This window comes from Sylvia atricapilla, unplaced genomic scaffold (genome assembly GCF_009819655.1).
Source record: "Sylvia atricapilla isolate bSylAtr1 unplaced genomic scaffold, bSylAtr1.pri scaffold_69_arrow_ctg1, whole genome shotgun sequence".
In the NCBI taxonomy this organism is placed as follows: domain Eukaryota; kingdom Metazoa; phylum Chordata; class Aves; order Passeriformes; family Sylviidae; genus Sylvia; species Sylvia atricapilla.
The window spans coordinates 1-62,261 of record NW_027077156.1 but is presented as its reverse complement, the minus strand read 5'-3'; the positions used below and the strand labels follow the sequence as shown (position 1 = coordinate 62,261).

The following is a 62,261-nucleotide window of genomic DNA, read 5'->3' as shown; positions in this document are numbered from 1 at the left end:
AGGGACACCCCCAAAACAGGATCCCCCAGTCTGGGACCCCCTCCTGAGCCCCCAAATCAGGACCCCCAGTCTGGGACCCCCTCCTGAGCCCCCAAAACAGGACCCCCGCTGTGGGACCCCGTCCTGACACCCCGAAAACAGGACCCTCCCTCTGGGACCCCCACCCTGAGCCCCCAAATCAGGACCCTCAGTCTGGGACCCCGTCCTGACACCCCAAAACAGGACCCTCAGTCTGGGACCCCCTCCTGAGCCCCCCAAATCAGAACCCCCAGTTTGGGACCCCCTCCTGACACCCCGAAAACAGGATCCCCGCTCTGGGACCCCCGTCCTGACACCCCAAAACAGGACCCTCAGTCTGGGACCCCCTCCTGAGCCCCCCAAAACAGGACCCCCCAGTCTGGGACCCCGTCCTGACACCCCAAAACAGGACCATCCCTCTGGGACCCCGTCCTGACACCCCGAAAACAGGATCCCCGCTCTGGGACCCCCTCCTGAGCCCCCAAAATCAGGACCCTCAGTCTGGGACCCCGTCCTGACACCCCAAAAACAGGACCCTCCCTCTGGGACCCCCACCCTGAGCCCCCAAATCAGGACCATCCCTCTGGGACCCCCACCTTGAGCCCCAAAATCAGGAGCCTCAGTCTGGGACCCCCTCTTGAGCCCCCAAATCAGGACCCTCCCCCTGAAACCCCGCCCTGACCCCCCAAGTCAGGACCCTTAGTCTGAGACCCCGTCCTGAGCCCCCAAATCAGGACCCCCGCTGTAGGACTCCGTCCCGACACCCCAAAAACAGGACCCCCAGTCCTGACCCCCAAAATCAGGACCTCCCCGTCCTGACACCCCCAAAAACAGGACCCCCAATCTGAAACCCTGTCCTGACACCCCAAAACCAGGACCATCCCTCTGGGACCCCAAATCAGGACCCCCCCACTCTGGGACCCCCACCCTGAGCCCAGGAGCCCGCACCAGCACCCAGGGGTCCCCTCCTTTGGGACCCCCCCAACAAGAACCTGGTGACCCCCCCCTGGACCCCCCCAAACCAGGGACCCCCCTGTGCTCACCCGCACCCCAAAACCGCGAGTGACCCCCCAAACTCGGGGCTGGGGGGCTTCGGGTGGAGCTCCTGTGTCCCCCCCAAAAAAACCCTCTCTGTGTCCCCTGGGTGTCCCCTGGCCTGGATGTCACCTCCTCAGCGGGTGACAAGGGCAGTCCCCAGCCCGAACCCGCGCTCGGTGGGGCAGGGGGTGACACCCTGCGGACCCCCAAACCGGGGGACACTCAGAGCCCCCCAAAACCCAGCGCAGTCCCCCGCTGTCCCCATCCCGGGGGGCTCCGTGTCCCCTCTGTCCCCGGTCCCCCCCGTGTCCCCGAGAACAAAGAGGAGGAGGAGGAGGGCGAAGGTCCCGGCGGTGACAGCTGGTGGCCCCCGGGTGACACGGGGACAAAGGCTGGCACCGCCGCCGGGGACAAAGGGACAGCGCCGGGGGACAGCGGCCCCGCGACACCGCACGGCGGAGCGGGGGTTTGGGGTCACAGGGCACCGGGGGGCCGGGGGTCCCTTTGGGGTGTCCCTTTGGGGTGTCCTATTTGGGGTGTCTCTTTGGGGTGTCCCTTTCGGGATGGCTGTTTTGGGGTTTCCCTTTGGGGTGTCCCTTTGGGGTGTCCCTTTGGGGTGTCCATTTTGGGGTGTCCCACTTGGGTGTCCCTTTGGGATGTCCCTTTCGGGGTGTCCCTTTTGGGGTGTCCCTTTTGGGGTGTCCCTTTGGGGTGTCCCTTTGGGGTGTCCATTTTGGGGTGTCCCATTTGGGGTGTCCCATTTGGGGTGTCCTTTTGGGATGCCCATTTTGGGTGCCCGTTTTGGGGTGCCCATTTTGGGGTGCCCCTTTTGGGATGTCCCTTTTGGGATGTCCCTTTGGGGTGTCCCTTTGGGGTGTCCTTTTTGGGGTGTCCATTTTGGGGTGGCTGTTTTGGGGTGCTCATTTAAGGTGCCCCTTTTGGGCTGCCCATTTTGGGGTGTCCCATTTGTGTGTCCATTTTGGGATGTCCCTTTTGGGGTGTCCCTTTTGGGGTGTCCCTTTGGGGTGTCACTTTGGGGTGTCCCTCTGGGGTGTCCATTTTGGGGTGTCCCTTTGGGGTGTCCCTTCGGGTGTCCCTTTGGGGTGTCCCCTTTGGCCTGCCCATTTTGGGGTGTCCCATTTGTGTGTCCCTTTTGGGGTGCCCATTTTGGGGTGCCCCTTTTGGGGTGTCCCTTTGGGATGCCGGTTTTGGGGTGTCCCTTTTGGGGTGTCCATTCTGGGATGGCTGTTTTGGGGTGTCCCCGTTATCCCCTCACAAACCTCAGTTACCCCCTCACACCCCCATTTTCGCCCTCACAGCCCCTTTTATCCCCTCAGAACTCAATTTATTACTCTCTCACCTCTTTTATCCCCTCAGAACTGCATTTCTTACTCTCACCCCTTTCACCCCCTCAGAACTCATTTATTACCCTCTCTCACCTCCTCTACCCCGTCAGATGCCCCTTTCTCCCCTTCAAAACCCCTTTTAACCCCTCAAAAATCCTTTTATCACTCCCTCTCACCTCCTTTACCCCCTCAAAACTGCATTTTTTACACTCTTTTACCTCCTTTACCCATCAAAACCGCATTTTTCACTCTCCCTCACCGCCTTTAGCCCCGCCCCTCACTGAGGGGAAGGGGCGTGGCTCCCGAGGGGCGTGCGAGGCCCCGCCCCTTCCCCGGGCGGCGCCGATCGATGACGTCAGCTCGGGCCCCTCGATGACGTCAAACCGGGCGCGCCGGCGGCGGCGGCTGTGGGGCCGGGATGCACCGGCGGGGAGTGGGAGCGGGGGCGATCGCCAGGAAAAAACTGACCGAGGTGAGGGGAAAACGGGACGGGACAGCGACGGGGAACGGCCCCGGGGAGCGGGGAGGGCACGGGACAGCGAGCGGGAAACACTGGGGTGGACGGCCGTGAGGGGATGTGAGGGGATGTGAGGGGCCGTGAGGGGCCGTGAGGGGCCGTGAGGGGATGTGAGGGATCATGAGGGGATATGAGGGGCCGTGAGGGGATGTGAGGGATCGTGAGGGGATGTGAGGGACCGTGAGGGGATGTGAGGGATCGTGAGGGAATGTGAGGGGATGTGAGGGATCGTGAGGGGATGTGAGGGATCGTGAGGGGATTTGAGGGGTCTTGAGGGGCCGTGAGGGGATTTGAGGGGCCGTGAGGGGATTTGAGGAATCGTGAGGGGATTTGAGGGGATTTGAGGGGCCGTGAGGGGCCGGACACGGTGCAGCGGGACCGGGGGACAGCGGGGCCCGGGATGGGGGTCAGGGGCTCGGGTTGAGGTGAGGAGGAGGAGATTTGAGGCTGCCCAGGGTTGGGTGGGGTCTGTCAGGGTCTGTAGGTGCCGTGGGACAGGGGTTCAGGACCCCCAGGTTTGGGTTCATCCCCCCTTAGGGAGCTCCTCTCTTGCGGGGATGTTGGTTTTGGGACTGTCCCGGTTTGGGGTTGTCCCGGTTTGGGTTCTCCCGCCTTTCCCCGTGCCCTGACCCCGTTCTCTCTCCCCCCAGGCCAAGTACAAGGAGCGAGGGACGGTCCTGGCTGAGGATCAGCTGGCCCAGGTGAGGATTCCCCTGGGATGGGGCTGGAGTCCCCTTCCTGTCCTGTCCCTGTCCCCTTCCCTGTCCCTTTGCTGTCCCCATCGCTGTCCCCCCATCCACTTCCAGCCCATTCCCCATTCCCTATTCCCATTCCCATCACCATATTCCCAGCCCCTGACCCCATTATCCCAGCCCTGATCCCGTTATTTCTGGCCCTGATCCCATTATTCCTGGTCCTGATCTCGTTATCCTGGTGCTGATCCCGTTATTCCCAGCCCTGATCCTGTTATCCCAGCCCTCAATCCCGTTATTCCCGGTGCTGACCCCGTTCTCTCGGCCCTGATCCCGTTATTCCCGTTCTCCCAGATGTCCAAGCAGCTGGAGACGTTCCGGACTCACCTGGAGACCTTTGCCAGCAAACACAAGCAGGAGATCAGGAAGAGTCCGGAATTCCGGCTGCAGTTCCAGGACATGTGTGCCACCATCGGCGTGGACCCGCTGGCCTGTGAGGGGCTTCTCCTGCTTCTCCTGCCTGGAATTCTGTCCTCATGGGATCTGGGAATGCCTGGGAGGGGCTTCTCCTGCCTGGAATTCTGTCCTGATGGGAATTGGGAATTCTGTCCTGCAGAGATTTGGGAATGCCTGGGAGGGCTGATCCTGCTTCTCCTGCCTGGAATTCTGTCCTGATGGGAATTGGGAATTCTGTCCTGCAGGGATTTGGGAATGTCTGAGAGGGCTCATCCCAATTTTCCAGGCTGGAATTCTGTCCTGCAGGGATTTGGGAATGCCTGGGCTGCACCTGGGCGTGCTGGAGGGGAGAATTCCCAACCTGGGTGTTCTCCAGCGGGGTTTGGGGCTGGGGGTTGCTCCAGGAGGGAATTCCCGGAATTCCAAGCGCCTCTCCCTCTCCTTTCCCAGCTGGCAAAGGGTTCTGGGCCGAGATGTTGGGAGTGGGAGATTTCTACTACGAGCTGGGGGTGCAGATCATCGAGGTGTGCCTGGCCCTGAAACACCGCAACGGAGGTGGGGATCCCCTGATCCCTGATCCCTGCCCTGATCCCTGATCCCTGCCCTGATCCCGGAGATCCCCCTGATCCCTGATCCCTGCCCTGATCCCGGGATCCCCCTGATCCCTGGGATCCCCCTGATCCCTGATCCCTGCCCTGATCCCGGGGATCCCCCTGGTCCCTGATCCCGGGGATCTCCCTGGTCCCTGATCTCTGCTCTGATCCTGGGATTCTCCTGATCCCGGGGATCTCCCTGCCCTGATCCCTGATCCCTGCCCTGATCCCGGGATCCCTGACGCCCTCAATCCCATCAATCAATCCATCAATCCCACCAATCAATCAAATCAATCAGTCCATCCCACCAGTCCCATCAATCCCATCAATCAATCCCATCAATCAATCAATCAATCAATCAATCCCATCAATCAATCAATCAATCCCATCAATCAATCAATCAATCAATCCCTCGGGGCCGTTCCCGTCCCAGGTCTGATCACGCTCCAGGAGCTGCAGCAGCAGGTGCTCAAAGGACGGGGGAAATTCGCCCAGGACGTCAGCCAGTGAGTCTGGGATTCGCCGGGATTCACTGGGAATTCATTGGGATTCACTGGGAATTCACCGGAATTCATCAGGAATTCATTGGGGATTGGAGACTGGGGATTCCTCAGGGATTTCCTGGGAATTCTTTGGGAATTGAAAACTGGGAATTGGGAATTCCTCAGGAATTCATCAGGAATTGGGATTGGGGATTGGGAATTCCTTGGGCACTCATTGAGAATTGGGAACTGGGAATTCCTCGGAAATGGATTTGGAATTTGGGATTGGGAACTGGAAATTTACTGGGAATTCCTTGGAAATCGGGAATCAGGAATTGGGAATTGAGGATTGGGAATTTCTCAGGATTTGGGGCAGGAAAAGGGGATTGAGGCCACATCTGCTGGATCTGCAATTCCCACTGCTGCTCCCGGGTTTCCCTGGGATCCTCAGGGAATCTGGAGACGATATTTTTTCCCCTAAAATTCCATCCCTGGAACACCAAAATCCCAACCCAAAACCCTTTTATCAAAACAATTCCCTTTTTTTTTTTCCCCCAACGAGCCCCAGAAGGGTTTTTGGCATTCCCAGCTTTGGGAATTTCAGGGCAGTTGGGAATTCCTCGGCTCCTTTCCCCCCTCAGGGATGATTTGCTGCGGGCCATCAAGAAGCTGAAGGTTTTGGGGAACGGGTTTGGGATCATCCCAGTGGGAGGAACGTTCCTGGTGCAGTCGGTGCCCGCGGAGCTCAACATGGATCACACCGTGGTGCTGCAGCTGGCCGAGGTGGGGGAGCCCAAAAAGGGTGGGAATGACCCCAAAAAGGGATTGGGAAAGGGATGGAAAAGAGCTGGGAGTGACCCCAAAAAAGGCCAGGAATGACCCCAAAAAAGGGCCGGGAATGAGCTGGAAAAGGGTCGGGAATGACCCCAAAATGGGCCAGGAATGACCCCCAAAAGGGCCAGGAATAAACCCAAGAAAGGGCTGGAAAAGGATTTGGAATTACACCTGGAAAAGGGACGGGATTGACCCCAAAAAGAGTTGGGAATGACTCCAAAAGGGGTAGGGAATAACCCCAAAAAAGCGCCAGGAATGACCCCAAAAAGAGTTGGAAAAGGGTTGGGAATGGGGAATTGATAGGAGTGACCCCAAAAAAATGTGTTGGAAATGACCCGAAAAAGGGTTGGGAATGACCCCAGAAGGGGTTGGGAAAGGGATGGAAAAGGGCCAGGAATTACCCCAAAAAAGGGCTGGGAATGAGCTGGAAAAGGGTCAGGAATGAGCTGGAAAAGGATTTGGAATTTCACCTGGAAAAGGGCTGGGAATGACCCCAAAAAGGGTTCGGAATGACCCCACAAAAGAGCAGGAATTACCCCAAAAAAGGGCTGGGAATAACCCCAGAAAGGGCTGGGAATGAGCTGGAAAAGGGTCGGGAATGACCCCAAAATGGGCCAGGAATGACCCCAAAAAGGGCCGGGAATGAGCTGGAAAAGGATTTGGAATTATACCTGGAAAAGGACTTGGAATGACCCCAAAAAGGGTCAGGAATGACCCCAAAAGGGGTTGGGAAAGGGCTGGAAATAGGGAATTGGTGGGAATGACCTAGAAAAAAAAAGAATGGGAATTAGGATTTGTTGGGAATGACACCTGGAAAAAGCTGGGAATGAGGAATTGCTGCTCCCAGACCTGGGAATTGGGATCACATCAGACTCGTGGGCAAAGCTGAGGCCTGGATTTAAATCCAGATAAAAAACATCCAGGAAAAAGAACAAAAAAATCTATTTTATTTCCATAAAAGCCCCACAAACCCCTGGGATTGGGATGAGCCTGAGCTGGGCCAGGGCTGGAATTCCAGTGGGATTTCTTGGGATTGGTTTTCCCAGAAAAAGGGATTTGTGACCGTCAGCGAGATCCGAGAGAGCCTCAAGTGGGAGACGGAGAGAGCGAAACAAGTGCTGGTATGTGGGGAGGGGAATGGTGGGGAAAGGTGGGGAAAAGGATGGGGAAATAATGGAGAAATGATGGGGAAAAGATGGGGAAATAGTGAGGAAATAATGGGAAAAGGATGGGAAAAAGATGAGAAAATGATGGGGAAGTACTGGAGAAATTACGGGGAAGTTAATGGGAAAATGATGCAGAAATAATGGAGAAATTAATGGTAAAAGGATGGGAAAATAATGGGGAAATAGTGGGGAAATAATGGGAAAGTGATGGGGAAATAGTGAGAAAAGGATGGGGAAATAGTGGGGAAAGGATGGGAAAAAGATGAGAAAATGATGGGGAAGTAGTGGAGAAATGGGGAAATTAATGGGAAAAACATGGGAAAATAATGGGGAAATGATGAGAAAATGAAGGGAAAAAAATAATAATAAAAAATAATAATAAAATAATAATAAAAAAATAATGGGAAGTAGCGGGAAAATGGGGATGGGAGAACGGGGATGGGAAAGTAGTGGGAAAATAAGGGGGAAATAAATGGGGAAATGGGGATGGGAGAATGGGAAAAAAAATGAGGAAAATGGGAAAATAGGAATGGGAGTGGGAATGGGAACAGTGTGGCGATGGGAACGGCTCCTCAGCCAATCCCAGTCCATTCCCAGTCCCTCCCAGTCCATTCCCAGTACTCCCAGTCCCTCCCAGTCCATTCCCAGTCCCAATCCCAGTCCCATTCCCAGTACTCCCAGCCCAATCCCAGTCCCTCCCAGTCCATTCCCAGTACTCCCAGTCCCTCCCAGTCCATTCCCAGTACTCCCAGTCCCTCCCAGTCCCTCCCAGTCCATTCCCAGTCCCTCCCAGCCCATTCCCAGTACTCCCAGTCCCTCCCAGCCCGTTCCCATTGCAGGACCACCTGCTGAGGGAGGGCATGGCGTGGCTGGACGCTCAGGCCCCGGCCGAGGCGCAGTTCTGGCTGCCGGCGCTCTTCTCCGAGCTGCGCGGCCACCAGGGGCCCTGAGCCCGGGAACGCCGGGAAAACTCCGGGAATCACCTGGGAATGCTCCTGGGAATGCTCCTGGGAATCACACCGGGGAAACTCCTGGGATTGCTCCGGGAATGCTCCTGGGATGCTCCTGGGAATGCTCCTGGGAATGCTTCTGGGATCCTCCAGGAATGCTCCTGGGAATGCTCCTGGGAAAACTCCGGGAATGCTCCTGGGAATCATGCTGGGAATGCTCCTGGGAATCACCCCTGGGATACTCCGGGAATGCTCCTGGGAATGCTCCTGGGAATGCTCCTGGAAAATGCCGGGAATGCTCCTGGGATCCTCCAGGAATGCTCCTGGGAATCACCCCAGGGATCCTCTGGGAAAACTCCAGGAATGCTCCTGGGAATCACCCCAGGGATCCTCTGGGAAAACTCCGGGAATGCTCCTGGGAATGCTCCAGGGATCACTCCGAGGATCTTCGGGGATCACCCCCGGGAATCCTCCTGGGATCACCCCGGGGGTCTTCAGGAATCCTCCTGGAATTACCCCAGGAATCCTCCCAGGGATCTTTGGGAATCCTCCCGGGAATCCTCCCGGGAATCCTCTGGGAATCCTGGAATCACCTCAGGGATCTTTGGGAATCCTCCTGGGATCACTCCAGGGATCTTCAGGAATCACTCCTAGGAATCTTTGGGGATCCTCCCTGGGAATCCTCCTGGGATCCTGGCTGGAATCACTCCCAAGATCTTCAGGAATCCTCCCTGGAATCCTGGCTGCGAGCCTTGCGAATTGTGGCTGGACTCCTCGGGAATCCCTGCTGGAATCCTCAGGAATCTGGGTTGGAATCCTCAGGAGTCGCAGCTGGAATCGTGGCTGGGATCACTCCTGGAATGTTCAGGAATCCTGGCTGGAATTCCAGCTGGAATCCTGGGGAATCCTGGGGAATCCTGGGATGCCCCGAGCTCCCTCCCGGGCTCCTCCTGTCCCCGAGACACCGCGGGATTGGGAATAAAAACTGTATTGAACAATTCCCGAGGTCGGGAAGTTTCCTGGGGAAGCTCAGCCCTGCTGGATCCTGGGGCTGGGAATTCCAGAGCTGGTGGAAAACCAGGAAAACAGGAGCTCAGGGGGAGGGGGGAGGATGGAAATGGGATTTACAGGGGAAAAATGGGATTTTTCCCGCTGGAATTTCAGCTCCAAAAACTGGGAAATGGGATTTTCCCTCGGGAATTCTGGCTGATAGCAATGAGAAATGGGATTTTTCCTCTGGAATTTTGGCTCCCAGCAGTGGGAAAAGTGGGATCTTTCCCTCTGGAATTTCAGCTCCAAAAACTAGGAAATGGAATTTTCCCTCTGGAATTTTGGCTCCCAGCAATGGGAAAAATAGAATTTTTCCTCTGGAATTTTGATTCCCAGCAGTGGGAAATCAGATTCTGTTTCCTATCCAGAGGAAATGAGATTTTTCCTCTGGAATTTTGGCTCCCAGCACTGAGAAAAGTTCATTCCCTGAGGATTATTCCCCCCAAGGAAAACTCGTGGGCTCCTTCTGCCAAAACAAAACTTTATTGCACAAAGGGGAAAAAAAAAAACAAAAAAAAAGAAAAAGAAACCTTAAAAAATAACCCCTAAAAGAACAAAAATCCCATTGGAATTGTTCTGTACAACAGAAAGCAGCCGAGGTCTACCAGGGACAGAATTCCCAAAGAATTCCTGGGATAGAATTCCCCAAAATAATTCCTGGGATAGAATTTGGGGGAGAAAAAACCCAATTCCCGAGGTTTGTTTGGGGGAGAAAACCCAAATCCTGAGCGGTTTTTTGGGAAAAAAAAAAAAAAATCCCGAGGTTTTTCAGGAAAAAAACCTCAATTCCCAAATTTTTGGGGAAAAACCACCAATTCCTGAGGGGTTTTTTTTGGGGGGAAAAAAATAACAATTCCCGAGTTGTTTTGGGGGGAAAATGCAAATCCTGAGGGGTTTTTTGGGGGGAAAACACCAAAATTCCCAAAAACCTCCCAAAATTCCCCCCAAAACTTCCAAAATTAAAAAAAAACAAAAATCCCTCAAAAAAACTCCTGAAATCCCCCCAAAAAACCCCAAATTCCAAAAAACCCCCCCCAAAAATTCCCAAAAAAACCCCAAAATGTTCCCAAAAAACCCCTGAAAATTCAAAAAAAACCCTGAAATCCCCCCCAAAAAAACCCCAAAATTCCCAAAAACCCCCAAAATTCCCAAAAATCCCCCAAAATTCCCAAAAAAACCCCCAAAATTCCCAAAAAAACCAAATTCTCCCAAAGCAGAACCAAACCCAAGCTGCTCCTCAGGAGCTGCCCCTCCCCCTCCCTTTTCCCAAAGAAATCCTGGAATTCCCGGAATTCCCAAGTTTTCCCCCAGGGCTCCAATAAAAGGGCTTTTTGTTGTTTGTTTTTTGGAGCCCCCCAAATTCCAGTTTTTGGGGTTTTTTTTAAATCTTTGGTTTGGTTTTAGAAGAGAGAAACGACACCAGGGGCAGGGTTCAGCTCTACCCCAAAATAAAATAAAATAAAATGAAATAAAATAAAATAAAATAAAATATAAAATAAAAATTATAAAATGAAGTAAAATAAAATAAAGAAAAATAAAATTAAATGAAATAAAGTAAAATTAAAAATAAAATAAAATGAAATAAAACAATATAAAAATAAAATAAAAATAGAATAGAATAATATAAAAAATAAAATAAAAAATAAAAGAAATAAAAATTAAAATAAAATAAAAATAAAAATGAAATTAAATTAAGTAAAATTAAAAAGAAAATGAAATAAAATAAAAATGGAATAAAATAAAATAAAGTAAAATTAAAATAAAATTAAAAAAATAAAAATAAAAAATAAAATAACAATAAAATAAAATAAAAAATAAAAATTAAAATAAAAAAAATAAAATAAAACAAAATCGATCCAGTCCCCCCTTGGATGATCAGAGCATTTTCCCCCCAAACTCCAGGGAAAAGTTTTTCCCCTTTTTTTGTTGTTTTGTTCAGTTTTTCTCCCTGGTTTTCCCAGGAGCACAAAAAGCTCTCCAAGGATTTTGCAGTCCAGAGCTCGTTCTTTAATGGGAGGGAAAAAAAAACCAAACCTGGAAGAAAAAACTCCAAAAATCCCCCAGAAAACTAAAAAAAAACCAAAAAAAAATCAAAAACCAAACAAAAAAATCCCCAAAAGAAAAAAAAAAAAACCCAAAACCCAAAGAAACAAACCAAAAAAACCCCAAAAAATAAAAATAAAACCCCCAAACAACCAAAAACCCCCAAAAGAACAAAAAAAACCCCAAACCCTAAAGAAACAAACAAAAAAACCCCCAAAACCCTCAAAAAAATATTAAAAATTAAAAAACCCCAAACGACACAAAAACCCCCCAAAAACCCTAAAAAAAAATTTAAATTAAAAACAAAAAAAAACCACAAAAAAATCCCCAAAACCCTCAAAAAAATTTAAATTTAAAATCCCCAAACAAAAAAACCAAGAACCCTGAAAAAATAAAAAAAAAATTAAAATTAAAATAAAAAACCCCAAACAAACGACACAAAACCCTCCCAAAAAATTAAAATTAAAATTAAAAAACCCCCAAATGACGCAAAAAAAACCCTAAAAAAAATTAAAATTAAAAACAAAAACACAAAAAAAACCCCTCAAAACCCTCAAAAAAAATTAATTAAAATTAAAATAAAAAACCCCAAACGAACGACGCAAAAAACCCCCAAAAACCATTCCCAAGGTGATTCCTCGAGCAGGAAAATCCAAATTCCTTTTTTCCACCACAAATTCTCCTTTGGGGTTTTTGGGGTTTTGGGATTTTTTAGGGTGAGGAGTGAAATTTTTTAATTCTTGGCGGGAATTTCTCCTGGCAGGTGAAAAAAGGGGAAATAAACCTAAAAAAAAAAAAGGGAGGAAAGGGAAAATCAATGAAACCAGCCCAAAGAAATGGTAAAGGAGAGGAGAGAAAGGGAAAAATCCCCCCAAAAAGTCAGATAAAGGGAAAAAATCCCAAAAAAAGAGATAAAGGGAAAAAAAAATCCCAAAAAAAGAGATAAAGGGAAAAATCTCAAAAAAAAAAAAGAGATAAAGGGGAAAAAATCTCAAAAAAAAAGGAGATAAAGGGGAAAAAAATCTCAAAAAAAAGGGAGATAAAGGGGAGAAAAATCTCAAAAAAAGCCAGATAAAGGGAAAAAATTTCCCCCCCCAAAAAAAATTTAGATAAAGGGAAAGGAAATCTCAAATAAAAGTCAGATGAAGGGAAAATAATCCCAAATAAACCCAGGTAAAGGGTGAAAAAAAATCCTGAAAAGAGCCAGATAAGGGCGAAAAAAATCTCAAATAAACTCATATAAAGGGTGAAAAAATCCCAAAAAAACCATATAAAGGGCAAAAAAAACCCCCCCAAATAAACCCAGATAAAGGGGGAAAAAATTCCCAAAAAAATCCATATAAAGGGGGGAAAAATTCCCGAAAAGAGCCAGATAAAGGGGGAAAAAATCTCAAATAACCCTGATAAAGGACCAAAAAAAACCCAGATAAAGGGGGGAAAAAATCCCGAAAAGAACCAGATAAAAGGGGAAAAAATCCCAAAAGAAACCAGATAAAGGGCAAAAAAAATCTCAAATAAAACCAGTTAAAGGGGGAGAAATTCCCGAAAAGAGCCCGATAAAGGGCAAAAAAAATCCCGAAAAGAACCAGATAAAGGGCGAAACAAATCTCAAACAAACCTGATAAAGGACCAAAAAAAAAAAAACAAAACCCAGCTCAAGGGGTGAAACCCCCTCAACTCCAACCCCCCCGGCCCAAACCCCACACATCCGTCAGTGTCCGTGCTGTGCCCTCCGTGCGGCTGCCGCAGTCCCGGCCCCGAGCCCCTCGGCGCTGGCCTCTGTCCCTTTGGGGGCTGTTTTTGGGCTGTTTTTGGGGTGTGTTTGGGTGTTTTGGGGTGTCCTCAGGGCGGCGGGAAGGAGGCTGGCTCCTGCTCGGCCTCCGAGGAGCTGCTCTCCGAGTCCATGTCGGCGCCGTCGGCGGGCGGCTGCCGCTGCTCCTGGAGCCGCGCGCGGATCCCCTGCAGCCGGCACAGCTGCGACTGGTAATCGAAGGGGCCGCGCTTCTCCCCGAAGGGGTCCTGAACGGGGGGGAAAAAGGGGGAAAAATTAAATATTTACAGCAAATGGGTCCTGGAGGGGGGAAAAGGGGAGAAAAAATTACATATGTGGGGTGTGAAGCGGTCCCGCTTCTCCCCGAAAGGGTCCTAAAGGGGGAGAAAAAGGGGGAAAAATTAAATATTGTGCCCCAAAAGGGTCCTGGAGGGGGGAAAATAAATGTATGGGGTGAGGGGAAGGGTGTGAAGGGGCCGCGCTTCTCCCCGAAAGGGTCCTGAACGGGGGGGAAAAACGGGGAAAAATTAAATATTTACAGCAAATGGGTCCTGGAGGGGGAAAAGGGAGAAAAAATTACATATGTGGGGTGTGAAGCGGTCCCGCTTCTCCCCGAAAGGGTCCTAAAGGGGGAGAAAGGGGGAAAAATTACATATTTACAGCAAAAGGGTCCTGGAGGGGGTAAAAAAGGGGTAAAATAAATGTATGGGGTGAGGCGCTTCTCCCCAAACAGGTTCTGGCGAGGGGAGAAAAAATTACATATGTGGGGTGTGAGGGTCAGGTTTGATCCCAAATGGGTCCTGGGGAGGGTAAAAAAGGAGTAAAATAAATGTATGGGTGAGGTGCTTCTCCCCGAACGGGTCCTGGACCGGGGGGGGAAAGGGGATAAAATAGAAAAATTTACAGCAAATGGGTCCTGGAGGGGGGAAAAGGGGAAAAAATTACATATGTGGGGTGTGGGGGGTCAGGTTTTATCCCAAAGGGGTCCTGGGGAGGGGGAAAAGGGAGAAAAAATGAAATATATGGGATGAGTGGAGTGGTCACGCTTCTCCCCGAAAGGGTCCTGGGGAGGGGGAAAAATTACATATTTACAGCAAATGGGTCCTGGGGAAGGGAGAAAGGGGAAAAAATTACATATGTGGGGTGTGGGGTGGCTGCGCTTCTCCCCGAAAGGGTCCTGAAAGGGGGGAAAAAATTAAATATATGGGGTGTGGGAGGTCAGGTTTTATCCCAAATGGGTCCTGGGGAGGGGAAAAAGGAGATAAAATATAAATGTTGTCCCTGAAAGGGATCCCCTGCAGCCGGCACAGCTGCGACTGGTAATCGAAGGGGCCGCGCTTCTCCCCGAAAGGGTCCTGAACGGGGGGGAAAAGGGGGGAAAATTACGTATTTACAGCAAAAGGGTCCTGGGGAGGGGAGAAAGGGGGAAAAAATTAAATATATGGGGTGTGGGGGATCAGGTTTTATCCCAAATGGGTCCTAGGGAGGGGGAAAAGGGATAAAAAATGAAATATATGGGATGAGTGGGGTGGTCACGCTTCTCCCCAAAAGGGTCCTAAACGGGGTGTGGAAAAATTACATATGTGGGGTGTGGGGGGTCAGGTTTGATCCCAAACGGGTCCTGGGGAGGGGGAAAAAAGGGGTAAAATAAATGTGTGGGGTGAGGGGAGGGGTGTGGGGTGTTGGGTTTAAGGGGGAATTGTAGCTTGGGGTGGAGAGGATCCTGCAATTCCCTCATGGAAGGATCCTGGAATTTCCCCCTCAGAAGGATTCTGAAATTCCTCCTGGAGAGGATCCTGGAATTTCTCCTGGAGCTGCTCATGTCCCCAGGTGTGTCCCCCTGTGTCCCAGGTGTGTCCCCGTGTCCCCAGCACTCTCACCTGCATGGTCTGGCCCTGCAGGTGCAGCCTCTCCTTGCACACGCCCTCGTAGAAGTCGAAATATTCCATGAAGGATTTCTCCATGACGCCCCTGGGGACAGGGGACAGCGGGGTCACCAGGGCCCCGGGTGGCAGTGTCACCTCCCCAGGCGACAGCGGGGTCACCAGGGGCCGGGTGGCAGTGTCACCTCAGGGGACAGCGGGGTCACCAGGGGCCTGGTGGCATTGTCACCTCCTGAGGGGACACCAGGAGCTGTGGGGAGGTGACAGAGCCTAGGGAGGGGACACAGCCCAGGGGAGGTGACACACGAGCTGTCCCCAGGCCCTCCTGGAGCCCCCCAGATTCTCCTGCTGCCCCCCGGCCCCCAGTGTCCCCATGTCCCCCCAGTGTCCCTCCAGGTGTCCCCATGTTCCCCTCAGTGTCCCCAGTGTCCCATCCGTACCGCAGGGGCTCGGGGCAGGGACATTTCCCCTCAGCCCCAGGTGTCCCCGTGTCCCCTCAGGTGTCCCTGGTGTCCCCTCAGGTGTCCCCACGTCCCTGGTGTCCCCCCGGTGTCCCCCCAGTGTCCCATCCGTACCGCAGGGGCTCGGGGCAGGGACATTTCCCCTCGAGCATGTCACACACGGCCACACGGATGGTCTCGTGCCGGATGCACTCGTTGTAGTTCTTGCTGTCCCCAGGGTGCCGCTCCTGCAGCGGGACAGGACGGGAGTGCTGACCAGCCCTGACCAGTGCTGACCAGTGCTGACCGGTCCCTGACCAGTGCTGACCAGTCCTGACCAGTGCTGACCAGTGCTGACCAGTCCCTGACCAGTGCTGACCAGTCCTGACCAGTCCCTCACCAGTCCTGACCTGACCCTGACCAGTCCTGACTGGTCCTGACCAGTGCTGACCAGTCCTGACCTGACCCTGACCAGTGCTGACCAGTCCTGACCAGTCCCTCACCAGTCCTGACCAGTCCCTGACCAGTGCTGACCGGTCCCTGACCTGTCCTGACCAGTCCCTGACCTGACCCTGACCAGTGCTGACCACTCCTGACCAGTCCCTGCCCAAGCCCCGCCCAGTCCCCACCCATCTCTCCTCTCACCCCGCCCAGGCCCGCCCACCAATTATTCCAGGCTGAGATCCCAGTTCCAAACTGGATCCCCATGAATTCCACACTTGGAGCCAAATTAACTCCAGGCCGGAATCCCCAATTAACCCCGACTGGGATCCCAATTAACCCCGGACTGGGATCCCAATTAACCCGGACTGGATCCCAGTTAACCCCGGACTGGGATCCCAGTTAACCCCGGACTGGGATCCCAATTAACCCCGGACTGGGATCCCAGTTAACCCCAGACTGGGATCCCAGTGGCTCCCAGTGGCTCCCAGTGGCTCCCAGCGGCTCCCAGTTGCTCCCAGTGACTCCCAGTTGCTCCCAGTGGCTCCCAGTTGCTCCCAGTGGCTCCCAGTGGCTCCCAGTGACTCCCAGTTGCTCCCAGTGGCTCCCAGTGGCCCTGACCTGCTCGAAGCCGGGCTCGTTGTGGTACGGGTTCTCTGTCATCAGGGACTGGATGGAGATCAGCACCGAGGAGATGCTCTGGGCCGGGCTCCAGGCGGGGCCTGTCCACGTGCTGGGACACCAATTAACTCATTAATTAACTCATTAATTAACTCATTAATGATCAGCACCGAGGAGATGCTCCAGGCAGGGCCTGTCCATGTGCTGGGACACCATTAACTCATTAATTAACTCATTATTAACTCGTTAATGATCAGCACCGAGGAGATGCTCCAGGCGGGGCCTGTCCACGTGCTGGGACACCAATTAACTCATTAATTCACTCATTCATTAACTCATTAATGATCAGCACCGAGGAGATGCTCCAGGCGGGGCCTGTCCACGTGCTGGGACACCAATTAACTCATTAATTAGTTAATTCATTAATTCATTAACTCCAGCTCTGTTTCTCCCCCACAGCAGAGCTGGGGGAGCCCAAACACCTGGAGGGGCACAGCTGGGTCTGACCCTGGGCCTGACCCTCGGAACCAGAACTGGGCCTGACCCACAGAACCGAACCGGGTCTGACCCACGGAACCACAGCTGGGTCTGACCCTGGGCCTGACCCACAGGACCAGAACCGGGTCTGACCCATAGAACCACAGCTGGGCCTGACCCATAAAACCACAGCTGGGTCTGACCCTGGGTCTGACCCATGGAACCAGAACTGGGTCTGACCCACGGAAACCACAGCTGGTTCTGACCCATAAAACCACAGCTGGGTCTGACCCACAGAACCACAGCTGGGCCTGACCCTGGGTCTGACCCACAGAACCAGAACCGGTCTGACCCACGGGACCACAGCTGGGTCTGACCCTGGGCCTGACCTTTGGCCTGGCTCACCCCAGGACACCAAGGCAGCCCCAGTCAGCCCCAGTCAGTCCCAGTTACCCCAGTTAGGCCCAGTTAGGCCCAGTTTACCCCAGTCAGTCCCAGTTACCCCAGTTTTAGGCCCAGTTTACCCAGTGACTCACCCCAGGATGCTGAGGCAGCCCAGTTTACCCCAGTTCAGCCCAGTTTACCCCGACTCACCCCAGGATGCTGAGGCAAGCCCCAGTTTACCCCAGTCAGTCCCAGTTTACCCCAGTCAGTCCCAGTTCAGCCCAGTTTACCCGTGACTCACCCCAGGATGCTGAGGCAGCCCCAGTTTACCCCAGTCAGTCCCAGTTTACCCCAGTTTACCCCGACTCACCCCAGATGCTGAGCAGCCCCAGTTTAGCCAGTTCAGCCCAGTTTAGCCCAGTGACTCACCCCAGGATGCTGAGGCAGCCCCAGTTTAGCCCAGTTTACCCCCAGTTTACCCCGGTGACTCACCCAGGATGCTGAGGCAGCCCCAGTTTACCCCAGTCAGTCCCAGTTTACCCCAGTCAGTCCCAGTTCAGCCCAGTTTACCCAGTGACTCACCCAGGATGCTGAGGCAGCCCCAGTTCAGCCCAGTCAGTCCCAGTTCAGCCCAGTTTACCCCAGTTTACCCAGTGACTCACCCCAGGATGCTGAGGCAGCCCCAGTTTACCCCAGTCAGTCCCAGTTTAGCCCAGTTTACTGTAACTCACCCCAGGATGCTGAGGCAGCCCCAGTTTACCCCCAGTCCAGTCCCAGTTACTGTAACTCACCCCAGGATGCTGAGGCAGACCTTGCCGTTGCGGTAGAAGTTGGGGTGAAGCGCACGCTGTTGTTGCCCGTGGTGATGAGCTTGACGCGCGGCGGGTGGATGGGTAATCCGGGGGGCAGCGGAACAGGAACAGGAAGAAGCCGCCCTCGTAGGGGGTGTCGAAGGGGCCCGTGATCAGCGCGTGGATCTGCGGGTGTGGCCACGGGCGTGGAGGGCTCCCGAAGCTCCCAAATGCCCCAGGGTTCAAACCCTCCAGGGCTCCCAAATCCTCCAGGGCTCCCAAATTCCCCAGGGTTCAAACCCTCCAGGGCTCCCAAAGCTCCCAGGGCTTCCCAAAGTCTCCAGGGCTCCCAAATTCCCCAGGGTTCCCAAATTCTCCAGGGTTCCCAAGTTCTCCAGGGTTCCCAAAGTCTCCAGGGTTCCCAAACTTCCCAGGGCTCCCAAAGCTCCCAGGGTTCACAAATTTCACAGGGTTTCCCAAAGTTCCCAGGGCTCACAAACTTCCCAAATTCTCAAGGGTTCCCAAATTCCCCAGGGTTCCCAATTCTCCAGGGCTCCCAAGTTCTCCAGGGTTCCCAAAGTCTCCAGGGTTCACAAATTCCCCAGGGTTCCCAAAGTCTCCAGAGTTTCCAAACTTCCCAGGGCTCACAAACTTCGCAGGGTTCCCAAATTCCCCAGGGTTCAAACCCTCCAGGGCTCCCGAAGCTCCCAGGGTTCCCAAACCTCCATGGTTCCCAAATTCTCCAGGGTTCCCCAATTCTCCAGGGTTCAAACTTCCCAAGGTTTCCAAACTTCCCAAATTCTCCAAGGTTCCCAAACTTCCAGGGCCCCCAAATTCTCCAGAGCTCACAAACTTCCCAGGGTTCCCAAACCTTCCAAAGTTCCCCAATTCTCCAGCGTTCCCAGAGTTCCCAAAGCTGGCAGCATTCCCAAAGCCGGCAGAGTTCCCCAACTTCCCAAAGCCTGGAGCGTTTTCCCGAACTCTCCCAGAGCTCCTGAACTTCTCAGGGTTCCCAGATTCTCCAGAGTTCCAAAGCCTGGAGTGTTCCAAACTTCCCAAAGCCTTCAGGGTTCCCAAACCTGCCAGTGTTCCCAAAGTCTGCAGCGTTCCCAAAATTCCCCAGCATTCCAAATTTCCCAGGGTTCCCAACCCTCCCAGCATTCCCAATCCTCCAGCATTCCCAAACCCTCCAGCATTCCCAGACCCCTCCAGCATTCCCAAACCCTCTCTCCACTGAATCCCATCCCAACACTCCCAGGAAGGCTGGAGCCGTTCCCTCAGTGGGACATTCAGGGACAATTCCCGCTGGGAAACGCTCCCCAAAGCCCCAGGGAGGAGGAGGAGGATGAGGAGGAGCCCCGAGCCTTCCTCACCTTGGTCATGTCGTGGGGATCAGGCACAACGAACATTCCCGGCGGCGGCTCCTTGTAAATGGACATGATGTCCCTGGGAACGGGAGCCGGAGTGAGGCGGGAGGGGCCGGGGATCCCAATGGATTCACCCTGGGATCCCAATGGATTCATCACGGGACCCCAATGGATTCACCCCAGGATCCCAATGGATCCATCCCGGTTTCCCATGGATCCATCCCGGGATCCCAATGGATCCACTCCGGATCCCAATGGATCCATCCTGGATCCCAATGGATCCATCCCAGGATCCCAATGGATCCACCCCGGGATCCCAATGGATTCACCCCGAGATTCCCAATTATAAACCCTGGCCTGAGATCCCAATTAATTCCGGCATTAATCCCGGCCTGGGATCCCCAAGCCCACGAATCCCTGGGGGATCCCGGCAGGAATTCCAGAGGGATCCCATCGGGAATTCCAGGGGGATCCCAGCAGGAATTCCAGGGCTGGGAACAACCGAGGGCAGAGGGAGTCCCTGCCCAGGTCCCCCCGGGCCAACGGGACACCGGGAAAGGACCGGGACCTGTCCCCACGTTTATCCCGGGAGGGGATCAGGACCCGTCTCCAGCAGAATCCCGGACACCGGGAATGGACCGGGACTTGTCCCGGGAGAGCTCCAGGACACGGACAGGAACCGGAGGATGTCCCCAGGATAATCCCGGGACAACCGGGAGGGACAGGGACCCGCCTCCAGAAGAGCCCCGGGACACCGGGAAGGACCAGGATTTGTCCCCACGTTTGTCCCGGGACACCGGGCGGGTCCGGGGCGCTGTCCCAGGGCCCGTGTCCCGCTGTCCCCGCTCCCAGCCCGGCTCAGGGCCCGTTACCGGCCGCAGCGCCGAGCCGAACGCCTGCTCCGGTCTCCGTGCCCGGGCCCCGCGCTGCCGGTACCTGCTTCCGAAGCGGTGCCCTCACCGTTTGATCCGCAGCAGGCAGGCCGGGCTGGGCCTCTCGCTGTCCCAGTCGCCGCTGACCGTGGGGTCCCAAAAAGCGGAGTGAGTGAGGAGAGCGGGCCCCCGCCGCCGCCGCCGCCATCGGAGCTCCGCCGCTCCCGGGAGCCACCCCGGTAGCGGGAGCCGCGGCCGCGCCGAATCCCGCCGCCGCCCAAAGCTCGGCGGGGATGAAAACGCCGGGAGTCCCCGCGGCACCGGCGGCGCCGGCTGAGGCGCTGCCGCCACCCGCCGCCAGGAGCGCGCGGGGCCGGGGCCGGTCTCGGCCGCCGGGCTCTCCGCCATTGCGGCCTCGGCCCGCGCCGCTTCCGGGATCCGCAACCACCGAGACGCGCGGCCGGAGCGGCCCCGAGCCCGCCCCCGCGGCCACCGAGAGCGCGGCCGGAGCGCCGCCGCCATGGCGGAGCGCGGGCGGGTAAGGCCCGGACAGCGCCCCCTCTGGCCGGGAGGTCTGCGGGGAAAGGGAGTTTGGGGGTTTTGGGGTTTTTTTGTGGGGTTGAGTTTAAAGAACGGCGGGATATGGGGCCTAAAAAGGGTGGGGAAGGTCGCTGGGATCGGTGCTCGCCAGAGCAGCGGGGGGAGAGGGAATTGGGGAGGGTGTGAGGCCGCCACAGCGCCCCCTTCTGGGCGGGAGGTCTGCGGGGAAAGGGGAATTTGGGTTTTTTGGTGATTTTTATTTTTATTTTGTGGGGGGAGTTTAAAGAACGGAGGGATTATGGAGCCATAAAAGGGAACACGAGCGGGCGGGAGGAGCGGCTCCGCCATAAGGGAATAGGGTAAGGCCACCACAGCGCCCCCTGCTGGGCGGGAGGTCTGCAAAAATGGGGAATTTGGGGTTTTTTGGTGATTTTTATTTTTTTTTTGTGGGGGGAGTTTAAAGAAAGGAAGGATTATGGAGCCATAAAAGGGAACACAGAGCGGGCGGGAGGAGCGGCTCCGCCATAAGGGAATAGGTGTAAGGCCACAACAGCGCCCCCTGCTGGGCGGGAGGTCTGCAGAAAAAAGGGGAATTGGGGATTTTTCGGGGGGAATTTAAGAACATTAAAAATCCCAGGAGCTCGGGGTGAGCTCAGCAATTCCAGCTGCACTTGTCCTTCGCAGGGAATTAATCCTGGATTTCCCCAGGGCAGGGTAAATGTCACCCAACACAACAGCAGCACAGTGGTGGTGGTGTTCCTTCTTCTCCCCGGGGAGATTCCCAAAGGGCTGTTCCCTGTTCCCACATTCCAGCCCGGAATCCAGGGAATTCTCCTCCTCCAGCTCCCGAATTCCTTCTTCGTGGGCCGAGTTGTTCCAGATCTGGAGAGGTTTGAGTTCTCCTCACGCCGTTGTTCCCCAGCCCTGTGTCCCATTCCCATATCCAGGAATGTCCCCAACCCCATTCCATGTGTTCCATGCCCTGAATGTCCCCAACCCCATTTCCGTGTCCCATTCCTGTGTCCAAGTCCCAGGAATGTTCCCCAAACAGAGCCACCAATCCCTGTGTCCTATTCCCATTCCCAGGAAATGTCCCCAAACTGATCCCCGTGTCCCCTTCCCTGTGTCCTATCCCAGGAACGTCCCCAAACTCACTCCTGTGTCCCATTCTCATTCCCAGGAATGTCCCCAAGGCCCATTCCCGTGTCCCATTCCCGAGAATCTCACAGCCACAGGCTCTGGGCACAAGGAGTGGCCCCAATTAATTAACCTTAATGACTCCAAGTAATGAGCCAAGCTCCCTCCGGGCTCCCTTCCTTAAAGGCGTGCCCCAAATCCTTCCTTCCCTCGGGAATTCCACGGGAATTCTCCCCAAAATCCAGCCCCAAGCTTTGTTTTCAAGGGCCTGGATTTGGGGGGATTTTTCCCAGATTTTGGGGCGATTTTTCCTTCCCAGATTTAGGGGGATTTTCCCCAAGATTTGGGGGGATTTTTCCCAGATTTGAGTTGACTCCAGCTCATTTTTCCTCCATATCCACAGAGAAATCCTTGAAGGTTTTTCCCTTCAAAGAAGGGAAGGAAAATTTTCCGTCCCTGATTTTCCACTCTTCAACCACCCAGCCCAGAAACTAAAAAATAAAGGTAAAAATCCCCCCCCAAACAACAATTTCTGTAGAGAAATCCTTGTTTCCTTTGGGAATTCTCCCCACAATCCCAAACCTCTGCTTTCACCACATTTGGGGCGGATTTTCCCAGATTTTGACTCCAGCTTTGTTTCCCTCTAGCTGGATTTTCCACCTTCCTTTTCCCCCCACACAAACCCCAGCCCAGCAACTCCCAGGAAAATAAAAAATGAAAGTTAAAACCCCACCTAAACAACCATTTCTAACCCCAAACCTCTGCTTTCACCCAGATTTGGGGTGGATTTTCCCCAGATTTGAGTTGACTTCCACTTTCCTTTTCCACCCTTAAACCCCTTCCACATCAACCCAGCCCAGAAAATAAAAAATAAATGTAAAAAAACCACCCCAAAACATCGAGTTCTGTATGAGAAACCCTCGTTTATGGCGCGTGGTGCAGGGCCTGGAGGTGTCCACATGGCAAAGAGGATGAGGAATGCCACCATCAGACAGAAGAGCCCATGGCCTCGGACAGGGCGAAGCCCAGGATGGCGTAGGAGAAGAGCTGCTGCTTCAGGGAGGGATTCCTGCACGGAGAGGGAACGGGATAAAATCAGGGAATGGGGGCTCAAAGTTGGAATAAAATCAGGGATTAGTGTCCCAAGGCTGGGGATAAAATCAGGGAATGGTGCCCCAGGGGTGGGAATAAAATCAGGGATCAATGCCCCAAAGTTGGGAATAAAATCAGGGAATGGTGCCCCAAAGTTGGGGATAAAACCAGGGAATGGGGGCTCAAAGTGGGAATAAAATCAGGGATTAGTGTCCCAAGGCTGGGGATAAAATCAGGGAATGGTGTCCCAGGGTTGGGAATTAAACCATGGATTAATTGCCCCAACCCAGCCCAGATTCAGGGAATAAAACCAGGGAATGGTGCCCCAAAGTTGGGGATAAAATCAGGGATCAGTGCCCCAAAACTGGGAATGAAACCAGAGAATGGTGCCCCAATCCAACCCAGATTCAGGGAATAAAACCAGGGAATAGTGTCCCAAAGCTGGGACTGACAGAATCCTGGATCATTTTAAGGGGAATGGTGGACCAATTTTAAAGGATCATTTTTATGGGAAGGGACCATTTCAAAGGATCCCTTTAAGGGTAGAATGGACCATTTTAAAGGATCACTTTGAAGAGAAGAATGACCATTTTAAAAGATCACTTTAAGGGAAAAAGGGACCATTTAAAAGGACCATTTTTAAGAGAAAAGTGACCATTTCAAATGACCATTTTTAAGAGAAAAGTGACCATCTTAAAGGACCATTTTAGGGGCAGAGTGACCATTTCCAAGGCCCATTTCAGGCCAGAAGGGACCATTTCCCGGAACCCAGCACAGCCCTGTGCCCACGCCCTGGGCACACCCTCCCCGCGCAGGGCCGACCCCAAATCCCATAAAACCCCTGGAAAACCCCTGGAAAACCCCTGGAAAAGCCCTGGCAAAGCCCTGGCAAAGGCCTGACCTGGCGTAGCCGATGATGAGGCTCCCGAAGACGGTGCCGATGCCCGCCCCCGAGCCCGCCACGCCCACGGTGGCCGCGCCCGCCCCGATGAACTTGGCGGCCGTGTCAATGTCCCGGGCCAGCGCCGAGCTGCGGAACTGCCGCCGGGGGACAGCGGGGGACAGCTGCGGGACAGAGGGGACACGTCAGGGACAGAGGGGGACAGCTGCGGACAGAGGGGACACGTCAGGGACAGCGGGGACATGTCAGGGACAGGAGGGGACACGTCAGGGACAGGGCAGGGATAGGGCAGGGACAGCAGGGGACACCTGTGGGACAGAGGGGACAGGAGGGTACACGTCAGAGACAGGGCAGGGACACCTGGGGACACCTGCGGGGACACCTGGGGACACCTGTGGGGACAGAGGGGACACGTCAGGGACAGGCAGGGACACCTGTGGGGCCAGCGGGGACAGCAGGGACAAGTCAGGGCACACCTGTGGACACCTGCAGGACAGCAGGGACACATCAGGGACAGGGCAGGGGACACCTGTGGGGACAGGGCAGGGACACCTGGGGACACCCGGGGACACCTGCCAGGACAGGAGGGGACACATCAGGGACAGGGCAGAGACACATCAGTGCAGGGGACATGTGCAGGACAGCAGGACAGGAAGGACACATCAGGGGACAGGGCTGGGGACACCTGTGGGACACCAGGGGACAGATCAAGGGACAGGAGGGACAGGTAGTGACACCTCAAGGGACAGGACAGTGACAGGCAGTGACACCCCAGGGGACAGGGCGTGACACCCAGGGACAGGGCAGTGACACCCCAGTGCTGGCACAGGAAGGGGAGGGACAGTCCCTATGAAGAGGACGAGGATGAGGACGGGAGATGAAGGAGGAAGAGCAGGGTGAGGACAAAGGACCAGGACGGGACCAGGGATAAAGGCTCAGGAGGGGAGGGTGATGAGGCCAGCGCTCACCTGTGCACTCTGAGCCTCAGGTGTGCCCAGCACTGCCAAGCCACGGGCCTGGCCAGAGCCCTGGAGCAGCAGCGGAACTGCAGGGACAGGGACACTTCATCACATCATCATCATCATCATATCATCCTCATCCCACCTGCCCAGACACCCCTCGAGATGGAGAATTGTCCCCTAAATCCACCCCAAACCCCCAAAACTGCTCCCTGGGGCACAGAGGGGACTTCCACAGCCCCCAAGAAAACCAGCACTTTATTGCTTTATGGGCCATTCAAATCCCTCCCCAAACCAGCCCAAGGCTGGAAACAAACACTGAGCACTGCAGTGGTTCTGCTTCAGCCGCTTGGGGCAGCTCCACACCCACAAATTCCATTTTTTCCCACGTTTCCCCCCTGTTGAGGTTATTTTCCCTGGGAATAAAGGGAATCCTGAACAACCCCCGGAAAAGGCAGGAATTCCTGCTGGCAGCAGCTGCAGCGGCAGCCATCACATGGTGTCACCAGAGGTCACCTTGTTGTCCCCTCCCGTCACTAAAGCCAAGTTTAAACGACTTGAGGTGTGCAGGGAGGGATTTTGGGGGTGAAATCCCCCCAAATTCAGCGGGAATTCCCCAGGACATGACCTAAGGGCTGGGGAGCCGAGCAATGCCACGGGAGCCTGCATTTTGCTGGATCTGTAACAGCAAATAAAATAAATAAAATAAAAATAGGGAAAGAAATCCGAAGTGACCCTGATTCTCGGTGCTGTCCCCAGGAACCTGCCCGGGTTATCTGGGCTGGTTCGTGGCCCCAGGGTTGTGTCCCCAACTTGTCCCCGAGGTTTGGCACAACTGACCCCGCAGTGTCACCGAGGTTTTGTCCCAAGGCTTTAACCCTATAATGTCCCGGTTGTCCCCAGGCTTTGTCCCCAAGGTTTTAACCCCACCGTGTCCCCAAAACCTGAACCCCACCGTGTCCCCGGCTGTCCCCAAGGTTTTAACCCTGCTGTGTCCCCAGAGGCTTGTCACATGGACCCTGCAGTGTCCCTGAGGCTCTGTCCCCACCGTGTCCCGAGGTTTGTCCCCAAGCTTTAACCCCATAATGTCCCCGGTTGTCCCCAAGATTTTAAACCCCACCGTGTCCCCGGCTGTCCCCAAATCTTCACCTTCACCGTGTCCCCCAGGCTTTGTCCTCGGCTGTCCCCAAGGTTTTAACCCCACCGTGCCCGAGGTTTTGTCCCAAGGCTTTGTCCCCATCGTGTCCTCGCCGTGTCCCCGAGGTTTTACCCACCCCGTGTCCCCGGCTGTCCCCAAATCTTCGCCTTCACCGTGTCCCCGAGGTTTTAAACCCACCGTGTCCCCGAGGTGTTGCCCAGCCCGTGTCCCGGCTGTCCCCAAGGCTCGTCCCCGCTGTCCCTCAGCCCTGCCCGGCTCCGTGTCCTCCTTCCCCGTTAATCCCCGCTCGGCGCCTTTTTCCCGGGGCAGCTCCTCCCTCCCTCAGCGGCGCCCTCAACAAACCCCCCGAGGGCCCCGCAGGCCCCAGCGGCCCCCCCAGCGAAGGGCACGAGCCCATTGAGCAGCGGCCGTGACCGTGGCCGTGAACCGTGACCGTGACCGTGGCCGTGACCGTGGCCGTGGCCGTGGCCGGGAGCGGCGGAGGCGGCGGCGGGGCCGGAGGCAGCGGCCCGGGCCCGGGAGCGGGCTCCCACCTGAACGGGGTCCGCTCGGGCGGGCGGCGGCGGCGGGCTCTGTGGGGAGCGTCACCTTGTGCCGTGTCCCCCCGGCGTCCTCCGCTCTCATTGGCTGCCGCCCGCGCGCGCGCTCGCCCGCGGCCCCCTCCCCATTGGCTGCCGCCTCTCCCGCGTGCCCGCGCTCGCCTTCCTCATTGGCCGATACCCTCTAAGCCCGCCTTGCCGCATCCGGGGACTGCGGGAAGAAGGTGGGGGGAGGGAGCGGCGCGAAGGAGAGCGGTGATTGGTGAGCTGAGGAGGCTGGGCGCTCGCTGATTGGCTGTGACAGTTGTCAATCTGGCGGTGGGCGGGAAAGGGCGGGCTCCATGGCGGTGCTGAGGGAGGGTTTGGGATGGAGGAAAAATCAAACGGGAGACGGGAAGGCTCTGGAGGGATTCATTATGGGTATCGGGATTTATGGGATCGGGATTTATGGGATCGGGAAGGTTCTGTGGGAGCAGAGAAGGATTTATGGGACCAGAGAAGCGCTTGTGGGGCCGGAGCAGGTTCTGTGGGATCGGAGAGGGTTTTGTGGGATCAGAGTTCTCTTGGGACCAGAGAAGGATTTTTGGGATCGAAAAGGATTTTTGGGATCAGAGAAGGCTTTTTTGGGATCAGAGAAGGTTTTGTTTTGGGGACTAGAGAAGGGTTTTTGGGACCAGGGAAGGGGTTTTGGACCAGGAAGGTGCTGTAGACCAGGGAAGGATTTATGGGGCATGAGGAGGATTTTTGGGATCGGGAAGGGGTTTTTGGGACCAGAGAAAGTTTTTTGGGATCACAGAAAGGTTTTTGGGATCAGAGGGTTTTTTTGGGGACCAGGAAGGTTTTTTTGGAACCAGGGAAAGGTTTTTTTTGGGACCAGAAAATATTTGGGACCAGAGAAGATTTTATGGATCAGAGTTTCTTGGCACCAGAGAGATTTTTGGGATCAGAGAGGGTTTTTTTGGGATCAGAGAAGGATTTGTGGGGACCGAGAAGGGTTTTTGAGAACAGAAAAGATTTTGGGACCAGGGAAGGTTTTTTTTGGGACCAGGGAAGGTTTTGTGGCATTAGAGAAGGTTTTTGGGGACAGAGAATGTTTTTTGGGGACCTGAGAATGTTTTTTTGGGACAGATGGTTTTTTTGGGGACCAGGGAAGGTTTTTTTTGGAGCCAGGGAAGGATTGTGGGACCAAAAAAGGATTTTGGGAATTCCCACCAAATTTTTTAGGAATATTTCAAACCTTCCCCGCATCACCTTCACCCAAATCTTATTTCAACTTAAATTAAACGGGTTTATTTATTTAAGATCCTTTCCAAGCCAGTCCAGCATTTCCCAGCACCTTTATTTAGGAATTATTTCAAACCCTTCCCCACATCAACTTCACCCAAATCTTTTTTTTTTATCAGCTTGGAAAAAAAAAATCCTCTTTTTAAATTATTATTTTATTATTTCAGGCCAAAAAAAAAAAAAATAAAATCCTTCTCCTCCTCCTCGGGGATGAAGAGGGAATTCCATGGAAAATCCTGGAGTTACGTGGTCCTGGGAATTAAAAAAAAAAAATCAAAATATTTTTATCCATTTCATCTCTTTTTATTTATTTTTATCCATTTTTATTTTAATTTTCTCACTTTTTAAAAAATTTTCTTCTTATCCCTCTTGTTTTACTTTTATCCCTTTTTGTTTCTTTATTTTTATCCCGTTTTATTTTTTTTTATTTTTACCCTTTTTGTTTTCTTTCATCCCTCTTTATTTTATTTTAATTTTTATCCCTTTTTCCTTTCCCCATTTCCAGTTTTCCCCTGCAGCTTTTCCCAGAGATTTTTGTCTCTGTTTCATCCCAGAAATTGTCAATTTTTCCAGTTAAAAAAAAGGAAAAAATGGATGAAAATTTGCCTTTTTTTTTTTTTTTGGTGAGAATTACCTGAAATAATTTTGGAAAATCCTTACATTTGTGGGAATAAAGGGAATTTGGGGGATTTGGGGAACTCACGTGGCCCTGCAGAGCTCCCCCGACACCAGCCACAGCAGGAATTCCTGCTCCAAAAATTCCCTCAGGCCCTCGGAGCCTTCCAGAGCTGGAAAACTGCAAAAAAAAAAATTAATTTAATTTAATTTAATTTAATTTAAATTAAAAACAGAGTTAGGGAAAAAAATCTGGAAAAAACAGAGTTAAAAGGGAAAAAACCTGTGAAAAGAGAGTTAAAGGGGGAAAAATTAAAAAATTAAAAATAGTTAAAGGGGAAAAATTCAAAATAATTGTGTACAAATGGAGTTTAAGGGGAAAAAATTTTAAAAAATCTGGAAAAACAGAGTTAAAAGGGAAAAAAATCTGTAAAAAGAGAGATAAAGGGGGAAAATTAAAATAAAATAAATTTAAAATAGTTAAAGGGGAAAATTCAAAATAATTCTGTAAAACAGAGTTAAAGGGGGAAATAATAAAATAAATAAAAATAAAATAAAATACAGTTAAAGGGGAAAAAATTAAAAATAATTCTGTAAAACAGAGTTAAAAGGGGACAAAGAAATTTTTAAAAATTCTGTAAAAACAGATTTCAAGGAAAATAAATCCTGCTTTTACCATCCCCTTCTCCCAGTCCCGAATTCAGAGGGAATTTTGGGGAAAAGCTGCGAAAAATAACAAATTTCCCCAGATTCCTTTAAAGAAAACTGCAAAAAAACCCCAAATCCTGTAAAAAAACACCAAAAATATCCCCAAATTTCATTTGAAAACCCAAATCCCCCCAAATTCCCTTAAAATACCCCAAAACCTCCACAAATTACATTAAAAAAATCAAAAAATCCGCAAAATTCTGTAAAAAACCCAACAATTTCCCAAATCCTGTAAAAAACAGTAGAAATATCATTTATTTTCCATTTGAAAATCCAAAACCTCCCCCAAATCCTGTAAAAAAAAACCTCCCAAATTCCCTAAAATCCAACAAATCTCCCAAATTCTGTTTAAAAAAACCCAAAATCCATTAAAAAGCCCCAAAAATCCCCTCAAATTCTGTAAAAATAATAAAAAAAATATTCCCCCCAAATCCATTAAAAAAATCCCAAATTCTCTTAAAAAACCCCCCAAATATCCCAAAATTCCATAAACCCCCCAAATTCCATAAAAATCCCAAGAATATCCCATTTTTCCCTCACCTCGTGTTTTCTCTGTTTTTCCAAACCCGCCCAGGAGATTTTTGGCTCCTGAAGTTCCCAAATCCCAATTTTTTTGTCCTTCTGAAGCGTTTGGAGCTTCGGCTTCTCTCTTGAAGGGTCCCTCGATGTCCCTGGGAAGGGAAAAAACGGGAAAAAAATCCCTAAAAACCCCTCCCAAAAATTCCCTAAAAATTCCTTTAAATCCCATTAAAAATTCCCTTAAAATCCCTAAAAATCCCTAAAAATTCCAAAAATATTCCTTGAAAATGCCCTAAAATTTCCCCCCAAAAAAACCCTAAAATGACTTTAAAAAAATCCCTAAAAATTCCCAAAAACCTCTCAATAAATTCCCTAAAAATCCCACAAGAAGTGCCAGGATTTCGCTTTTTCCAGAAATCCTGAGCTCCATCTCTCGGGGATTTTGGAGGGAAGGGAAAAATTCCGGGATTTTTGGGGTAAAAAAAAGGGAAAATCCCAAAGTTTTCCCATGGGAAAACACTGATGGGAATTGGGGGATTTGGGAATTGTTTGGGGTTTGGGGATTTGAGAGTTTGGGAAATTTGGAATTTGGGGATTTGGGAATTCAGGGATTTGGGGATTCAGGAATTCAGAATTTGGGAATTTGAGAATTAAAAAATTAGGGGAGTTTTGGACTTGAGAAATTTGGGATTGGGGATTCATGAATTAGGGAATTTTGGGAATTTAGAGATTTGGAGAGTTCAGGGATTGGGAACTGGGAAATTTGGAGACTTGGGAATTAGAAATTCAGGACTTTAGAAATTTGGAGATTGGGGGATACAGGGATTGGGGATACAGGGATACAGGGATTGAGAATTCCGGGATTGGAATTCTGGGATTGGAATTCGGGGATTTGGGTATTCAGGGATGGATTGAGGGATTCAGGGATTGAGGAATTCGGGGATTTGGGGATTCAGGGTTGAGGAATTCAGGGATCTGGGGTTTGGGGATTCAGGGTTTGGGGTTTTTGGGATTCAGGATTTGGGAATTCAGGGATGGGCCCTCACTGGCTTTTCTTCTCCCTCCTGGCCAGGAGCCACTCCACGAAGTTCTTCTTGAGCACGCTGTCCATGGTGCGGCTGTAGTCACTGGCCAGCGTCGCCTCCGCGTAACGGCGCCGCAGCGGGACCGGCACCGGGGCTGGAATGACACCAACGGGAATACTGACACCGGGAACAGTGACACCGGCACCGCGGGGCTGGGAATAGTGACACCGGGAATAGTGACACTGGGAACAGTGACACCGGGAATGACACCAACGGGAACACTGACACCGAGAATGACACCGGAATAGTGACAATGGGAATACTGACACCGGCACCGCGGGCTGGGAATGACACCGGAATAGTGACACCAGGAATGACACCGGGAATGGTGACACCGGCACCGCGGGGCTGGGAATGACACCGGGAATGATGACACTGGGAACAGTGACCCGGGAATGACACCGGAATGGGACACCGGCACCGCGGGGCTGGGAATGACACCAACGGGAATGACACCAACGGGAATAGTGACACCGCACCACGGGGCTGGGAATGACACCGGGAATAATGACACCGGGAATGACACCGGGAATGGTGACACCGGGAATGACACCGGGAATGACACCAACGGAACACTGACACCGGCACCGCGGGGCTGGGAATGACACCGAATAACGACACTGGGAATGACACCGGGAATAGTGACAACCGGGAATAGTGACACCGGGAATGACACCAACGGAATGACAGCGGGAATGACACCGGGAACAGTGACAACGCACCGCGGGCTGGGAATGACACCGGGAATGACAGCGGAAATTACAGCGGGAATGACACCGGGAATGACACTGGGAATGACACCGGGAATGACACGGGAATGACACCAATGGGAATAGTGACAACGGGAATGACAATGGGAATAGTGACACCGGGAATAGTGACACCGGCAACCGCAGGCTGGGAATGACACCAGGAATGACACCGGGAATAGTGACACTGGGAATGACACCGGGAATGACACCGACACCGGGATCAACAACGGGAATAATGACACCAGGAACAGCAACAGGAATAACGACACCGGGATCAACAATGGAATGACAGGAATGACAACACCGGGATCATAGCAGGAATAATGGGAACAACACCAGGAATGGCACCGGGAACAACAACACCACCACCGGGACCGCCCGGCTGGGACACCGGGGACAACAGCGGGATCAACAGTGGGAATGACACCAGGAACAACACGGGGAATAACGGGATCAACAACAGGAACAACACCGGATCGACAGCGGGAATGGCACCAGGAATACTGGGACAACCACTGGGACGACAGTGGGAATGACACCAGTGACAACAATGGGATCAACAACAGGAATACAATGGGAACAACGACAGCACCGGGATCAACACTGGGATCAACAACGGGAATAACAGGGAAAACCCTGGGAATACAGGAAACACCGGGAACAACAGGAAAAACACCAGAATGTCCAGGCTGGGATACCGGGAACAACAACGGGAACAACAGCAGGGAAAATGGGGAAAATACTGGGAACAGCAGCGGGAATAACACCGGGAAAACGGGGAGGAACAGGATACGGGAAAATGGATCTGGGGAGGGCTGATCCTGTGGAATCCACTCCCCAAATCCATGGAATTCTCCCCAAATCCATGGAATCCACCCAGAATCTATGGAATTCTCCCCAAATTCATGGAATCCTCTCCCTGTAGGGGCCGGAAAAGGCTCCCAAAAAAACCCGGAATATCTGGGATTATTTGGATATTGGGAATATTTGGGATATCTCACCCCGGGAAAAAGGCTCCCAAAACACTCTGGAATATTTGCAATATTTGGGATATTTGGGAGTATCTGGAATATTTGGAATATCTGGGATGTTTGGGATTATTTGGGATATCTCACCCCGGGGAAAAGGGCTCCCAAAATACCCTGGAATATTTAGGATATTTGGGATTATTTTGGAATATCTGGGATATTTGGGCTATTGGGGATATCTCACCCTGGGAGAAAGGCTCCCAAAACCTCCTTGGAATATTTGGATTATTTGGGGATATCTGGATTTTTGGGGATATTTGGAATATTTGGGATATCTGGGATATCTGGAATATCTGGGATATTTGGGATATTGGGGAATTTGGGATATTGGGGATAATTGGGATATTTGGGATATCTCACCCTGGGGGAAAGGCTCCCAAAAATACCATGGAATATCTGGTATCCGATTATTTGGGAATCTCTGGGATATCTGGGAATATCTGGGATATCCGGATTATTTGGGAATATCTGGGATATCTGGGATATCCGGATTATTTGGGAATCTCGGGACGTTGAGGCTCCCCCGGGCGCTGTCCTCGGCGCTCGCGGCGCCCGCGCGGCCAGCAGCAGCAGCAGCGCCTCAGGGACATCCCGGCTCCTTCCCTCGGACATCGCCACAATCGCGACAGGGGACAGGCTCTGCGACACCGCCCCGAGGGCGGGCTGTCACCTCCACCACAGACTTCCCAAAAATACAATCCCCAGGATTCCCGGTTTTCCCTGAAATTCCCGTTTCTTTTCCTGAATTTCCCATTTTTCCCTTTGAAATTCCCCATTTTTCCCTTTGAATTCCCATTTTTCCCCTTAAAAATTCCCATTTTTCCCCTTAAAAATTCCCATTTTTTCCCCTTAAAAATTCCCATTTTTCCCTTCAAATTCGCCATTTTTCCCTTTAAATTCCCCATTTTTCCCTTTAAATTCCCCATTTTTTTCACTTCAAATTCCCCATTTTTCCCCTTCAAATTTCCCATTTTTCCCCTTTAAATTCCCCATTTTTCCCTTTGAAATTCCCCATTTTTCCCTTTGAAATTTCCCATTTTCCCTTTGAAATTCCCCATTTTTCTCTGAAATTCCCCGTTTTTCCCTTTGAAATTCCCCATTTTTCCCTTTGAAATTCCCATTTTTCTCTTGAAATTCCCCGTTTTTCCCTTTGAAATTTCCCATTTTTCCCTTTGAAATTCCCCATTTTTCCCTTTGAAATTCCCCATTTTTCCTTAGAAATTTCCCATTTTTCCCCTCCCAAACCCCATGAAGAGGGACAGAATTCCCTTTTTTTTTCCCCCCAGATTCCCATTTTCCCCTGAAATCCCCATTTCCCCCTCCAAATTCCCGTTTTCCCCCCGAAATTCCCATTTTCCCCTTGAAATTCTCTTTTTTTTCCCCCTAAAATTCTTATTTTTTCCCCTCCCAAACCCCATGAGAGAGCGAAAATTCCCATTTTTTTTCCCTTGAATTCCCATTTTCCCAAAAAAATCCCCATTTCCTCCCAATTTTTCCCATTTTTTTTCCTCTGAATTCCCATTTCCCCCCCAAAAAATTTCCATTTTCCCCAAAAATTCCATTTTCCCCCCAATTTTTCCCCATTTTTTCCCTTGAAATTCCATTTTTCCCAAAAAAAATTTCCCATTTTCCCCCTGAAATTCCCATTCCCCCCCCTCAAAATTCCCATTTTTTCCTCTGAAATTCCCATTTCCCCCCAAAAAAATTCCCATTTTTTCCCAAAAAAAATTTCCCATTTCCCCCCAAAATTCCCATCCCCGAATGTCACCTCTCCCGCGGGGCCGCGGCGGTTCTGGATCCCGGAACGTCCGGGCCGCTTTTATCCCGATCCCCGGAGGGAATGGGCCAATTCCCGGGAAATCCCTCGGAAATTTGACTTTATGTAATTAAACCCTGGCCCTTAATTACGCACGGGTAATTAATTCATGGGCCGTTTCAGTCTTGAGTGCATGGAATAAAAACCCACCCGGAATTCCCGGGTTTTTCCATGGAAAATCCTTTTTTTTTTTTTTTTTTTTGAGGTGAAATCTTTGAGGTTTTGTTGTTTGATCGGTGTTAAATCAGGATTCCCAAATTTTGGGATGAGATTCCCAATTTCATTTTGGGATTCCCAATTTCTCGTTTTGGAATTCCCAATCTCCTTTGGGATTCCCAAATCTCATTCTGGAATTACCAAATCCTGGGATGGGATTCCCAAATTCTCGTTTTTTGATTCCCAAATCTATTTGGAATTCCCAAATCTTGGGATGAGATTCCCAAATCCTCGTTTTTGATTCCTCAATCTCAGTTTGGGTCCCAGATCCTGGGATGAGATTCCCAATTTGGGATGGAATTCCCAAATCTCTCTTTTGGGATCCCAAATCTTTGGTTTTGATTCCCAAATCTCATTTTGGGTCCCCAAATCCTTGGGTTTTTATTCCCAAATCTCCTTTTGGGATTCCCAAATCTCAATCTGGAATCCCAAATCCTCATTTTTGATTCCAATCCCATTTTGGATTCCCAATTTGCACTCTGGGGATTTTATTTCCCAAAAAAAGGGGCTTTTCCCCCTAAAAAGGGGGGTTTTTTTCCACTAAAAAACCGCATTTTTTCCCAAAAGGGGAAGGGTGTCCCTAAAAAGGGATTTTTTTTTCCCTAAAAGCATTTTTTTCCCTAAAAAGGGGATTTTTTCCCCTAAAAGGGGATTTTTTCTTAAAGGGGGGGGGATTTTCCCTAAAAGGATTTTTTTTTTCCTAAAACGGAGGTTTCCATTAAAAAAAGGATTTTTTCCCCAAAACAAGGATATTTTTTCCCCAAAATAAGACATTTTTTTCCCCTAGAGAAGGTCATTTTTTTCCCAAAAAAAAGCGATTTTTTTTCCCAAAAAGGGGGATTTTACCCCCCCAAAATAACACTTTTTCTCCAAAAAAAGAGGATTCTTTTCCCTTAAAAAAGGAATTTTTTTTCCCTAAAAAGGCGGGGGTTTTTCCCTAAAAAGGGAATTTTTTCCCCAAAAAAGCAATTTTTTCTCCCAAAAGGGTGATTTTCCCCCAAAATAGCACACTGATTTTTTCCCAAAAAAGGGATTTTTTTTCCCCTAAAAAAGTGACTTTCCCCAAAATAATTTGATTTTTTCCCCCCCAAAAGCAGCTGGGATCAACCCCAAACCTCCCTGGAAACGGCGCTTATCGATCGAGGCGGTGATTAACGCCATTAACCCGCTAATTAACCGCTAATTAACCGCTAATTAACCGCTAATTAACCCCTGTCCCCCCCCCGGGGTGGAAATTCGCCATTAAAAATCCCATTCCCAGAGAAAACAAAAATACATAGAATTATTTCGTGGATCCCCATTGATCTTTACGATGGTTTTTGCTCTCTCGGTGAAATAATTCCCCTTTTATTTCCTTTTTGTGTTTGTATTATTTTAATTTTGGTTTGTTTTCCGGCTCATTAAGGCGGGGGTTTTGGCTGAGAGGAATTTCCAGCTGGATTTAGTCCTGATTTTTATTTTATTCTATTCTATTCTATTCTATTCTATTCTATTCTCTTCTATTCTATTCTATTCTATTCTATTCTATTTATTTTATATTTTTTATTTTACTTTATTTTATTTTACTTTATTTTATTTATTTATTATATTTTATTTTATTTTACTTTATTTCTATTTTATTTTATTTTATTCTGTTCTATTCTATTTATTTTATTTCTTTTATTTCTTTTATTTATTTATTTATTTTTTATTTTATTTATTTTTTATTTTATTTTATTTTATTTTTATTTTACTTTATTCTATTTATTTATTTTATTTTATTTTATTTTATTCTGTTCTGTTCTAGTCTATTTATTTTATTATTTTATTTATTTTATTTTACTTTATTTTATTTATATTTATTTTTTTATTTTTATTTCCTTTATTCTATTTTATTTTGTTATTTTATTTTATTTTTATTTTTTCCTTTATTCTATTTGTTTTTTAACTTTATTTTATTTTTTATTTTATTTTATTTTATTTATATTTTATTTTATTTTATTTTTATTATTTATTCTATTTTTATTTTTCCGAATAAAGAAGCGAAGAGAAAAAAAAAAAAAAAGAAAAGAAAAGAAAAAAAACAGTGGATTTGCAGCAAAAATTCCGGATTTTTCCACAATATTTGGAATAAAAAAGCGGAATTTAACAGCAGAATTCCAAAAATTTTTTCCGAATATTTGAATAAAGGTGAGATTTTGAAATTCTTTGGGATCTGAACTCGGGATTTGGGATTCTCTGTGGAATTTGGAATTCCCAGGGGAATTTGGGAATTTTGGGGGGAAACTTGGGAATTTTCTGTGGATTTGGAATTTGGGGGGATGGATCCCATCGGGGCTGAACTCCAGGAATTCAGGAATGGAGAATTCGACATTTTTCCGTGAACTTTTTCGATTTTTTTTTTTTTTTTTAGGTATTTTTTTTTTAAATTTTGGGAAGAATTTTCCCAAATATTTTTTTAGGAATTTTCCCTACATTTTTAAGGAATTTTGCCACATTTTTAGGGGAATTCCCCACTTTTTTTTTTTTTTTTTGGTATTTCCCCCACATTTTAGGTATTTTTGGACATTTTAAAGGGAACTTTCCCACATTTTTTTTCGTAACTTTTGGACATTTTTAAGGGAATTTCCCCGTATTTTTTAGGTCATTTTCCCACATTTTTTTGGTAACTTTTGGACATTTTTAAAGGGATTTTTCCCGACATTTTTAGGGAAATTTTCCAACACTTTTTTTGGAATTCCCCTGATGTCCCTCGGTGTCCCCAGCCCAATGGGATCCAACCAATCCAGGGATTTTTTGGGGGATTTTTTTTCACTCCTGGGCAGAGTTTTCTATGCAAAATGGATAAAAAAAAAAATTCACACTCTCAAAAGCCATAAAGAGATTTTTTTTTAATATATTTGATTAAAAAAATTATCCAGGGAGAAGTCGATCCATCTTCTCCACTATGGTGCTGTGAAATTTATAATTAAAAAAAAATTAAAAACAAAAAAAACCTGAAAAAATTATTTTAAGAGTTTATTTTTTCCCTCTGTTTTATCAAGGGGGAAAAAAAATTAATTCAAGGAAGAAATTAATTTAAAAAAAAAAGGTACAAAAATGTTAATTAGAAATAAATTAAAAGAGGCAAAGTGATTTTTAAGAAAAGGGAAATTAATTTTTTAGAGAGGGGAAAAAAAGAATTTTACAAAGGAAAAAATAAGCCTTAAAAAAAAAAAAGGAACAAATAATTTAAAAAAAAAAGGAAAAAAGTTATTTTAAAATAAGGATAAAAAATTCTGAAAAAAAGGAAAAGAAATTTTATTAAAAAGGAAAAAAAAGGTTAAAATATTAAAATTAATTTTTAAAAACGGAGGGGAGAAAGAGAGACATTAATTAATGAATTCCCTCTTAAGTGGGACCAATTTTTATTCCCTACAAACGCCAGAGAAAAGGGAGAGAGAATTCCTGAGCCAGACACGGACAGGGAAACCCAAACCTCCACAGGGTCATCGTCCTTGGGGAAATCCCAAGATTTTTGGGGTGAAATCCCATTTTTTCATAGTAAATCCCTTTTTTTTCCTTAGCAAAATCCCAATTTTTGGAGTGAAATCCAATAGTTGGGGTGAAATCCCGATTTTGGGGGGATGAAATCCCATTTTTTGGGGGTAAAATGTGCCAGAGACGCCTCTTGGGATGATAAGGCCATTAAATCCTTGGGATCAACTGTGGGCGGGATTTATCTTTAAAATCCGCGATTGGTGCCGAATTCCCGTCGGCTTCACCTCGGGATCCAAAATTCCATGGAATTCCAGGAGGAAATCCGACCTTAACCTGTGCCAGAGACGCCTCTTGGGATGGATTAAATCCCGGGAAATCCTCAGGATCAACTGTGGGCGGGAATTCATCGTTAAAAATCCGCGATTGGCACCAAATTCCGTCGGCTTCACCTCGGGATCCAAAATTCCATGGAATTCCAGGAATAATTCAGCCTTAAACCACGACCTCATTGTTCCAGCAATAAACTGGGATGAATTAAATCCCGGGAAATCCATGGCATCAACTGGAACCAGGGCAGGAATTCATCCTGAAAAATCCGCGATTGGCACCGAATTCTGTCGGCTTCACCTCGGGATCCAAAATTCCATGGAATTCCAGGAATAACTCGGCCTTAACCTGTGCCAGAGACGCCTCTTGGGATGGATTAAATCCCAGGAAATTCACGGGATCAACTGGAACCATGGTGGGAATTCATCCTGAAAAATCCGCGATTGGCCCCGAATTCCGTCGGCTTCACCTCGGGATGGAGAATTCCTTGGAATTCCAGGAATAATTCAGCCTTAAACCACGACCTCATTGTTCCAGCAATAAACTGGGATGATTAAATCCCAAAAATCCGGGAGATGATTCTGAGAGTCCAGAAGGAGCAGAGCCCACGGGAAATCCTGGGAATGATCCCGGGAATCTTCATCCAGAACAAATCCCAGGTTGACTTTTATTTTTATTTATTTTTATTTTTATTTTTATTTTTATTTTTATTTTTATTTTTATTTTTATTTTTTTTCAATCTACCTCTTAGCCATAGGTGACTCTAGGGAGGGGTGACTCCCGGGTGTAGTGTTTTTTAGGGAGAAAAAGAAAATTAAATTTAAAACAAAACGAAACAAAAAAATTAAAACAAAAAAAAAAGAAGTTTTTTTTAAAAGGGTTTTTTTAAAAAGGAAAAGAAAAAAGAAAAAAGAAAAAAGAAAAAAATGAGGGAAAAAATAGGAAAAAATATTATAAAAAATTACAATTTTTTTTTCCAAGAAAAACGTTCTTTAATAAAAAATAGGATTTAAAAAATAAATTTTAAAAAATAAAAGAATAGGATTGATGGGATTGCTTTCCCTTGAGAAAGTAATTTTGGAGTCCTTGGAAGCTCCAGCCCTCTCCAGGCCCACACTGGGACCCATTTTCTTTTTAATTTTCATTTTTTATCTTTTTTTTTATTTTGATTTTTAACGCTGGATTTTTTTTTCCCTTTTTTTATTTTAATTCAATTTTATTTTGGTTTTCCTTGGCTGTTTCCTCCTTCACTCCGCAGGGCTGAGGGAATCCCAGGGGAAAATTTGGGGGTTTTTTCCCTATTTTTCCAATGGATTTGGGGTTTTTATTTAGGGTGATGGCAGCAGAAGGGGGATGGAGCAGAATTTTGGGAGCATCCAAAGTGCTGCTTTTCCCAGGAAATCTCAGGCTCTTTAGGTTTAAAAAATTGTGATTTTTGCGATGTTTTGCCTTTCTTTGAGTTGTTTTTACCTTTTTTTTTTTTTCCTCCCTCTCCTGATCCAATTCCTTCCCTTTCCCGGATTTGGGATTGGATCCGGGTTCTGTTCCTTTTCCAGGCAGGAGGGGGTTTGTTTTCATTAATATTTTTAATTTTTTTTTTTATTGTTGGCCACAAATGATTTTACTTCCACTGTTTTGCCGTGAAAAATAAAAAAAAGAGCAAAAAACAGAGAAAAAAAAAAAAATTAAAAGTGTTTGTGTGGATTGTGGGATTGGGAAAGGGAAAAAAAAAAGGAGGGAAATTGAGGAATTTGGGGGGGAAAATGAAGAGGGGAGGAAAAATAAGGGGAAACAAGAAGAAAAAGGGGAGGAAAAAGGAAAAGAAATAAAAGAGGAGAAAAAAGAATAAAGGGAAATAGAGGGAGGAAAATGGGGGAAATAAAGAAATTCAGGGGGAACTAGAGCAGAGGAAAAATAAACGGGAAAGTTGAGGAGAAATAGAAAATAATAAATGAAGATACAGAGAGGGGAAAAGGGACAGGGGGGAAATCGAGGGGAAATGGATAAAGGAGAAGCAGGGGGAGAAAAAAGGGAAAGAAATAAAACTAGATAAATAAAATAGGGAATAAGGGGAATAGAGCGCGAAAGGAGAAATAACGGGGAATGGAGAATAAAGGGCAAAAAAGAAAGAGGGAACAGAGGGAAAACATGAATAAATGGAATATGGAGGGGAAAATAAATAAAGTGAGAAATAGAGAAAACAAAAGAAAGTGGGGAAATAAGGGGAAAACTCCAGAGGAATAAATACAGAAATAAGTTAAAAAAAAAAAAAAAAAAAAAAAAAGGAGGAAATCAGAGTGGGAGGCACCAGAGTGCCATGGCAGAGCTCGGGGCTGTCTCATAGAGCGGAACGGCGGCGGTACCGGGACTGAAGGACGTTTTTAGGGTCGGGAATACCCTGAAATTCCCGGAATTCCCGGAATTCCCGGAGTTGGGGGCGCGGGGCCGGGACTATTTCCCGCGGGCGGAGGGATAGGGAGGCGCGCGGCGCCTCCCGTACACCCAGCGGTCCCATGGTGTAATGGTGAGCACTCTGGACTCTGAATCCAGCGATCCGAGTTCGAATCTCGGTGGGACCTCGCGTCTCTTTTTGCCTGTCGCCGCCGCCGCCGCCGTGCCGGAGCCGGGAAGGGGAAAGGAAAGAAGCTGGCGAGGACGAGAGGCCGCGGGGCAGCACCGGGAACACCGGGCCCGAACCGGCGCCGCCGCGCTCCATTTTGTGCGCTTCACGGCGCAAGCGCGAGGGAGAAGGCGGAGGAAGGAAGCCGGAGGGCGCTCTCCGTGTTCCGCCGATGATTGGCTGAGCGTGATGTCACTCTGGCGTCCATGCGTTCTATTGGCTACCCGCGCTCGCCCGCCTTCTACCGGCAGCCCCGTAGCCCTCCGGAGAGACTCGCCCTCTCCGTTTCCCATCGCTGATTGGCTGTTCGCTCTGTCACTGTCAAAACTTCGTCTTTTATTGGCTAAGAGCGCTGTTTGCGCCGCCTCCTACTCCAGCGATCATAGACCCCGAGGGGTGGGGTCGAACTCTCCGTTCCCCACCACTGATTGGCTACCCTGCTGTCACTCTCGCAACCTCGCGTTCTATTGGCTGTACTCTGTCTTTTACCGCCTCCTACTTCACAATGCGTTTTCTTCTAGGAACCGGTGCGCGCTCTCCGTTCTCTACCTCTAATTGGCTGAGCGAGCTGTCACTCTGCCAATCCTGCGTGGCTATTGGCTGGGAGCGCTCTTTGCCCCCCTTCCCCTCAGCAGCGCGGAGCCATCATGGCGGCCGGGAGCCCTCATGGCGGCCGGGGCCCTCACGGCGCCGGGGGCTCCTCGGGCCGGTTTAAGCCGCTCTGGGGCCGGTTTTAAGCCGCTCTGGGGCCGGCAGCGGCCCGAATCCGCTCGGAGGCGGTTTAAGCGGCTGTGACGCACGTTCCAGCCGTTTAACGGCGATTAGCGGCTCAATCCGCTGCGGTCACGGCCCGGTGTCGGCCCGGATTAGGGGCGGCTCAGGCCCCGCGGGGAGCCCAGCGCCTCAAGGCCGTGACAAGAAATACGAGTATTTTAATTTTATATATATATATATATATTTTTTTTTTTTTTTTTAACCTAAATAATCTGAAATCGTCTCGGAGCGGTGACCGGGAAGGAGGAGCAGCACTTTGGGTGCGCCTCAAATGAATTACGGAGCGTTTCACATTCAGCTCCATCACTCCGCCTAAAATAACTAAAATAAATAAAAAAATAAATAAAATAAAATAAATAAAATGAAATCCACCGACTCCATTAAAAAGCAAAAAAAACCCTCAGCAGAACCTTAAAAAGCTCCTCCAAAAAGCAGGTTTCAGCCCTGCTGTACACCCAATTTATAAACTTAATAAAAGTCACTGAAAGGTGACTAATTATTATATTATACATATATAGACTATAATATATTCTATTATTATACTTAATTTATTAATTAATCAAGCACCGATCACATTCGGGACACCAACGGTGACAAGAAGAACAAAAATAAACTGTAAATTCTGCTTTTTTTAGATTATTTCCTACAAGAGACACGAGAGGCTTTGGGCTGCTGCAGTTTTATTTATTATCTGAGAAAGAAGAAAATCCCCTCGATTTGGGGATGATTCGTGGGATGGGGAGGGGAACGGGACTTCAGGGGAATTGAAATTATTTATCCCTGCTTCAGGAGAATTTAATTTTTTTTTTTTGAGGAAAAATCCGCTTTTTTTATATCCCTGCTTGAGGAAAATTTAACTTTTTTTTTTTTTTAATCCCTGCTTCAGGAAATTTTAAATTTTTTATCCCTGCTTGAGAGAAATCAAATTTTTGAGGAAAATCCACTTTTTTTAATATCCCTGCTTGAGGAAAATTTAATTTTTTTTTTTTTTATTTTTTTTTTTATCCCTGCTTGAGAGAATCCACTTATTTTGAGGAAAAATCCACTTTTTTTTATCCCTGCTTGAGGAAAAATTAAATTATTTTATCTCTGCTTGAAGAAAATTAACTTTTTCTTTTTATCCCTGCTTGAGAAAAATCCTCTTTTTTTTGAGGAAAAATCCACTTTTTTTGAGGAAAAACCCACTTATTTTTAATCCCTGCTTGAGAAAAATCCACTTTTTTTGAGAAAAAAATCCACTTTTTTTTTATCCCTGCTTGAGAAAAATCCCTTTTTTTTTGAGGAAAATCTGCTTTTTTTTTTTTATCCCTACTTGAGACAAAACCACTTTTTAGAGGAAAAATTCACTTTTTTCTGCCTTCTGTCTCCTCTCAGTTTTTCAGGTGTCTGAAGAGCTCCAAAGAACAAACCCCGCTGAATTCTGGAGTTGTACCTTGGGTTTGGGGATTTTTGTTTTTTTTTTTTTTTTGTTTGTTTTTTTATATCAACCAGGGTTTCAATTTACCCTAAAAAAAACCCAAAAAAAACCCTGGAGGGAAGGATTTTGGGGTGATTTTTTTGTTTTGTTTTGTTGGGAGTTTTTTGGGGTTTTTTTTTCGTTGTTGGTTTTGGTTTTGGTTTTTTGTTGTTTTTTCCTTTTTTTTTCTTTTTTTTTTTTTTTTTTTTTTTTTTCCTTTTTGTGGTTTTTGAACCCGTGAGAAAGAAGCCAACCTCGGCGGGGTGGAGACACCGATTTCTTTTTTTTTTTTTTTTTTTTAATTTTTTGTGTTTTTTTTCGCTTTTTTTTCCATTGTTCCTGCGGGGGTTTTTCCTCTTTTTTGAATTTTTAGGGTGTTTTTTGCCGGTTTTTGCTGGGGGATTTTTCCTCTTTTATTTTTTTCAGGGTGTTGGGTTTTTTTTTTTTTTTTTTTTTTTTGTTGGGTTTTTTTTTTTCTTTTTCTGGGGGATTTTCCTCTTTTTTGATTTTTTTTTGTTTTTTTAGGATATTTTTTTTTTCTGGTTTTTGCTGGGGATTTTTCCTCTTTTTTAACTTTTTAGGGTGGTTTTTTGCCGGTTTTTCCTGAGGTGTTTTTCCTCTTTTTTGAGTTTTTAGGGTGATTTTTTCTGGTTTTTTTTTCCTCTTTTTAACTTTTTAGGCTGTTTTTTCCGCTGTTTTTGCTGGGCGATTTTTCCTCTTTTTTGAGGTTTTTTTGTGTGTTTTTTTTGCCAGTTTTTGCTGAGGGATTTTTCCTCTTTTTTTGAGTTTTCAGGGTGATTTTTGCTGGGGTTTTTTTTCCTCTTTTTTGATTTTTAGGCTATTTTATCCGCTGTTTTTTGCTGGGCCATTTTTCCTCTATTTTGATGTTTTTTGGGGTGGTTTTTTGCCGTTTTTTGCCGGTTTTGCCGGGGGCAGGAGGCGGTCAGCTGATGCTGCAGCCGCCCTTCTCCTTGAAGGGTTTTTGTCCTCGGGGACGCCCTTGAGCAGCGGGTCCTCCCCGGCCATGGACTCGATGTACTCCTTGATCTCCTTGCCCGTCTTGGAGACCTGCGGGGGAGGGAGAAATCCCGGGAATTCCCAGAAAATCCCGGGAATTCCCAGAAAATTCCCAGGAATTCCCGAAAAATCCCAGGAATTCTCAGAAAATCCCAGGAATTCCCATTCGGGGGAGTTCCCAATGCTCAACACTCTTAATTCCCAGAAAGTTCTGGTGCCCACATTGCCAATTCCCAGGAATTCACAGGAATTTACAGGAATTCACAGGAATTCACAGGAATCACAGGAATTCAGGAATTCACAGGAATTCACAGGAATTCACAGGAATTCACAGAAATTCCCGATTCAGGGGAGTTCCCAATGCTCAGACACTCTAAATTCCCAGAAATTTCTGGTGCCCACATTCCCAGTTCCCAGAAATTCCCAATTCCCAGAAATGCCCAGTCCACATTTCCAGTGCTCAGACAGTCTTAATTCGCAGAAATTCCTGGTGCCCATATTCCTGGTGTCCAGAAATTCCCAATTCCCAGATTCCCGGTGCCCTCAGAGCCGGGTGTGCGGCTGGAGCATCCCAAAATCACCCCGGGGTGTTCTAGAACGTTCCCGAGGGTCCCAAATAACCCTGGAGTGTCCCAAGGGATCCCTGGGGGTCCTAAATAACCTCTGGGGTGTCCCAAATTACCCCACAACATCTCTGGAGTGTCCCAAAGGATCTTTGAGGGTCCCAAATGATCCCTGGGGTGTCCCAAATGACCCTGGGATACCTCAAAGAATCCTTGGGGTGCCCCAAAGGGTCTCTGGGGGGTCCCAAATGACCCCTGGGGTGCCCCAAATTACCCCACATCCCTGGGGTGTCCAAATGATCCTTGGGGGTCCTAAATAACCCCTGGGGTGTCCCAAAGGGTCTTTGGAGGTCCCAAATAACCCCTGAGGTGTCCCAGAACATCACTGGGGTGTCCCAAATAACCCTGGGGTGCCTCAAAGAATCCTTGGGGTGCCCCAAAGGATCCCTAGGGGTCCTAAATAACCTCTGGGGTGTTTGCAAATCCTCTGGGGTGTCCCAAAGGATCCCTGAGGTGCCTCTAATGACCCCTGGGGTGCCCCAAAGGACCCCTGGGTGCCCAGGACACCTGTCCAGGTGCATGACCAGAGGAGAACAATTCCTGGAGGACCCAGGGGTGCTCTGGCTGCTCCTGCCGGTTTTGCTGGGTCACTCCCGGTTTTTGGGGGGTCATTTCCCTCTCCTCGGGAAGAGAAACGCCCCGAGGCTCTCACCATCTGCCTCTCGTCTTCACCTCCTTCTTCAGCTGGTCCAGCTCCATCTTGAGCAGCTCCTTCTCCGTCATGTCCTGGGCCATGGTGCCCTGGGGCAGGACAGAGCCGATTACGGGATTATCCCGGCGCCCTCCGAGGCCCAGGAATTAAAATGGATTCATTAATTGGGGGTTATTTCCTGCTGGGTTTTAAGGCAGGGTCCTGAAGGACGTGTTTTCACGGCACGGGAGGGTGGAGGTTGGGAGAAAAGAGGTTTCTTCAAAAACTCAACTGGTTTTCCCCAAAAATTGACTCGTTTTCCAAAAAAACCCCTCAATTTTTTCATAAAAAAACCCCAAAAACCCAGTTCTTTTTCCCTTAAACACCCAACCCTTTTTCTCCTCCCCCCCCCCAAAAAAATCCAACGGTTTTCTCCAAAAAGCCCCAGCTCTTTTCCCCCCAAAACCCCAACCCTTTTCCCCTAAAAAACCCATCTCTTTTTCTCTAAAATCCCATCTCTTTTTCGAAAAAAAAACCCAACCCTTTTTCCTTTTTCCCAAAACCCCCAACCCTTTCCCCCAAAAACCAACCCCTTTTCCCAAAAAACAACCCAACGCTTTCCCCAATATCCCAAATGCTTTTTCCAAAAGAAACCCAACCCTTGTTCCCAAGAACTTAATTTTTTCCCCTAATCAACCCCAACCCTTTTCCCCTAAAAACCCCAACTCCTTGCCTAAAAAACCCAATTCCCCTCCCCCACCCAAAAAACCCCAATTCCCATTCTCAGCCCCGGAGGAGCCCCAAAGCCACCCCAAATTTCTCCCGGAGGCTGGGGCTGACCTGGTGTCCCGGGGTGTCCTGGGGTGTCCCAACCCTTTTCCCCTAAAAACCCCAACTCTCCGTCCCCCAAAAAACCCCAATTCCCCATTCTCAGCCCAGGGGGAACTCCGGAGGAGCCCAAAATCCACCCGGAATTTCCCCCGGAGGAGGCTGGGGCTGACCTGGGTGTCCCGGTGTGTCCCGGTGTGTCCCGGTGTGTCCCGGTGGTTCCCGGTGGGTCCCGGGGTGTCCCGGTGGTTCCCGGTGGGTCCCGGTGGTTCCCGGGGTGTGTCCCGGTGTGTCCCGGTGGTTCCCGGTGGTTCCCGGTGGTTCCCGGTGGTTCCCGGTGGGTCCCGGGGTGTCTCTCCGGGAGCCCCGCGTGGGGAAGGGCGGCGGCGGCTGCGGCGGGCCCGGGCCGGCGGGCCGGTGTCTTGGGCCCTAAGCCGATCAGGGACTGAGCGGTTTAAGGCGGTCAGGTGTGTGCGGGATTAGCGCCAGGAGCCGCCCAGGGGCCGGGGAAGGCGGGAGGGGACCGGGGAAGGCGGGAGGGGACCGGGGAAGGCGGTCACGGAGACCCCCGAGGGTGGGTTTGGTGTGGAGAGGTGGGGGTGACACCTGGAGGGACACCTGAGAGTGACCCCAGGGAGTGACCCCTAGGAATGACCCCTGGGGGTGACACCTGAGAGTGACCCTTGGGAGGGACACCTGGGGTGACACCTGGGGGTGACCCCTAGGAATGACCCTTGGGGGTGACCCTTGGGAGGGACACCTGGGGGTGACACCTGGAGGGACACCTGGGGATGGTCCCTGTGGAGGATTCCTGGGAATGACCTCTGAGAGTGACCCCTGGAGTGACCCCAGGGACTGACCTCTGGGAATGATCTCTGGGAATGATCCCTGGAACTAACCCTCGGGACTGACCCCTGGGAGTGACCCCTGGGGATGGTCCCAGGGAATGATCCTTGGGAGTGACCTCTGGCCATGACCCCGGGACTGACCCCGGCACTGACCCCGGGGTGTCACAGCAGCAGCTCCTCCCGGTTCGGGGGTCACCGATCCCCGCGGGGAGCTGCGGGAGCGGCCGGGGCTGCTGCATCCCGGTATTCCCGGTGTTCCCGGGGCTCTCCATCCCGGTGTTCCGGTATTCCCAGGACGCCCCTCCGGTATTCCCGGGACAAGCTCCATCCTGGTGTTTCGGGGACAAGCTCCATCCCGGTGTTCCCGGTATTCCCGGTGCTGCTCCATCCCGGTATTCCCGGTGTTCCCAGGACAGCTCCATCCCGTGTTCCCGGTATTCCCGGACAGCTCATCCCGGTGTTCCCGGTATTCCCAGGACAGCTCCATCCCGGTATTCCCCGGCTGCTCCATCCCGGTGTTCCCAGGACTCTCCATCCCGGTGTTCCCGATATTCCCAGGGCTCTCCATCCCGGTGTTCCCGATATTCCCAGGGCTCTCCATCCCGGTGTTCCCGATATTCCCAGGACTCTCCATCCCGGTGTTCCCGATATTCCCAGGACTCTCCATCCCGGTATTCCCGGTATTCCCAGGACAGCTCCATCCCGATATTCCCAGGACTCTCCATCCCGGTGTTCCCGGCGCTCTGAGGAGCGGCCCCGCAGAAATCCCTCATTTATTTCCCTGTCGGAAATTCCCAGGAAGCGCCCGGCGCCGCCCGGGGTCTCGGTCCCCCTCCCGGTTGGGGACAGGGCCCGGTGGCCCCTCGGGAGCGCCCGGAGCTGCGGGAGGAGCAGCGGGGAAACGGGAATTTCCGAGCACCGGGAAATGGAATTTCCGGCGGCCTCGCCCGCGGGGATGTGAAACTCGCCCGGCCAAGGACGCGCCGTCCTCGGTGTCCCCGCTGTCCCCTCGTGTCCCCGCTGTCCCCTCGGTGTCCCCTCGGTGTCCCCGCTGTCCCCTCGGTGTCCCCGCTGTCCCCGGGTGCTCGGGGCAGCACCGGAGCGTCCCGGGATCCCGGGATGAGCCCCAAAGGCCGGAGGGCAGCGGTGCCTCGGGTGTGGGCACAGGGGGCACAGGTGGGGATCGGGATGGTTTTGGGGTCAGGATCATTTTGGGGTCAGGATCCTTTTGGGTCAGGATACTTCTGGGTCAGCACAATTTTGGAGTCGGGATCCTTTTGGAATCAGGATGATTTTAGGGTCGGGATCCTTTTGGGATTGGGATGATTTTAGTGTCAGGACCCTTTTGGGTTCCTGATGATTTTAGGGTCGGGATCCTTTGGGTTCCTGATTATTTAGTGTCAGATCCTTTTAGGTCAGGATCATTTTGGTTTCAGGATGATTTTAGTGTCAGGATCATTTTGGGGGTCAGGTTCCTTTTGCTTTCAGGATGATTTTAGGCTCGCGATCCTTTGTGCACTCAGCACAATTTTGGGGGCAGGACGATTTTAGGGTCCCTCCCCGACCCTCGAGCCCCACTTCCCTTTTCCCCTCACCTTCCCCGCGCCCCCGCACATCTTCATCCTCACCCTGACCCTGAGCCCGCGCGGGGCGGGGTCCCCGGACGAGGGGACAGGGACACGGCGGCGCCCTGGGGCCCTGCGTCAGCCCCGGCAGCGCCTCAAAGCCGCCGGCGGCGGAGAGGAAGCGAGAGCCGGGCCCCGGGGCGATGTCGGAGCTGGAGCGCTGCGGCTCCATCGCGTCCCCGAGGGCCGGCGGCTGCTGCGGAGCAGCGCGACAACCTGCTGCGGGTGCGAGTACTGCCAGGGAACTACCTGCAGGTCAGCGGGGGGCGGGAGGGCCCCGGGGTGTCCCGGGGGTGCGGGGACCGAGGTGGGGTCCCAGGGGCCGGGAGGGGACAGACGAGGGGTCCGAAGGGTGTCCTAGGGGTGGGGGGACCGAGGTGGGGTCCCCGAGGTGCCCAGAGGGACGTTTTGGTCCTGAGGAGGGGTCCCCGAGGTGCCCCAGGGTTCTGGGGGACTCGGGAGGGGTCCCCAGGGTCCCAGGGGTGGGGGTGCCGGGAGGGGTCCCCAGGGCTGGGAGGGAGGTTTTGGTCCCGAGGAGGGGTCCCCAGGTGCCCCAGGGGAGGTTTTGGTCCCGAGGAGGGGTCCCAAGCGGAGGTTTTGCCCCTCCGGGCTGGTCCGAGGGTGCCCGGGGCAGGATTTGCCCCTCTGGACCAACCCAAGGGATGCCCAGGGAGGGTTTGCCCTGGTGGCCTTGGTGTCCCTGCTGTCCCCGGTGACTGTGGTGGCCCTGGTGGCCCCCCTGTCCCCGCTGTCCCCGCTGTCCCCGCTGTCCCCTGTCCCCCTGTCCCCCTGTCCCCGCTGTCCCCCTCTCCCGTTGTCCCCGCTGTCCCCGCTGTCCCCCCGTCCCCACTGTCCCCTTCCCCTGTCCCCTCTGTCCCCTCTGTCCCCGCTGTCCCCCTGTCCCCGCTGTCCCCCCTGTCCGTGTTCCCTCTGTCCCGCTGTCCCCCTGTCCCCTCTGTCCCCGTGTCCCTCACTGTCCCCCTGTCCCCCTGTCCCCTGTCCCGTGTCCCTCACTGTCCCGCTGTCCCCCTGTCCCCCTGTCCCCTGTCCCCGCTGTCCCCGCTGTCCCCCTGTCCCCGCTGTCCCCCTGTCCCCCTGTCCCCCCTGTCCCCGCTGTCCCGGGCCCGCTGGCGGCGGCGCAGGGCGGAAACGCTCGGAGCTATTCCGGGAGCTCAGACATTGTCACCGCACAGCTGCGGCCGCCGCCACCAGGTCACACACTGGCCTCCAGCTGTCGCCAGGGTGGCACTGGGTGCCCTGCAGAACGTGCTGGGACATCATTCCCGGCAGGAATTAAATCCCGGTGAATCCCTGGATCCGGAGGGAATTCCCGGCAGGAATTCCCGGTGAATTCCCGAATTCCCGCATCCTCCCGGTCACCGGCCCCAGGGAGCCGGGGGGAGTCTGGGACATTGGGGACCAAAAGGAAACGCCCCCGGTGACAATGACAGTGACAATGACAGTGACAATGACAGTGACACAGTGACAGTGACAGTGACAATGACAGTGACAGTGCCATCGGCCTGTCCCCCCGCAGGCCGGCGACAAGAGGAAGGCTCTGGAGGAGACGATGGCCCTGAGCACTCATTCCCTGGCCAGTGTCACCTACCAGTGAGCAGCGTGGCCGGAGCCCTCCTGCGCTGCTGTAGCTGCAGGCGGCTCAGGTGCGCCGGCTGGAGGCCGACATCACCTGCCTGGCACAGGTGAGACCCCCGGGGGAGTTTGGGGTGGGGACATCACCTGCCTGGCACGGTGAGACCCTCGGGGGTTGGGGTGGGGACATCACCTGCCTGGCACGGGTGAGACCCTCCTGGGGCTGTTGACCCCTTGATCCCATCCCATTGACCCCATTGACCCCACTGACCCCAATGACCCCAATGACCCCACTGACCACTGACCCCATTGATCCCATTGACCCCATTGTGCCCATTGACCCCATTGACCCCATTGACCCCACAGGTCCCATTTGACCCCACTGATCCCATTAACCCCATTGATCCAATTGATCCCATTGATCCCATCCCTTGATCCCTTTGACCCTGCTGACCCCACTGATCAGATTGACCCCATTGACCCCACAGGTCCATTGATCCCATCGATCCATTGATCCCATTGATCCCATTAATCCCATCGATCCATTGATCCCATTGATCCCATTGATCCCATCGATCCCATTGATCCCATTTACCTCATTTGACCCCATTGACCCCACTGACCCCACTGTCCCCACTGACCCCACTGACCCCACTGACCCCACTGACCCCATTGACCTCATTGACCCCATTGACCCCATTGACCCCGCTGACCCCACTGATCCCACTGACCCCACTGACCCCACTGACCCCATTGACCCCATTGACCCCATTGACCCCACTGACCCACTGACCCCACTGACCCACTGACCCCACTGACCACTGCCCACCCCAATGACCCCAATCCCCGCCCATCCAGGACCCGGGGGCGGCTGCGGAGGTTTGGTGGCACTTTGGGGACAATGTCACCCGGCAGAGCGTGGACATCCACCAGGAGAAGGTGTCCCGGCGCGGGATCGGGGCGCTGGCCGTCCCCAGGAGGTCCCAGCGCCACAAGGTCCTGGCCCCCCGGAGCCCCGTGCTGGAGCCCTATTACAGGAAACCCCTCAACTTCACGCCCTGGACCACGTGGGGCACGGGTCAAGGTCAGCAGGGGTCACACGGTGGGCTGGCGTGCTTTGGGGTCCCGGTGTCCCCAGTGTCCACCGGTGTCCCCATGTCCCCAGGTCCCCACCCTGAGGTGCAGAGGGGCTCAGAGCCTCTGCCTGGAGAAATGGGTGCAGCCCCTCAGCTCTGGGGGGTCTGGAGCCCCACTGATCCTTTTCCCACCCCAGAACACCCAAAGGAGGGGTTTGGACCCACTGATCCTTCCCCACCCCAAAAAACCCCACAGGAGGGGTCTGGAACCCATAGAGCTTTTTCCCCCCCAAAAACCCCACAGGAGGGTTTGGAATCCTCTCAGCCCACGGAGCCTTTCCAGCTCTGAAAGTTGCCCAAAAATGGGTTTTTGAGGCTCTCAGCCCCACTGATCCTTTTCCCCACCCCAAAAACCCCACAGGAGGGTTCAGAGCCCCACTGATCTTTTTCCCCAGTGCAGAAATTCCCATGGGAAGAGTTTTGGAGCCCCACAGAACCTTCCTCAGCACAAAAAATCCCCACGGAAGGTTCAAGCCCTCTCAAATCCCCCCCAGAGGTTTGGGTCCTCTCAAATCCTCCAGAAGAGTTCAGATCCCTCTCAAATCCACCACATAAGGTTCTGGGACCTCTCAGATCCCCCACAGAGGTTCAGACCCCTCTCCAATTCCCCCAGGAGGATCAAACCCCTCTCCAATCCCCCACAGAAGGTTTGGGGTCCTCTCAAATCCCCCCCGAGAGGTTCAAACTCCTCTTCATCCCCCCCCAGGAGATTTAGGTCCTCTCCATCCTCCCAGGAGATTTGGGGTCCTCTCCAGTCCCCTCAGGAGATTTGGGGTCCTCTCAATCCCCTACAGAGGGTCACACCCCCTCTCCAATCCCCCCGAGGAGGATCAAACCCCTCTCCAATCCCCCATGGGAGGTCCAGACCCCTCTCCAATCCCCCCCAGGAGATTTGGGGTCCTCTCCAATCCCTACAAGGGTCCAGACCCCTCTCCAGTCCCCCGGGAGATTTGGGGTCCTCTCCAGTCCCCCCAGGAGATTTGGGGTCCCCTGCAGCCCCCCAGTCCCGGCCCCGGCAGGTTCAGGGAAGTGGCGGCCGCGGTTCTCTCGGTTCTCACGGTGCCTGTCCCGGCTCCGCGCCTCCTTCCCCTCCCGGGGCCGCTTCCCCTTTCTGCGGGGACGTCTGCCCTTTTTTGGGGGGTCCCGCCTCTTTTTGGGGGGTCTCGTCCTTTTTGGGGGGGTCTCACCCTTTTTGGGGTGAATGTCCCACCCTATTTGGGGAATATCCCACCCTATTGGGGATACTCACATCGTTTTGGGGGTCTCACCCTTTTTGGGGGATATCTCAACCGTTTTGGGAGATCTCATCCTTTTTTGGGGGGAATGTCCACCCTTTTTAGGAGGTCTCGCTTTTTTGGGGGTCTCACCCTTTTGGGTGGATTTCTCACCCTTTTTGGGGTATCTCACCCTTTTTGGGCTATCCCACCCATTTGGGGGATGTCTCACCCTTTTGGGGAATGTCTCATTCTTTTTTGGGGTGAATGTCCCACCCTTTTTAGGAGGTCTCACCTTTTTTTGGGGTCTCACCCTTTTTTGAGGGGTCTCATCCTTTTTGAGGGGTCTCTTCCTTTTGGGGGAGTCTCACCCTTTTTGGGGGTCTCACCCTTTTTGGGGGGGAATGTCCCACCCTTTTTGGGAGGTCTCACCTTTTTTTGAGGGGTCTCATCCTTTTGGGGGGATTTCTCACCCTTTTGAGGGGTTTTCTTCTTTTTTGGGGGTCTCACCCTTTTTGGGGGATATCCCACCTTTTTTTGGGGATATCCACCCTTTTTTGGGATGATGTCTCACCCTTTTGGGGGAACGTCCCACTCTTTGGGGTTATCTCACCCTTTTTTGGGGATATCCCGCTGTTTTTTGGGGCATTTCTCACCCTTTTCGGGATGATGTCCCACCCTTTGGGGCCCTGTCCCAGCCCCGGGGTGGCCGGGGGGACGGGACAGGGATGTCACCAGCCCGTGTCGCTGTCCCCACAGGACACCAGCACTCAGCTGTCCCGCACTGGGACATTGGCCCGGAAAACACCAAATGCTCCTCGGCAGCGCCGCGGCGGGAGCGGCGGGGTGAGGACAGCGGGACAGCGGCTGTGGGACACCTGGTGTGGGTGTGGGGACACCTGGTGTGGGGTGTGGGGACACCTGGTGTGGACACCTGGTGTGGCCCCAGGTGTGGCAGTGGTGACCCCAGTGTGGGGTTGGTGGCCTGCGTGTCACACAGGGGTGGCACGTCATGTCCCCACTGTCCCCACTGTCCCCACTGACCCCACTGACCCACTGTCCCCACTGTCCCACTGTCCCCACTGACCCACTGACCCCACTGACCCCACTGTCCCCATTGTCCCCACTGTCCCCACTGTCCCCACTGTCCCCACTGTCCCCACTGACCCCACTGTCCCCACTGTCCCCAATGTCCCCACTGTCCCCACTGTCCCCACTGACCCCACTGACCCCATTGACCCCACTGACCCCACTGTCCCCACTGTCCCCACTGACCCCACTGTCCCCACTGTCCCCATTGCCCCCACTGTCCCACTGACCCCTGACCCCACTGACCCCACTGACCCCCTGTCCCCATTGTCCCCATTGTCCCCCATTGTCCCTATTGTCCCCATTGTCCCCACTGTCCCCATTGTCCCCACTGTCCCCACTGTCCCCATTGACCCCACTGTCTCCACTGTCCCCCTTGTCCCCATTGACTCCACTAACACCATTGACCCCACTGTCCCCATTGTCCCAAACCTCATCCCACTGTCCCCACTGTCCCCATTGACCCCACTGTCCCCACTGCCCCACTGACCCCACTGTCCCCACTGCCCCACTGACCCCACTGTCCCATTGACCCCACTGTCTCCACTGTCCCCATTGTCCCCACTGACTCCAATGACCCCACTGCCCACTGCCCACTGACCCCACTGACCCCACTGTCTCCACTGTCCCCCATTGTCCCCACTGACCCCACTGTCCCACTGCCCCACTGACCCACTGTCCCCATTGACCCCACTGTCCCCACTGTCCCCATTGTCCCCCACTGACCACTGTCCCACAGCAGGCGGCTGTCCCTGAGCCCGTCCAGCCCCCTGTGGTTCCCGAGGGGAAACTCCCGGGACCCCCGGCAGCTCCGAGCCAGAGACCCCCAGGTACAGGGACCTGGGGACACCAAAAGGCCTTGGGGACACCAAAAGGACTTGGGGACACCAAAAGGGGACTTGGGTACACAAAAGGAGCTTGGGGACACCAAAAAGGGTTTGGGGGATTGGTGTCCTCGTGTCCAGAGAGAAACACCGTTCAGGGAAATCCTGGGGAAGGGTGGGAAATTGGGGAAGTTATTCCCGAAATTCGGAGTTTGGAATGATTGTGGGAAGTGATGGGGGAATCAGGGAATTGTGGGAAATTGTGGGAAATGGTGGGGAATGATGAGAATGATGGGAAATGGTGGGAAGTTATGGGGAAATGGGGGAAATGATGGGAAAGGAGGGGAAAGGATGGGAAATCATGGGGAAATGGTGGAAAATTATGGGAATGAGGGGGAAATAGTGGGAAATGGTAGAAAATTATGGGGAAAATTATAGGAATGATGAGGAATGAGGGAGAATGGGACACAGGGCGGGGCAGGGTTCGCACAGCTGCAGAGTCTGGTGCCACACGGTGCCACCTCGTCCCGGCAGGGGCAATGTCTGCGCTCGGGGGGGGGACAGAGCCGCCCCGAACCCGACCCTGCCTGCTCCCTGCCCCCACAGCTCCAGCGGGGCTCCGGCAGCTCCTGGGGAGGAATTCCTGCCCCGCCACCGCTGCCGGGGCCCCCGGGCTGGCACTGTCCCTCCGGGGCCACCCGGCTGGCACTGTCACCTCCGGGGCCACCGTCACCTCCTTGGGGCCACCCCCTGCCATCCCAGCTCCGCCACCTCCTCTCTGGGGACCTGCTGCCACCCCTCCTTGGGGACCTGGCTGTGTCCCCAGGGGACCTGCCACCCCCAGGTGAGTCGTAGCTCCAGGGGGGTCACAGGGACACGGTGTCACCTGTCCCCGTGGGTTTGGGGTCACCCCTCACTCTGTTGTGGGGGGTCTCCACAGCCCCCGAGGACCTCGAGCCGCTGCCACCGCCCCCTGACGTGGCTGGATTTGGGACACGACTTGCCACCGCCACCTATGTGCCTGGCTTTGGAGACCACGGCCCTGCCACCGCCCCCTGATGTGCCTGAATTGGGACCCGGCCTGCCACCGCCACCTGAGTGCCTGAATTGGGGACACGGCCCTGCCACCCCCCCCCCCCAGCCCCAGAGGAGCCTCTGTGGGCCCCCGAGAGCGGCCTGGAAAGGTACCGCGGTCCTGAACCCTCCTGGGGAAAGGTGCAGGGGGCCCTAAAGCCCTGGGATGATCCCAAGCCCCAAAATCTCCCGGCCGAGCCCCTTGTCCTGTCCCTCGGCGGTGCGGACCTCTCCTGTCCCCTGTCCCCTGCGTTGACCGGCCATGCTCCATTGTCCCCTGTCCATTGTCCTCTGTCCCCTGCAGTGACCAGCTGTGCCCATTGTCCATTGTCCCCTGTCCCCTGTCCCCCATGGTGACCCGGCCATGCTCCATTGTCACCTGTCCCCTGTCCCCTGTCCATGGTGACCTGGCCATGCCCGTGGTGTCATGGTGGTGTCTGTGGTGACCCTGCCATGCTCCATTGCCCCTGTCCCTGTCCCTTGTCCCCTTGTCCCCTGATGTGACCCAGCTGTGCTCCATTGTCCCTGTCCCTGTGCCCCACGGTGACCCTGCCATCCCCCATGTCCCCCATTGTCCCCCCATTGTCCCGTCCCTGCAGTGACCAGCCGTGCCCCATTGTCACCCCCCCCTGTCCCCTGTCCCCTGTTGTGACCCTGCCATTCCCATTGTCCCCCATTGTCCCCATTATCCCCATTGTCCCCCAATGTCCCCCATTGTCCCCCTTTGTCCCCCATTGTCCCCTGTCCCAGCGATGACCCGCCATGCCCCATGTTCCTGTCCCCTGTTTCCCACAGTGACCCTGCCATCCCCCTTGTCCCCATTGTCCCCATTGTCCCCCATTGTCCCCACTGTCCCCATTATCCCCACTGTCCCCCATTGTCCCCACTGTCCCCCCTGTCCCCTGCCCAGTGGTGCCCTGTACCCCTACGAGCAACAAAAGGACGACGAGCTGTCACTGGAACCGGACAACTGCTCTGGTCACCCGGCGCCTCCCGACGGATGGTGCCAGGCCACCGGGGCCAGGACAGGGAATTTTTCCGGGAATTACGTGGGCCCGTCTGAGCCCCCGCGGGCCCGGGAATTCCTGGAATCTCAGACTGGCCCACGTAATTCCCGGGGAATTTTTGGGGTTTGGAGATGGGAATTTTGGGGTTTGAGATGGAATTTTGGGGTTTTGGAGACTGGAATTTTTGGGGTTTGGAGATGGGAGTTTTCGGGTATTGGAGATAGAGAATTTCGGGGTTTCTAGACGGGAATTGCGGGTTTTGGAGATGGAATTTTCAGCGTTTGGAGCACCGGAATTTCGGGTTGGAGATGGGAGTTTGAGTTTTGGAGTGGGAATTTGGGGTTTTGGAGACTAGAATTTTTGGGGTTTTGGAGATGGGAGTTTTTTGGGTGTTGAGATGGGAATTTTCGGGGTTTTGGAGATGGGAATTTTGGGGTTTGGAGATGGGAATTTTCGGGTTTGGAGACGGAAATTTCGGGGTTTACAGCACTGGGAATTTCGGCTTCTGCCGCGCTGGGAAATTCGCGTTTTGCAGCCAGGAATTTCAGCTTTTGGATCCGAGAATTCTGGCTTTTGCAGCACTGGAAACTTTGGCTTTTGGAGATGGGAATTTCAGCTTTTGCAGCCGGAATTTTGCCTTTTGTAGCCAGGAATTTCAGCTTTGGAGCCCCAAATGACCGCCCCAGAGCACCCCCTGCTCATCCCCCTGACCCCAATCTGCTCTTTTACCCCAAATCCCACCCCAAATCCCCACCTGACCCCCCTGCGCTCCCCCCCCCCCAAAATCCCCCGAATTTCCACCATCCTAAGGAACACACGACATTTATTATAATTTTTTTGGCTTCACGCTCTGCCCTGGCGTTTTGTGCAATACAGAGAGAGAGAATGATCCTCACCCTCTGTCTTAATTCCATGGCTTCGAGTTCCGGCGGTGGGACGGGAGGAGGAGGAGGAGGATGAGGAGAAGAACTCGGGGGTGCTTTGGTTCATTTCCCGCGGGGTTTTTTGGGGTGGTTTTGGGGTTTTTTGGGGTTTTTGGGGCTCGGAGAAGCAGGGCCGCCCTCGGGGTCTGTAAGGCTGCGTGAGAAATCCGGGAAGAGCCAACCCGGCCCTGCGAGTGCAATTAGAAAGGGTAATAAGGGTAATTAATATTTGGGAGGGAGGTTTGGCCTTTTGGGGATGAGTTCCAGCAGTGAGGAACCCCCCTGATCCCCCCGGGGGATTTTGGCACCTCTGAGGTGGAATTCCCGGTGGGATCAGAATGGGGGAAAGAGCCAGATACAGGATGGAATTCCCCGTGGGAATTCCCAGAAAGGGGGAAGGAGCCTGAGGAGCAGGAATGGAATTCCCAGCCAGAATTCCCAGTGGGATCAGGAATGGGAGGAGGAGCAGGAATGGAATTCCCAGCCAGAATTCCCAGTGGGATCAGGACTGGGAGGAGGAAGGGATTTATTTCCCTGCCGGAATTCCCAGTGGGATCAGGACTGGGAGAAGGAGGAGGGTGGATTTCCCAGTTGGAATTCCCAGTGGGATCAGGACTGGGAGGAGGAGCAGGGATGGATTTCCAGCTGGAATTCATTCCCAGTGGGATCAGGGAGGAGGAGGGATCCCCTGGGCAGCCAGGGCAGGAACGAGGACACACCGCCACAGCACAGGGGAGCTCCGGGAGTTTTAGGAATTCTCTTTGGAGGCCAAAGGGAAAGGAAGCAACAACAAGAATCCCACTGGGAAATCCCACTGAGAGATCCCTGGGAGATCCCATGAGGAGATTCCACCGGGAATCCCACTGGGAAATCCCATTGGGAGATCCCACCAGGAGATCCCACCAGGAGATCCCGGTTGGCTCCGTGGCTGCAGCTCCAGGGCTGCACAGAGCGCTCCATTCCCGGCGGGATGGGACTGGGAGCAATGGGATGGGCAGGAGGAGATCCCAGGAGCGAGGAGCGGCCGCTGAGACCCTCGGAGCCGCAGCTTCTCCTTCCCTCGGCGTCTCCTCCTCTCAGCATCCTCCCGAGCAGCTCCTGCAGGTACCTGAGCACCTCCACCGCCGACTCCCAGGGCACCACGGCGGCCTGGAACACCCGGGCTTCTCCTCCTGGATCAACCTGTCATGGGATAACCCTTCCTGGAAAAGCCACGTCGGCCGCCCTCAGGATGCCGGCGGGGCAGAAATCATTGGCTCCGTCGCCGACGTAAAAAACCCTCTGGAACTCCACGTCCTCGGCGGCCCTCTCCTGCAGGTACTCGCCGAGGATTTTCCTCTTGCACATGTTGGCCGGGACCGGGGACACTGGTGGCTGTGGTACGGCCCCAGCGTGAGGAACCCGCGGCCATCCACGCCCGCCGGGTTGCTGAAGACCTTCCTGAACAAACCCCGAGCTCCGGCAGCCCGAGCTTGGCCTCGACGCCGAAGACGTTGGCGTCGGAGATGAGAACCAGCTCGAAGAGCTGCCGGTGCTCGGAGAGGAAGCGCAGGAGCTCGGGGACACCGGGGGACAGCGGCAGGGTCCGTAGACGGCGCGGAGCTGGCCGGGGTGACGCCCTGCTGGCCCAGCCAGGCAGGGCCCGCTGCATGTGGCGGTTGTAGGGGCCGGCGGCGGGGGTCGTGGCGGCGCAGGGACTCGGGCAGCGCCCGGCCACGAAGGACCGAGTCGTCGCTGTTCTCGTCCACCAGCGTCTCGTCGAAGTCGAACACCAGCAGGAAGAGGGAGACGGAGAGGGGGCGTGGGGGAGGCCTGGGACAGGGGGGGTTAGGACTGTGACACTGGCACTGCGGTGTCACTGTCACTGGCACTGCGGTGTCACTGTCACTGGCACTGGGGGTCACTGTCAGTGGGGTGTCATTGTCACTGTCACTGGGGTGTCACTGTCACTGGGGTGTCATTGTCACTGCGGTGTCACTGTCACTGTCAGTGGGGTGTCACTGTCAGTGGGGTGTCATTGTCACTGCGGTGTCATTGTCACTGTCATTGGAGTGTCATTGTCACTGTCATTGGAGTGTCACTGTCAGTGGGGTGTCATTGTCACTGTCAGTGGGGTGTCATTGTCACTGTCACTGGGGTGTCATTGTCACTGTCACTGGGGTGTCATTGTCACTGTTAGTGGGGTGTCACTGTCAGTGGGGTGTCACTGTCACTGGGGTGTCATCATCATTGTCACTGGGGTTCATTGTCACTGTCACTGGGGTGTCATTGTCACTGTTAGTGGGATGTCACTGTCAGTGGGGTGTCACTGTCACTGTCAGTGGGGTGTCAGTGTCAGTGGGGTGTCATTGTCACTGCGCTGTCATTGTCACTGTCACTGGGGTGTCACTGTCACTGCGGTGTCACTGTCACTGTCACTGGGGTGTCACTGACACTGTCATTGTTATTGTGTGTCACTCTGTCAGCGGGGTGTCATTGTCACTGTCACTGTGGTGTCACTGTCAGTGGGGTGTCACTGTCACTGGGGTGTCATCATCATTGTCACTGCGGTGTCATTGTCACTGTCAGTGGGGTGTCACTGTCAGCGTGGTGTCATTGTCATTGTCACTGGGGTGTCATTTTCACTGTCACTGTGGTGTCATTGTCACTGTCAGTGGGGTGTCACTGTCACTGTGGTGTCATTGTCATTGTCACTGGGGTGTCACTGTCACTGGAGTGTCATCATCATTGTCACTGCGGTGTCACTGTCACTGGCACTGGGGTGTCTCTGACACTGTCATTGTTATTGGGGTGTCACTGTCAGCGGGGTGTCATTGTCACTGTCACTGGGGTGTCATCATCATTGTCACTGGGTTGTCATTGTCACTGTCACTGGGGTGTCATTGTCACTGTTAGTGGGATGTCACTGTCAGTGGGGTGTCACTGTCACTGCGGTGTCATTGTCACTGTCAGTGGGGTGTCATTGTCACTGTCACTGTGGTGTCACTGTCACTGTGGTGTCACTGTCACTGGGGTGTCATCATCATTGTCACTGCGGTGTCATTGTCACTGTCACTGCGGTGTCACTGTCACTGTGGTGTCATTGTCATTGTCACTGGGGTGTCACTGTCACTGGAGTGTCATTGTCACTGTCACTGGGGTGTCATTGTCACTGTTAGGGGGGTGTCACTGTCATTGGGGTGTCATTGTTATGTCACTGACAGTGCCAGTAGGGTGAGTTATTGGGGTGTCACTGTCATTGGGGTGTCATTGTCACTGTCACTGGGGTGTCACTGTTACTGTCAGTGGGGTGTCATTGTTATTGGGGTGTCATTGTCACTGTCACAGGGGTGTCACTATCATTGGGGTGTCATTGTCAGTGGGATGTCATTGTCATTGGGGTGTCACTGTCATTGGGGTGTCACTGTCACTGGGGTGTCACTGTCATTGGGGTCTGGTGACCATCCCCAGGCCATGGGGTGGCCTGCTGAGCCCAGCCGGGCAGGGAGGGGTTAATCCGCCGTGCCAGGCCCGGCCCTGAACCCCGAAACCCCAAACCCTGAGACCTGAAACCCCGAAACCTGAAACCCCGAAACCTGAAACCCTGAAACCCCAAACCCTGAAACGCCAAACCCCAAAGCCCCGAAACCCAAATCCTGAAACCCCAAACCCCAAATCCTGAAACCTCAAACCCTGAGACCCTGATCGTGCCCATAACTGGATCACCGGGGTCACCGGGGTCACTGGGGTCACCGGGGTCACCGACGGGGTCACCGGGGTCACCGGGGTCACCGGGGTCACCGGCCAATCCCACCCGGGGTCACGGTGCCGCCCGGGGGGATCAGGGAATTCCTGGGTTTGGGAAACGGCTCCGGGATCACCTTTGACCCCACAGCGGGGCTGGGGACACTGGTGACAGCCCAGCCTGGCCCTGTTCCACCTTGGGGACACTGGTGACAGAATAACCTGGTCCTGTGCCACCCTGGGGACACTGATGACAGTGTCACCTGGCCCTGTGCCACCCTGGGGACATGGGGGTGACAATGTAACCTGGCCTGTGCCACCCTGGTGACAGAATAACCTGCTCCTGTGTCACCCTGGGGACACTGGTGACAGCCCAGCCTGGCCCTGTTCCACCTTGGGGACATTGGTGACAGCACAACCTGGCCTGTGCCACCGTGGGGACATGGGGGTAACCTGTTCCTGTGTCACTTAAGGGACAGGGGGGACAGCTGGGACAGGTGGGGACAGCCCAGCCTGGCCCTGTGCCACCTTGGGGACATGGAGGTGACAGCTGGGGCAGAGAGTGACAGCCCAGCCTGGCCTGTGCCACCCTGGGGACACTGGTGACAGAATAACCTGTTCCTGTGCCACCCTGGGGACACTGGTGACAGCCCAGCCTGGCCCTGTGCCACCCTGGGGACATGGAGGTGACAATGTAACCTGGCTTGTGCCACCCTGGGGACACTGGTGACAGAATAACCTGTTCCTGTGTCACCCTGGGGACACTGATGACAGTGTCACCTGTTCCTGTGTCACCCCGGGGACACGGGGACCCCTGGGCAGGAGGTGACAGTGACGTGGGGACGGTGACACTGACCTTGAGCAGGCCGGGCAGCGCCAGGCCCCGCA

The 62,261-nt window shown here is 52.2% G+C and overlaps 7 protein-coding genes and 1 non-coding gene across 9 annotated transcripts; 3 read left to right on the top strand and 5 right to left on the bottom strand.

Annotated features, from left to right (window-relative positions):
* Window positions 1-2,781: 2,781 nt before the first annotated feature.
* On the top strand, window positions 2,782-8,130 carry SNF8 (SNF8 subunit of ESCRT-II). 2 transcript variants are annotated; one of them, XM_066340361.1, is made up of 8 exons: window positions 2,782-2,874; window positions 3,570-3,620; window positions 3,966-4,104; window positions 4,518-4,622; window positions 5,094-5,166; window positions 5,784-5,925; window positions 7,023-7,097; window positions 7,982-8,130. In XM_066340361.1, exons 1-8 carry the CDS (start codon window positions 2,821-2,823, stop codon window positions 8,090-8,092), a joined length of 750 nt encoding a protein of 249 aa, XP_066196458.1. In that variant the 5' UTR covers window positions 2,782-2,820; the 3' UTR covers window positions 8,093-8,130. The 2 variants fall into 2 exon arrangements, with proteins under 2 accessions (XP_066196458.1, XP_066196460.1); XM_066340363.1 differs by lacking the exon at window positions 4,518-4,622.
* A 4,876-nt stretch (window positions 8,131-13,006) lies between these two features.
* UBE2Z (ubiquitin conjugating enzyme E2 Z) lies at window positions 13,007-20,661 on the bottom strand. Its single transcript, XM_066340365.1, is given in 11 exon segments — window positions 13,007-13,204; window positions 14,837-14,927; window positions 15,415-15,527; window positions 16,342-16,453; window positions 17,994-18,039; window positions 18,042-18,092; window positions 18,095-18,179; window positions 19,367-19,439; window positions 20,321-20,422; window positions 20,424-20,598; window positions 20,601-20,661. Coding segments are annotated over 11 exon segments (1,065 nt in total). The 5' UTR covers window positions 20,641-20,661; the 3' UTR covers window positions 13,007-13,027.
* Window positions 20,662-22,820: 2,159 nt separating this feature from the next.
* Window positions 22,821-26,624, bottom strand: ATP5MC1 (ATP synthase membrane subunit c locus 1). Its single transcript, XM_066340369.1, is given in 6 exon segments — window positions 22,821-22,978; window positions 23,903-24,066; window positions 24,871-24,911; window positions 24,914-24,948; window positions 25,493-25,540; window positions 26,554-26,624. Coding segments are annotated over 5 exon segments (360 nt in total). The 5' UTR covers window positions 25,531-25,540; window positions 26,554-26,624; the 3' UTR covers window positions 22,821-22,896.
* Window positions 26,625-27,925: 1,301 nt separating this feature from the next.
* On the bottom strand, window positions 27,926-33,162 carry GIP (gastric inhibitory polypeptide). The gene is made up of 5 exons (XM_066340359.1): window positions 32,937-33,162; window positions 30,732-30,864; window positions 29,707-29,837; window positions 28,547-28,639; window positions 27,926-28,095 (listed from the first exon to the last, which is right to left on the bottom strand). Exons 1-4 carry the CDS (start codon window positions 33,160-33,162, stop codon window positions 28,608-28,610), a joined length of 522 nt encoding a protein of 173 aa, XP_066196456.1. The 3' UTR covers window positions 27,926-28,095; window positions 28,547-28,607.
* Window positions 33,163-40,875: 7,713 nt separating this feature from the next.
* Window positions 40,876-40,947, top strand: TRNAQ-CUG (transfer RNA glutamine (anticodon CUG)). The gene has a single exon. It is a non-coding gene; the product is annotated as a tRNA-Gln (tRNA).
* A 3,214-nt stretch (window positions 40,948-44,161) lies between these two features.
* On the bottom strand, window positions 44,162-45,597 carry GNGT2 (G protein subunit gamma transducin 2). The gene is given in 4 exon segments (XM_066340357.1): window positions 44,162-44,199; window positions 44,202-44,286; window positions 45,511-45,524; window positions 45,527-45,597. Coding segments are annotated over 4 exon segments (204 nt in total). The 5' UTR covers window positions 45,594-45,597.
* Window positions 45,598-48,933: 3,336 nt separating this feature from the next.
* Window positions 48,934-55,714, top strand: ABI3 (ABI family member 3). The gene is given in 11 exon segments (XM_066340358.1): window positions 48,934-48,946; window positions 48,949-48,990; window positions 48,993-49,045; window positions 50,328-50,401; window positions 50,403-50,493; window positions 51,299-51,437; window positions 51,440-51,477; window positions 53,493-53,614; window positions 55,253-55,278; window positions 55,281-55,490; window positions 55,587-55,714. Coding segments are annotated over 11 exon segments (927 nt in total). The 3' UTR covers window positions 55,706-55,714.
* Window positions 55,715-57,713: 1,999 nt separating this feature from the next.
* Window positions 57,714-59,685, bottom strand: PHOSPHO1 (phosphoethanolamine/phosphocholine phosphatase 1). The gene is given in 6 exon segments (XM_066340368.1): window positions 57,714-57,838; window positions 58,541-59,008; window positions 59,011-59,121; window positions 59,124-59,337; window positions 59,339-59,462; window positions 59,675-59,685. Coding segments are annotated over 6 exon segments (1,053 nt in total).
* Window positions 59,686-62,261: the final 2,576 nt, after the last annotated feature.

What these genes read in the sequence shown, in the direction of transcription:
- SNF8 (XM_066340361.1), top strand. Translation starts at nt 2,821, where the DNA reads ATGCACCGGCGGGGAGTGGGAGCGGGGGCGATCGCCAGGAAAAAACTG. An exon ending in CGGCGTGGACCCGCTGGCCT is followed by an intron (nt 4,105 to 4,517) that starts GTGAGGGGCTTC and finishes CTCCTTTCCCAG; the next exon opens with CTGGCAAAGGGTTCTGGGCC. An exon ending in CCTGAAACACCGCAACGGAG is followed by an intron (nt 4,623 to 5,093) that starts GTGGGGATCCCC and finishes TTCCCGTCCCAG; the next exon opens with GTCTGATCACGCTCCAGGAG.
- GIP (XM_066340359.1), bottom strand. Translation starts at nt 33,162, where the DNA reads ATGTCCGAGGGAAGGAGCCGGGATGTCCCTGAGGCGCTGCTGCTGCTG. An exon ending in AGGAGGGAGAAGAAAAGCCA is followed by an intron (nt 29,838 to 30,731) that starts GTGAGGGCCCAT and finishes TTCCCTTCCCAG; the next exon opens with GGACATCGAGGGACCCTTCA. An exon ending in AAAAACAGAGAAAACACGAG is followed by an intron (nt 28,640 to 29,706) that starts GTGAGGGAAAAA and finishes TTTTTTTTGCAG; the next exon opens with TTTTCCAGCTCTGGAAGGCT.